The sequence below is a fragment of the Prosopis cineraria genome, unplaced genomic scaffold (genome assembly GCF_029017545.1).
Source record: "Prosopis cineraria cultivar Desert tree isolate PC_DT_omini unplaced genomic scaffold, ASM2901754v1 PC12, whole genome shotgun sequence".
Lineage (NCBI taxonomy): Eukaryota > Viridiplantae > Streptophyta > Magnoliopsida > Fabales > Fabaceae > Prosopis > Prosopis cineraria.
Genome location: NW_026555343.1, coordinates 33,846,178 through 33,907,125, shown reverse-complemented (window position 1 = coordinate 33,907,125; position 60,948 = coordinate 33,846,178). Strand labels below are relative to the sequence as shown.

Genomic DNA, 60,948 nt, shown 5'->3' with positions numbered 1-60,948 from the left:
TTATTTATTTATTTATTTTAAAAAGAAACCTTTTAATTTTTTTTATTACAAAATGGATTGAAAAATTATATATAGATTAAGACTTTTGACTGGTATATATGTGGTAGCGTATTGCTGCACATGATATACTAATTACCTACTCCCTCCAGTTCAAAATATAAGCAATTTAGTATATGTGAAAAAAAATTCACCATTTTACCCCTTGTATTTATTAGCCTAGATATTTGTGTAAGTGTATCTCTCACTCATTATAAAGTACTTTGGTAATTTAAGCTAAGGATGAAAAAGGAAAATAATATAAATTCTCATGGGAATGGGGACTTTATTGGTATATGGATTTTTTCTAAAAATTGCTTATATTTTGAATCGGAGGGAGTATATACCAATGTTTTCATAACCAGACTAGATATTGAACTAAAAAAACAAGCAGTTTAAAATGTTCACATGGTCCAATCAAGTTGGATCAATTGTCAAATCGATGACATAATAGTTAAATTAAAAAAATTATATATGTATATAATAACCTAAATATAAGAAATAAATATAAAATTATTACTTAACTTAAAAATAAAACCAAATATTTTAAATTTACCATGATTTAATAAACCACATGACACAACATAAAATTAAGGAAAAATTACAACCAAGGATTGCTGGAGGAATTTATTTACTTACAAGTACCAAATGATTTTGAAATTATACCGCAGTACCAAGGGACCAAAAAATAATTAATTTTTAATGTGAAAAGACAAAATTGCCCCTCAATCTTTTTTTTTATAAAAAAACTCCTCAACCGGTGGCTAGACCATCTTGTTGGACTTACTATTTGAGCTCGACAGCAATAGTTGGACCACCACTAGAGCTCCGACGCCGATCACCAGATCAACAAAGGAGGTAGACTATTTTTTAAGGTGGCCAAAGTGTGGTTTGAACGCACATCCTCTTGGCCACCAAAAGGATTATTAGCCATTAGGCTAACAAATTTGTTTCAATTATATAATGCAAATATATATATATATATATATATTTAACTTTGTTTACACTTTGCATGCCAACACTCATCAGGAGCTCAATGGTTACTTATCATTTTACAAATAGCTACTCGTTAAATTATTAAAGGGACTTGTCAGCAAAATTTAATATGCATTGATTTTTATAAATGCTTACTTATTTTTATTACTAGCAAGTTTCCATTAACAATTTAATAAGTAATCATTTATGAAATAACAAGTCTCATTACTAGCTTTGAAATTTTTTTTGATAAGTTGATAAGTAAATTTTAGTAAATTAACAAGTTCATATAAGCTTTTGACATGCAAATTACTTTTGTTAATAAAAACAAGTAAACATTTATAAAAAAACACTCCATATTAAATTTCTTTGACAAGTTTTCATTGATAATTTAACAAATAATTATTTGTAAAATGACAAACCTTGTTACTAGCTTTGAAATTTTTTTTGATGACTTCATAAGAAAATTTTAGCAAAATAATAAGTTCCTATGAGCTTTTGATATGTAAAATTTTAGTAATAAAAACACGTAAATATTTATAAAAACCACTCTATATTAAATATTTTTAACAAGTCTCCATTAATAATTTCATGAGAAATTATTTGTAAAATGAAAGCTCTGTCACTAGCTTTAAATATTTCTCTTGATAACTTGATAAGAAAATTTTAGCAAAATAGCAAGTTCCTATAAGCTTTTGATATGTAAAATTTTAGTAATAAAAACAAGTAAACATTTATAAAAACCACTCCATATTAAATTTTTTTAACAAGTCCCATTGATAATTTAATAAGTAATTATTTATAAAATAACAAGTCTTATTATATTTTAAAATTTGCTTTTACTTTTCATGTCAATACTTATAAAGAGCTTAATGGTTACTTGTCCTTTTACAAACCGCAACTTGTTAAATTAATTAAGGGGACTTTTCATGATATTAAATTATTAAATTAAATAATAATATTTAAATTATTAAATATTAAATTTTTTAGTATTTTAACTAGATTTATTAAATTTTATTTGAATAAGACTTCAGAATGCCCAACGCTCCTAGAAAAAGAGTTCATAGATAAATTAGTACCATAAAACATAGTCAGAGTCTTACTATCATTGTATGTAGATCTTACGGACATGTCACAAAGGTAGAAAAAAAAAAATTAATGGCTAACTAATAGAAGGGGATTTTTTGTTTCTTAGAAAATAGTTTAGGAATAAAGTTACCCCAATATCAGTACAGGGTGCTCAATGTTCTTCGAAAAAAAGTTCAAAGATAAAAATACATCTTAACCCAAATAAAAAATACATTATTGAAATTACTATGACTAGTTGAGATTATTGTTAATTTTGGTTGGGAAAATTAAAATTTACACTTGGGAATGTATTGTTTCCCACTGTGAAACTAAAATTAACTTGTAAAACTTTTGAAAGACATTTATGAATATATGATAGTCTTAAAAATTTACCAAAATCACTTTTGGATATGAAGTTAATCATTGGTAAATTTTTATTCTTGTTAATATATAGGTAAACTACTTAGAAAGTCAAGGAAAGACACTACTAAAATTACTATTATAGGTTAAGACTATTATTAATGTCAATTGGGGAAAATAAGGATCCCAATTAATATGGGTTGAGACTATTGAATTTGCTATTATGAGTTGAGATTATTGTTAATACCATTTTCAAGTTTAGATTCTAGTTTTTCCAACTGAGATTAGAGTCGAAAAAACAGGTTAAGCTCGTGAGCTAGCTTGTTTAACCCACAAAATTTGACGGATTAGATTGAATAAATTAGTTTGTTTTTTTAAAATGGGTTGGGCTAGCTTAACCCACAAAACTAGTAGGCTAAACAGATTAGTCCGCGGGCTAGCATATTTTTTAAGAATAATTTTTTTATTTTTTAATCACATTATATCTTTTTATAAATCTACAATAATGATAATATCTCTCAAATATATAATTTATAACTCCCAAATATGTTCTTTACATGTGAAATATAATATAAATCTTTTTTACAATTTGAAAATAAAATTTTTATTATAGTTTGCAAATCAATGATTTATTAGTTTTTATAAAAATATTTTGAATGTATATTATTTATTAATCTCATAAGATCTATTGATTGAAATCATAAATATAAATTCATTAAAAAAAATAATATGGGTTTATATTTAAATGTTCTTTCCTAGTGAGAAAGATAATACACCTAGGCGAGAAGATGATTAATAGTAAAAATTTAGCAAAATAAATTTTCTTGGTTGAATTTTATATTTCTTTTATTTATTTACAAGTTCTTTAATTGTTAATTTATCTTAAAATGTGAAATAAATATATATATATTTATTATATAAATTTTAAATTGTTAAAAAAATTGATAAATTTTTGTGGGCTAGGGGTAAAGTTGGGTTTTTAACCCGTTTTATTTGGTGGGTTAGCTCAACTCAACCTGCAAAAATACTAACCTACGAGCTGGCCCGTAACCCGTTTATCCAGTACTATTTGAGATTAACAATAATTTCAATCTATAATAGTAATTTTAATACTTGAAATCAACTTTATAAACTCATATATTTTTAATTTTAGGTAAGAAATATATTTTATTATTGGGATTTCAATAATTTGAGGTTCATAATTGTAATCAATGGTCTTGTAAGATTTTTAATTGTCATTTTCTCTTATATCTTCTTGAGGACTGAAATTATATCCATTCTGAGTTCTAAAACTCGTATTTGCGGCCTTATATGTCTGCTATGTTTTGCACTTTTCTTGACTTCCTAAGGGATATTCAGAGAACCCATTTGGAAAAATAAAGGGTACACTAATAGTTGCTTGAATGGGATATAATCTGTTATTGTTTATGCTCCTGCAACTGCAAAATTACTACATAATAGGCCTCGCCTTCGATGAACTCAGGTTTTAACTTACCAAACTAGTTTATTTATCATGACTAAACTTCCTGAAGTTTTTCATGATGGCAAAATTAGCCTTTGGTTGAAAATCCCGTGCCCTCGTCTGGTCAAAATGTTATATTGGGTTCCTTTTTCAGATTACTTTATTAGGATCCTTTGATAGTCGTATAATTATTTTTTCTTTTGTTTATCATTTTGTTATCATTGTTCAATAAATTTTATTATTTTTAAAGTAAGAATATAAAATATTTTTTATCTTGAATATACTTATTTTATTTTGTCACACTGTAAAATTTATGTTTTCATTTTATATAAAGCATTGTGCATATCTTGTCTTTGTTCAGAAGTTTCATGCTTAATGCAAGTATATCTTGATTTTGTGTCCTACAAAGTTATAATTAAATAGAAAATCATATCACTGTTTTTCCAAATTTCAATACCTATGAGACATTTGTTTATTTGAATTAGCGTCTCCCCAAAAAAAGTTAGAAAGTGAATGAAGGGACATTGATAAGGATAAGGATATTTATTTAATCCACAACAATCAAGATTTGAAAGTGAAAGCTCTCTCTTTTCCATTTCAATCACTATAATTGCCCAACACTGCTCCCACTTTCCACCTCATTCAACATCTCTTTAAATAAAGCGCTAAAAGATCATGGATCGAAACTTTTCTTTTGCTATTACTAAAGTGAAGATTAGAAAAGAAAGAAAAAGAACAGAGGATGGTGGGTTGTTGAAGTGACGAAAAAAGAAAGAAGTGACACCCATCAACGTCCACTGCAGATTGCACATGCTTATTCTTCTTTCAAGCTGCAGCAAAAGAAGCACTTTTTGGTCCTTTGAATACTTATTGATGTCATTTCCATCCGCTTTTACTTTAAGCTAGCACATTGTTTTCACTCTCACTGCAATTCCAGTTATTGATCCTATGCTTCTCTGCTTGCTTATACATGGCTTCTGGTTTAAGCTCCATTGGGTTGACTCTGCTGTCATTCTTGAAGTACTGACTTGTGCACCTTTTTTAGTATAAACTTCTTGAGATTTGGCTCTTTCAATTTTCCCCTCTCCATCTCCCAAAACACAACAATTTTATATTCAATTATAATTTGACTGTTATTTTTTTAAATAATTTTTCTTGACAACCTCACCGGGATATTTTAACAGCTTCATCTTTGCCAGCTCAATCTGTCATTATTTGGCGGGTTGACCTCCCGTATTACCAGCTCTAAAGCAAGTCAACAAGTCAAGACTCAAATGTGAAAGCATCCCCTCTTTTTCCTAACTCGGAACATCTTTGTTGAACATTGGGTTCTAAATTGCCAACCTCCTTTGATTTTTATGACTAAACTCCGTAGGCTTTAATGACGACGAATGGACAACTTTGAGGTCGTATATCTTCGTGTAAGACTTAAATTCGCTAAGCTGTACACAACCTTTCAATTACGTACACTGGTTCTAAGCTGCAGCAAAGTAAGCACTTTTTGTTCTTCTTCAACATTTTTTTTAATCTCAGTGTCAACTCTTTTCTTCTCCTAATGAAGCTCCTATTATTTATCCTATGCTTGTCTAATCCATTCTATATCACTTCTACCTTGAATTCGGATGGGCTGATTCTATTGTCTCTCCTCAACCACTGGACTTCTGTGCCTCCTTCTTTGAAGTCCAGCTGGAAATCCTCTGATTCTACCCCTTGTTCTTGGATAGGAATAAAATGCGACCGCTACAGCAACGTGGTCTTCTTAAACCTCACTGCATCTCAGATTTTTGGACAGCTTGGGCCAGAAATTGGACAGTTGACTCACTTGCAGAACCTTTCGTTGGCAATAAATGGTTTCTCAGGAACAATACCCCCAGAGTTAGGCAATTGTAGTCTGCTTGAGTATATTGATCTTTCTAAGAATCAATTGTCTGGAAAAATGCCTCCAGAAATTGGAAACTGCAAATCTTTGAAGTCGTTACGTTTGTATTCCAATCAACTAGAGGGACCAATTCCAAATAAGTTGGGAATACTAAGTCAGCTGGAGGACCTTGAATTGTATTCCAACCATTTGACAGGCAAAATTCCAGTTACCATTTGGAAGATTCAGAGTGTCAAGCATGTCCTTGTTCATGATAATAACCTCACCGGGAAATTGTCTTCTGAGTTGACAGAGCTCAAGCATCTGAAAAATATCTCATTGTCTGACAACCAATTCTTTGGACCAATTCCTCAAGGTTTGGGAATCAATAGTAGTTTAGTGATGCTAAGCTTGATGAATAATACGTTCACTGGTAACATCCCGCCAAATCTTTGTTTTGGAAAGCAACTGCGCACGCTGTATTTAGGTCTTAATCAACTTCAAGGGGGCATACCTCAAGATTTGGGAAAGTGTGCAACTCTTGCACGGTTAGTTCTCAATGACAATAATCTTTCAGGGTCTATTCCTAAATTTGAAGGTAATCAGAATCTTATAATCATAGACATTAGCAAGAACAACATCAGTGGAGTAATTCCATCGAGTTTGGGGAACTGCACAAATCTTATTGGTTTAATGTTGTCCACGAATAACATTATAGGTCTTATACCCTCAGAGCTAGGAAACCTTGTGAAACTTCAGGTTTTAAATCTTGCTCACAATAACCTAGTAGGTATTTTGCCACTGCAACTGTCAAACTGTACACAAATGTCTACATTTGATGTAGGATTTAATTTTCTTAATGGTTCATTCCCATCAAGCATAAGGAGCTGGACTAGAATAAACAGATTGATTTTAAGAGAGAATCATTTCAGTGGGTTTGTCCCATATTTCTTCTCAGAGTATGCTCAGCTTCTCGAGCTACAACTTGGTGGAAATATGATCCAAGGAACAATTCCTGCATCAATTGGATCATTGGTTCACTTGTATGAGTTGAATCTGAGCGCTAATAAATTAACAGTTGGGATCCCCCAAGACGTTGGGAAGTTGAAAATGCTAGAAAGTTTAGATATATCCCTGAACAGTTTGACAGGGAGCATACAAATTCTTGGTGAACTTGTTTCATTAACAGAAGTCAATATATCTTACAACTCATTCTTCGGTCCTTTACCAGAAAGGACGATTCAACTACTGGATTTATATCCATCGTCATTCTTTGGCAATCCTGGCCTTTGTGTTAGTTGTTCGACTTCAGATGGCCCGAGTTGCATAAAAACTAGCCATTTGAAGCCATGCGCCACTAATTCAACTGACCAAGAAGGCAACAAGCATTCGAATTTAGTAGTACTTGGACTAATAGTGTTTGTCATTTGCTGGTCATCTATCATTTTCCTGTCAAGCGTAATTTACCTATCATTTGTCATTTACATCCGCCAGTTTGGTCAAATATCTTACATGGAGGTCAATGTTAACTGTGAAGAGCAAGAGGCTTTGTTTTCAAATCACGAGGGGGGTTTTAGAATTATTGACCTAATGGATGCTACAGATTTTCTACATGATCGATATATAATTGGTGAAGGAGGGCATGGGATTGTTTATAAAGCTGAACTTGGTGTTGGAGTTTTTGCTGTTAAGAAGGTTAAACTTGCAGGGAGCAATAGGAGGAAATTGAACTTGGTCAGAGAAATTGAAATGACTAAGAACTTTAGGCATCAAAATCTAGCAAGATGCTTAGGCTCTTGGATATGTGAAGAATATGGTCTAACCATCAGCAGGTGCATGGAAAATGGAAGCCTTAACGATGTTTTGCATGAAAGCAATCCACAAACATGCTTAGCTTGGAATGTTCGCTATAAGATTGCTATTGGAATAACAAAGGGATTGGCATATCTCCATCATGACTGTGATCCTCCCATATTGCATCGAGACATCAAACCAAAGAATATACTTCTTGATTCTGATATGCAGCCTTGCATTAGTGATTTTGGTATTTCCATTACTTTGGACGAGTTTGCTCTGGCACGTTTGCGGTCAACATATCATCTAGGTACTCGTGGGTTTATGGCACCAGGTAATTGCTATTGTTCAGCACTTGGTTGATTAGTTTCCTTTCTCTCAATAAAACTAGAATGGATTTCATCCCTAGAAGATGATGGGCCTGTTTGTTTAATATTTAAAAATACTCCCTCCGTTCAAAAATATAAAATATTTTTTGAGAAGTTATATGTTAAAAAATATAAGGCATTTTTAGTCTTTTGAGGTGTAATTATTACATTTTTTTTAAAAGTATTCCAATTGATAAATGATTTTATATTTATTGTAGGGTATTTAATAGGGGTAAATATGAAAAGATAGGGTTGGTTTGAAAGTAGGTAATTACTTTATTGAGGGGTGAGGTTTGATTAAAAATGCTTTACATTTTTTAATAGAGGGAGTAAGTGATTTTTATGTAGCTTAGAGATTTTGGACCCGTTTATTTAAGATTAAAAAATAAATAATTTTTATGTAGTTTATAAATTTTTTAAAAAGAGATTTATTTTGTAGAGATTTTATAAAAATCAAACATTATTTTATCTTTGGATACAATAATAAAAATAACAATCATTAGTTAGTTATTTTTAAATTTTATGAGATCTTTCTTAATTTTTGTTTTATAAAAATAATTTATTATTATATTATTTTAAAATTTTATGATATCTTAGTGTATCTCGCCTCATTAAAACACTCTCTTCCATCTATCGCATTACATTATTTTTAGGAGCTACTCAAAATAGCTTTTTAAAAGAATGAAATCTACTTCTTTTCAGATTTTGATTATTTTTAAAAGTTTAAACAAACATCATAAAAACTTATAAAATAATTTTAAAAAAAATAAATGATTTTTTCATGAAATAAGCTAAAACAAATTGGCCCTTTTTATAAAAACAGATTTATTTTATAGATATTTTATAAAAAGCAGATAATATTTTATGTTTGGTTATAATAATAAAAAGGTGATTATTAGCTGGTTATTTTTAAATTTTATGATATCTTCCTTGATTTTTTGTTTTATAAAAATAATTTATTATTATATTATTTTAAAAATTTATTATATCTTTACATATCCTGCCTCTTTAAAATGCTATCTCATCTACCGCATTATATTATTTCAGAAGCTACTCAAAATAGCTTCTTAAAATAATCAGAAATATACTTTTTTTTTCAAAGTCTGATTATTTTCAAAAGTTTAAACAAACATCTTAAAAAATCACAAAATAGATTTTTTTTCAAAAAATGAGTGATTTTTTTTTATAAAATAAGCTAAAACAAATGGGTCCATTATTTATGCAGATGATGAATTAACAGTAAAGGCTTGTGGGTTAATTGTCAAGGGAAAGCAATTCACCATCCACATCGGGAAATTACTGGTTCCCTAATCCCATAAACCAACTGAAAATATATGAAAAGTATAATATTTCATCCAATTTTACATGTTTACATTATCTTAGCAGAGATAGCATGTCTGGGAGTTACGAGCTGTGAACTTGATGTATATAGTTATGGGGTGCTTTTGCTTGAGCTGATAACAAGGAAGAAAGTATTGGATTCCTCATTTATGGAAGAGGAAACCACTTTAGTAGTGTGGTTTAAATCTATTTGGAAAAGAACAAGAGAACTTGAAGAGATTGTTGATTCAAGCATTGCAAGGGAGATTTCAGATTTAAATGTAATGGTGCAAGTTATGAAGGTACTTTTGGTGGCTTTAATGTGTACTGAGACAAATCCAGGAAAGAGGCTGAAAATGAGAGATGCTGCTGAATTCTTTGAAACATCCATTGATCCAGGTAGGACTTGTGTCCAATCGACAATGACAAGGGCTATTAACTTCCATGAAGTCATATTTACAATAAAAGAAGGGAGAATGACATTTACAGCCCCCTTAAGAGAATTTGTCATAATTAGGGCCTATCAGTTAAGGTTGAGCTTTTAGCAATAACATATACGTGTTTTTACAAAATAATATCTGATACGTTCTTAATGCGATAGATTTCCTTAAGAGGATCATAAATGCCATTCTCCCACAAAAGAATTTGTTAGATTAAAACCTCTTGGCTTGTTAGCCTTCTCTCTCCCTGTTTTCTTCTACATCGCCTTCCTTATATTCTCTTAACCCCTTTGGATATCCAGTATCTGTGAAGTACTGTTTGATTGACCACACATCTTACGCTAGTGCTTAATTCCATCTAATGACACGTCCTGAAAGAAACAAGGAAATCACAAAAATAATCACGCTTCCTTTCTGCTATCATTAATCATTACTCCTAAGATGGTTATAAAACACAAGGGTTTGATATGTAAGCTATTTCTAGTTATCGGAAGGGCCGTGAGACTTCTGTGTTGTCTAATTTATACAGGAATTTTTGTTCAACACGACAGAGCTTCATTTCATTTGGGGAATTCTCTTGCTACTGCAGCAGCCTCCATATTTTTTGAGGTAGTTTGATTAGCAGGGCGAGACTACCATCAAGTAGCTCTCTTTTTTAAGTATTATTTTTTAATTTTTAGTTCTACTTTGAGTATTCATTATTTATCTCATTTTCATTGCTTGTAGATAATTTGAAAATTTTCCAACTGGTGCTTTTTCTTCAGATAAGTAGGGTTTTAACGTTAGAGAATTATGTAGAATATAATTATATCCAACCAGCTGGATGCATGGCAATAACCTCCATAAAATTAAATGCCAAAATACTATTCATTTCATGCCAGGATTTGCATCTCTCTCCCCTGTTTATACTAACAGTAGTTAGATGGGTTCCTAGCAAATTATTTAACTGACCCTATCCCCTAGTTCCCATGTAACACATCTTTCCTCTTTGATAGCATATGGATACTAATGAATAGGCTGGGCATGAAAGTCTGAGGTGAGGTCATTGTGATGCCTGTGCTGGTTGTTATCCCTTTTTACCCATATAGATTTTTCTTCATCTATTATGAATACTGTCTCTGTACACCCCCCCCCCCCCAAAATCTTTGATAATAGTTGCTTCCGTAAAAGCTTTTTCCTTAAATATCAGATGATGTTTTCTCCTCTCTTACTTGTTAATCTTCTTCATGAAGCATCCCTTAAATTTTGAATTGCAATATTTTAAAAGAATTTAATGCAACTATTTCCAATCTCGAAGGAGGAAGTCGATATACCTGCCAGTGAAGGTTCTTTCCCAATTCTTCACATACTGATGGACGCTAATACAAACCCAAACAATCTGAATATCATCGGCAGAGGAACTCATGGAGTTGTTTATAAAGTTCCACTAGGTCCAGTCCTAGTTTATGCAGTAAAGAAGGTAGCATTTGCTGGGAACAAAAGGAAGATCCAAAGCATAGTTAGAGAAGTTAAAATCCTTGGAAAGATTAGGCACCCAAATATAGTCAGATTGCTAGACTTTTCGTTTACAAAGGACTATTGTCTAATCTTGTACAATTACATGATAAATGGAAACCTTCATGATGTTTTACATGAAACGAACCCACCTCCATCCCTGGAGTGGAATGTCCGTTATAGGATAGCTGCTGGAATTGCTGAAGGATTGGCTCATCTCCACTATGTGCGCCTTCCCGCCATAGTGCACTGTGACATCAAAGCAAAAAATATACTTCTGGACTCTGATATGGAGCCCCATATAGCTGATTTTGGTATTGCCAAGCCTTCGGATCAATCTTCTTCTTCAACACCATCTTCACCTGTTTCAGGCACACTAGGTTATATATCACCACGTACATCTTTTACCCATTTATGAATATGAATATTCTCTTCCTTTTTTATTTCTGAATGCTTACATAAAATAACATGTTCCCGTTAATCCGTGGCAGAGAATGCATATACAACAGCAAATACTAGGGAGTTTGATGTCTACAGTTATGGGGTAGTGTTGCTTCAGTTAATAACCAGAAAGAAGGCAATGGATCTATCATTTATGGAGGGAACTGAGGTAGGAATTTGGGTTAGAACTCTGTGGGAGGAAACAGGAGACATTCATAAAATTGTTGATTCAAGCCTTGCAGAAGAGGTTAGGAGGAATTCAGATGTACTTGAACCAGTTACCAAATTGCTTTTGCTGGCTCTGAGTTGCACAGAGCAGAATCCACACATGAGACCCACAATGAGAGATGTTACCAAGCAATTACAAGATAAAGAAAGCTTCCAAGTTCCAACTCCTTAATCCATAGCTGATCCACCCATGTAAGGCACATGATTTTACTTTGTTTCTTCTCTCAAGCAGTGAAGTAACTTGCGCAGCTAGCTTCCATGTTCTAATTAACTCCTTCAATTTTGTAAAAGAAACTGCAATGGTCAATTCCTTGTCATGTAAGCAAATTTAGAATGTCAAATAAAGTTTCAAATTTGTGTACCTATACTGTTTAATGATTAATCTGACAAATTACATGCTTTCAAATTATAGCTTCGGAAATTTTTACTGATGATATGTGGTAACATCACTTGAATGTTATATCTCTACATACCACATGCCCTTAATGTCATTCTGAGTTCTCAGTCTTGCAAATTGGTTGTGACCTATGACTTTATACGCATATGGTAAGGAATGTCCTGTGCTTTTGTTGAATTCTTAGGATAGGAGATGTTCAAAGAATCCTTTTAGGATATACTCTGTTATCTATGCTCTGCAACATTGCTACAACTTTGTTCAACTTAGGCTTTAAATTACTCCCTCCTCCCATTTTATAAGACATTTAAAAAAAATCAATATTTCAAAATTTAATACACTTTAACAAAAATAAAATCTTATTAATTATGCTTTTTCAATATTATTCTCCCATTGTTTTTTGTTATTAATATTTTTCACTAATGAAATATTAAATGAAAGATATTTTGGAAGTTTGTATTTTTGTTTTTAAAAAATAATGTTGTAAATTGTACTTAATGAATTTTATTATAATGTATGATTTTATTTAAAAGTATTTTGTAAATTGAGGCGGATGTAGAACTAAATTATCATAAATAAACTTCCTAATGATAAAAAATAATGTTTTTTCCCTTTAGAGGAAAAAAAAAAGATATTTGAGGGTTATCTTGAGCTACACTTGTCAAAAAACTTTTTTTTTTGTTCAAAAATTTGAAAGAAAAATATAAGTGCATTCATAGCACTTGCGGCCGCTAAAAACAAAAAGTCCGCATGAACCTTGGATGAAGAATCACCTTTCTCCTTCCTTTGCTGAGAAAATTGGAAAAATGACAACTAAATTTAAAGTGATCAATTAATTTAATTTAAATTTTAATTAATTTCATAATATCAACAAAGTTTCATGTGTTTTTTTTCCTTCGACAAATTTGACTTATAAAAGAATTACCTAAAATATCTTTTTAAATATATAATTAAAATTTTAAAAATAAGTTATAAATTTATTAGCTTGAAGTTGTAAAATTGTGATTCAAACTTGCGAGTCCCTATAACTATTAAAATAATGACTTTGGACCTGTTTAGCAACTTATTTTGAAAGTAATTTTTCGTTTTCTAGAATAAAAAAGAAATTTATTTGATAACGTATTTTTAAAAAGTGTTTTGTTGAACAAAAAATAAAATATTATTCTAGAAAATAAAAAAATGAAAACATTTTTTAAGTGTTTAGAGATTATTGTTCTAAAAAAAAAAAAAAATACCTATTTTTATTCTCAAAATATGTTATATAAAACACTAATTTTTAGAATATTAAAACAAAAACAGCTTCAAACATGCCTTTTATTACTTTTCAACTTTAAATATCAGTATTTGTGTTCTCTTTCAAAATTTCAAAATAAGTTGCAAATTCATTTTTTTAAAGTTACAAATTGAGAATTAAACTTATAAATTTTTAAAGTTATTAAAATAATAATTTTACTACTTTTCAAATTTAAATATTAACATCTATATTCCCTTTTAAAAGCTAAATAATAAATTGTAAATTCATCAATTTAAAATTACAAAATTAGAAGTTAAACTTACAAATTGTATTCCTTATTAAAATTAGACGAATAAATTACAAATTCACCATAATAAAATTATATTTATTAGGATAATGACAAAATATTACTTAAGTACCATGGGACCTACTTAGTATTCTAAAATTGCTTGGTCCTTAAATGACATTTTATTATTATTCTAACAAATTTAGGATATACAATTTTGTATCCCAATTTTATACATGCATGTAAAATGAAAAGAGGAGTTTCATGAGCAAAGACAATAATAGCAAAATGTAACTTAATCCCAAGAAAATTTCATTTATGCCTCCCACAAAAATTCATTTGCCCATATATATTAAAATAATGTATTATTTTTATTTAAAAATGTAAGGCATTTTTTGAGGAATTAAATATTAAAAAATGTAAGGCATTTTTAATCTTTCGAAGTATAATCATTATCTTTTTTTTAAAAGTGCTCATATTAATAGTGACTTTATATTTATTATAGAGTGTTTAATAGGGATAAATATAAAATGATAGGGTTAGTTTAAAAGTAAGTAACTATTTTATTGGGGTGAGATTTGGTTAAAATGCTTTATATTTTTAAACAGAGGGAGTATATAATAAATTTAAATATTTCACATTTAAACTGTTTATAAAAAAAGTTTAATTTTAAATAACTAAATATTTTGAAAGGAGAATTATATACAAGTTTTAAATAAAAAAATTAATTACTCCAAGATCAAATCCCAAGTGGTTAAAGGGGATAAATTTTTACGTGCATTTATGCTTCTACCCAATCAAAATTTGTGTGCATATAATTGTTGTGTGGTGGATACAGCGTGTTACAATGATTTCAAATAAATTTAAGTTGCTACAGTCAACTGTACCATGATTTTATTATTATTATGCCTTTGGCGGAGGAGTAAGAGGACAGAAATTGATATGCTCCTCTGCTCAGTTATATAATCTTGAATGCTGCTTTTATCAGCTCTCCGATGGGTTGCTTTTGCCATCACTCTTGAATCACTGTTCTCATGTGCCTGCTTTTTTCTCAACTTTCTGAGATCTTGTTCTTGTAAATCCCCAGTGAAACTTCAAAGGAACAGGCCTAGCAAACTTTCATTTGTAGCTAGAATGGTAAGCGTCGTTGATATAGCATCTCCAGGAAACAAGAAAAAGAAAATTATAAGCGTCGTTGACAAACCCCAGCAACGCTTTTACTCTGAAGCTTCCTCTGCTTCACATTTCATCAACTTCCTTCAATTGCTTGCGCTTGTTCTAAGCTGCAGCGAGGTAAGCGCTTTTTTTTTCTTCGTCAACCTTTGCTATCTCAGTGCCTTTCTTTTTTCTTATCCTTTGCAAGAGATTTCTTTTCGGTCTATCAAACTCCCCTTTCCGTTTTACGTACAGTATTGTGCATTTCTAGCCCTTGCCACGAAGTTTCAGAAAATACCTGAAATTCATAGTACAAAGTGTAAGTATCTTTTGATTTCATGTCCTTAAAAAGTTAGACTTAATTAGAAAATCACATTCACTTTTTTTTTTTTGGGCTAATTACAATACCTGCGAGATAGTATTTCCCCTCCTCTAGAATTAGCGTTTAAAAAAAAAAGTTAGAAAGTATTAATAGTTCTGATGAATAGACATTGGTAAGGATATGATATCAATTTAATCCACATCAATCAAGATTCCGTCAGAAAGCTTGCCCATTTCCATTTCAATCACTATACTTGTCCTCTCTGCTCTCATTTTCCACCCATGAAGCTTCTCTTTAATAGATTGTTAAAGGATTAAAAAGATTGAAACAGTCAAACAGATCTTTCAAAACATAACCACTATTAAAGTGAAGAGCCAAAGAAAAAGGTGGGCTGTTGAGGTGAATAGAAAGAAAAAGAGAGAACTCCATAGACACGGGCCCGCAGCATATTGCATTTGTTTACTCCTTTCAAGAGGCAGCATGATAAACGCTTTTTGGTCCTCTGATTACTTTAACATCATTTCCCATTAACGTTTTCTTTCAGTTAGAGCTTTATTTTATCTCTCAATGAAACTCCAATTATTGATTCTATGCTTCTCTGCTCAATTGTATGTCCCTTCTGCTATAAGATCCAATGGGTTGACTCTGTTGTCATTCTTAAAACACTGCACTTATGTTCCTGCCTTCATCAAAAGCTTTTGAGATCCGGTCCTTCTAATTTCCTCCCTGTGAAACTTCAAAGAAACAGGTCTGATATACTTCCATTGGTAGCTAGAGAGGTAAGCGTCATTGAATGAGATAGAGGCCACAGCAATTTTTTGATTCTTAAACTTCTTATTCACATTTAATCAATTTTCTCTTTAGAAGCACACATCTACTTATCCACACCCCTCGTATTACTTGCACTTGCCCTGTGTTGCAGCAATTTAAGTGTTTTTCTTCCCTCTTCAACCTTTGCTATCTCTTTGTCATCCCTTTTCTTCTCCTTTGCAAGAGATTTCCCCTTTCCCTATGAAACTCCTATTACTTATCCTATGCTTGTCTGCCCCTTTATATGTTGCTTCTGCCTTGACTTCAGATGGGTTGACTCTGTTGTCATTGGTCAACCACTGGACTTCTGTGCCTCCTTACTTAAAGTCAAGCTGGAAGTCCACTGATTCTACGCCTTGCTTATGGATAGGAATACAGTGCGACCAATACAGCAATGTGGTCTTCCTAAACCTCACTACATACCAGGTTTCTGGTAAACTGGGAGTAAAAAATGGATAGTTGACTTACTTGCTGAACCTTTTGTTGGCGACAAATGGTTTCTTCACAACTATATCCCCAGAGTTAGGCAACTGCAGTCTAGTTGAGTATGTTGATCTTTCTGATAACTATGTTAATGGACACATACCATATATGTTGGAAAAGTTGGGACATTTAAGGTATCTGAGTTTATCTTCTAATCTGCTCACTGGTGAAATTCCTAACTCTTTGTTTCAAATTCCTGAATTGGAGGAGGTTGACCTGCAACAAAACAATCTAACTGGTCACATCCCATCCAACATTGGGAACACGACTAAACTGTTAGTGTTGAACCTATCCAATAATCTATTGTCAAGGATAATTCCTTCTTCCATAGGTAACTGCAGTACATTAAAGGCACTATTTATGAATGATAACAAATTGACAGGAATTCTGCCTCAAAGTTTGAACAATCTCAAGAATCTTACGTATTTTGATGTAAAAAACAATAGTCTTCAAGGCACCATCCCTCTTGGCTGTGGAAGTTGTGGCAAATTAGTTATTTTGGACCTGTCCTTCAATGTATTTAGTAGAGGTATTCCCTCAGGCTTGGGCAACTGTAGCAATTTAGCTGAACTTTCTGCTGTGAAGAGCAACTTAGTTGGAAGCATTCCTTTGTCCTTTGGATTATTATTAAATATTTCAATTCTTTGCCTTCCTGAGAACTATTTGTCTAGAAATAAACCTCCAGAAATTGGCAATTACAGATCTTTGTAGAAGTTACATCTATATTCCAATCAACTGGGGGGAACAATTCCAAATGAATGGGAGGATGGACTAAATTGGAGGACCTTGAATTGTACTCCAACCATTTGACAAGTGAAATTCCACTTATCATTTGGAAGATGTAAAATCTTAAGCATGTCCTTCTTCATAATAATAGCTTTTCAGGGAAATTACCTTCAGAGCTTGCTAAGCTCAAGCGTCTGGAAAATATCTCATTGTTTGACAATCAATTCTCTAGATCAATTCCTCAAAGCTTGGGAATCAATAGTAGTTTAATCAAGTTGGACTTGATGAATAATAAGTTCATTGGTAATATCCCTCCAAATCTTTGTTTTAGAAAGCAACTATGCATACTAAGTTTAGGTCGTAATCAACTTCAAAGGGGCTTACCTTATGATCTGGGTAATGTGCAACTCTTAGGAGGCTAGTTCTCAACGAAAATAATCTTTTTGGGTTTCTTCCTGAATTTGAAGGTAATCAAAATCTTATACATAGACATCAGCAAGAATAATGTTAGTGGATCAATTCCATCAAGTTTGGGAAATTGCACAAATCTCACTGCTTTAATTTTGTCCATGAATAACATTATAGGGCTCATACCCTTGAAGCTAGGAAATCTTGTCAACCTTCAAGTTTTGAATCTTGCTCACAACAAAGTAGAAGGCGCTTTACCAACAAAGCTGTCATACTATACTAAAATGCTAATATTTGATGTGGGATTCAATTTTCTTAACGGTTCATTCCCATCAAGCATGAGGAGCTAGACAGAGTTAACCATATTAATTTTAAGAGATAATCCTTTTAGAGGGGATATCCCATCTTTCTTATCAGAATATGGCTAGCTTCTTAACCTATAACTTAGAAGAAATATGTTTTGGGGGAGAATTCCTACATCAATTGGATCATTGTTGAATCTCTTATACAAGTTGAATCTGAGCGTAAATAAATTAATAGGCGAGATTCCTTTTAAAATAGGAAAGTTACAAAAGCTGTAAAGGCTGGATATATCCCCAAACAATTTGACAGGGAGTATACATATTCTTGGTGAACTTTCTTCACTAACAGCAGTCAATACATCATATAACTCATTTGTTGGTCCTTTACCAGAATGGAAAATGCAACGTCTGAATTTATCTCTATCGTCATGCTTGGGCAATGCTGGCCTTTGTGTCTATTGTTCAACCTCAAATGGCTCTACTTGTAGAAACTCTAGCCTCTTGAAGCCATGTGACTCTAAATCAACTACCCATAAAGGCAGTAAATGTTCAATTTTATTTATAGCACTTGGATTTATATGGTTTGTCATTTGTCTGTCAAGAATACTCCTAATTTATGACCGTCAGTGTCGTGAAATATCTCAAGATGGCCACCTCTTTAACAGAAGTTCTAAGGAGGAGGTCTCTACTCATTATGGGCAATATTTTATCTGTGAGTTTGGTCAAACATCTACACTGAAGGAGAACGCTTTTTGTAATGAGTTAGAGGCTTCATATTCAAGTGATATAGGTGATTTTAGAATTAGTGACCTGATAAATGATACTACAGAGAATCTAGACGATCAATATATAATCGGCGAAGGTAGGCATGTAATTGTTTATAAAGCCAAATTTGATTTTGGTGTTTTTGTTGTTAAGAAAGTTAAGTTTGCATGGAGCAAGAGGAGGAAATTAAACATGGTTAGAGAAGTTGAAATGTGTGGGAATATTGTATCATTATTGTGAATAATTAGCATTCATTGTCATTATGAGGCTTTATTAGCATTTATTAGGTTTTACCTCCCTTGATGTGTATATATGGCCTCAGTTTGTAATTAGAAAGCACATGAATGAGAAATATACTTTTTCCTTCTCAAAATATCACATGGTATCAAAGCATCAGGCTCAAAAATTCAAATTAGGTTAGTTCTAGAATGGCTAGAATGAGACTTTCTGAACAGTACGTGAGACAATGGTAGAGCGAGTTTTGAATCTCATTGCCACCCTAGACGTACTTAAGAGGCTCTAAATGACAAAACCTAGGATCGCAACAACAAATGGCAGCGCATGTGGACCACACGTGCCACCCCTACGAACTACGTCAGTAAGCTTTCGGCGACGTATAGCGACTTCATTCTGGATGTGATCTTCTCAAACTGTGACGACGCACTCTCTCCGGCCAAATCCAATACAATCTGATGTATGGGTACATCTTTTTTGAACCATATCAGGTCATATGGTGTTGTTAATGCCCTAGTTTGCTAAGTTTGGAGTTATATTGGGTTATGGCTTCTATTTTTAGTCTATTATGAAGCCTTTCCCTTATTTGAAGTGCTATATATACTCTTCTATAGTGTTGTGACTAATTTTTCCAGATTTGCACCTATAGCATTAGTGGCAAAAAGGGGTTCCTTTCTTCAAGCTTTAAAAACAACTTGAAGTGCAGTGGTATGTGTAACATTTCAAAAATTTTAAGACTCAAATTTATTTTAAAAAAATAAAATAAAATATTTATAATTAAATTAAAATTTAGAATAATTTCATAGAGGTCTAGAGTTTGAATTTTTCTCAGCAAAAGTTTGGTTTTATTTGATTTTTAACTATGAAAAAAATTACCAAAGTTAACCCAAGCTTTTGTGCTATAATAAAAAATGTTGGGCCTTTTCTTGTAATTTTCCCCAAACTTTTAGATCAGTTTTTATAAAGGGAAAACAGGCGCAGAAACGCAGAGAAAGGAAAGGAAAGGAAACGTATGAGAGGGAGAGAGGAAGAAGAGAAGAGAAAGGGATGGAGTTAGGCTTGGATCTAGGAGTCTTTGCGACTGTTGTGAGCTCGGCTACACGATAGGTAAACTCCCTATTTTAATCCTCTTCTCTTTCTCTTGATTTTCTTCAATTTATGGAAGAGAAAATTTTTGAATTTTGATCCCAAAGGCTTTATTCTTGTAAGCTTTTGTTTCTTTGTATCTTAGAGAGGATGTTTTGAGTTTCTATATAGTGATCTAATGTTTTGAGTAGATAATTGGATGAAAAGAGGTGTTTTGGGCACAAATTAAACCCTAAGAGATTGGGTTTTGCTCTTCAATAGTTTAAGCTTATTGATTTAGTTATAATTTTACTATTTGAGCCCAATAAGATTTAAATTAAGGTTTAGTTTTCATTATAAGGGCTAATGGTGAAAGTTGGTGGCACTAAATAAAGGTTTTTAATTGATTAAAATTATATAAATTGGAAATTAGCCTAATAATGGCTAATAAATGGTTTTGGTGGTTAAATGATACTATGTGAATGGTTGGTTTAATATATGGACCATTAGGATGGATTATGACTCAGTGATCCAAATTGTGTGGTATGAGTTATAGTCTTCATTAATGTTATTTGTCAAAATAAGTGATGTGGATCACTTATATATTGTAGGGATTGTTAGTGGAATTTGTTCAGAAGTTAAGGAACAAGCCAAGTTCTATTTTGTACAAAAGGAACTTTTTTGGTACCAAAGGGTTAAAGTAACAGGGAAATTTATATTTCTTATTACTTTGTTTTAGTTATTTTCGAATAAATATTACTAGCTATCATGCATTACATGTTTTAAAAGATTAAATGTGCTTTATAAGGAATTATGGGATACTACTTTGATTATAGTGCAAATATGTTTTCTAATTGTTTAATAACAATGTTTTTATGGAAACGAGATTTATAAATGTTATACTACTTTAAAATGTTGAATGGTCAATAGTTAGGAAAGGTAGACAAGAGTAAAAGGCATGATCTCGATGGGAGTTCACCAATGAGAAGGAGTGGATTTTTGATATTCTATGGCACACTGTCAGTACTCAGTATTGTCTTACGTATTGTGGGCTTAGTGTACTAAAGTGGTTCATGTATTAAGTGTTCGACAGCTCTTAGTGGGAGAGAAAATCTGACATATGAAGTGTGAGATTGAGTGCCTAGGTCAAGGTAGCCTTCACATAGAGAGTAAGTCGGGCTGGCTCTGGGAGGGAGTTAGCTTCAACTGCTTAGGATTCACATTGAAGGGGCATAGGAGGTTCGGTGAATTAGATCATGTCTTAGATTTTGTTTTGTGCCTGTGAAGGTACAAGTAAGCATAATGTTTACCTGCGAGTTAAAGAGTGCCAGGGGCATTCTGTTGGTCATGAAAGGCCATACCGGCCTATGTCATGCATTCATACATTTTAAATGGCTAAATTATATACTATGTTGAATTTATTATTCGTTTATTTGATTATGGCTTACTTTGTAATAATCAATGTGAATTTCTCTGTTACTGAGACTGTAGTTGTCTCACCCCTTTCTTTTCAATATTTTCAGGTTTAGGCGAAGGATCCAGTGGTGGACGGGGAAAAGAGCAAAGCTAGGGGTTTGCTTGTGATTTGTAAACAACTGTAACCCCTTTCTTTTGAGCAAATATATTGTAATGTATTTAGGATTAGGGTGTCGGTAGGATATGATTATGTATGTGTGTGTGAATAGGTGTGGATTGTGTGCTTGTGTATGAATTTTTGTCTATTTGTAAACTTGTGGCTAGGAAACTTGGTTATGGTGTGTGGTTTTGATGGATTTACTTAGTAGACTAAGTTTCTATTACAAGCAGATATTTATTTTGATATATATATATATATATATGTGATTTTATAAGTAAATGCAAAGTGGTTGCATTGCAAATGGTGTGCTATGAGCAAGCATACACCTTGGATAGAGAGAGTGGGTGTGTGGGCCCCACAAGGAGCTCTGAGCCAAGTAAAAATGTTTAGCATATGTATTTATATAAATACATGGTATTTGGATTGATTTGTGACCACCCTTATATAATTTGTGCATTTTGAGGGGTTTAGGATCCATTTTGAGAAATGGCACTTGGGTGGTCAAATTTTAATGTATAGGAGTTTTCCATCATTTGAATGTTCTATCAGGTATTTTTAGTCTTATTTGACGTATCCAAAGTGTTCCCACAGGTTTGTGACCATTAGGATGAGATTTGGACAATTTTAAAAATGGTTTTTACTAAAAAGCTGCACTTTTACATCCAGGTATCCAAATTTTAATTCAACCATTGGATTTCTCTAAGATTTGGGTCACAAGTAAAAACTTTTATAAGCTTTGTGTGGGATTTGGAATCATGTCGATCGGATATCGGATGGAGAAACGGCGCACTCTGAAATTTGGCCTGGAGGTGCTGTCATGACAGCTACAGTAGTGATATTTCAACCTGCACAAAATTCAATCCGTCCATTGGATCTTTTCAAAATTTGGTATGCTAATAGTATTCTTTAAAAGTGACATGTGGGCTTTGGAATCACTCCGATCGGAGGTCGGATGATGAAATGGTACACTCTGAAAGTTGGTCTGGAAGTGCTGTCATGACAGCTTTTTAGCTGTTATGACAGCAAAAGTGACCAAATTTGTAACATGTCAAATTTTTAATCCGATCGTTGGATCTTTTTAAAATTTGGTTCACTTATAGTACCCTTTGAATGTAACATGTAAGCTTTAAAATTTCTTCGATCGGAGATAGAAAGACAGAACAGTGCCTCCCTGAAGTTGACTCGGGAGTGCTGTCATGACAAAATGCTGTCATGACAACATATTTTTACCCTTCTTTCGCCTAACTTGCTTCCGTGTGCTATAGGTAGAACCTATAAATTTTTTAAAAGGCTTTAAATGTTTACTTTGCAAATGTGTATTTGTTTAGTGATTTAAATGGTTTGTTTCCTAAGTTGGTTTTAGGATTAATTCCTTAACCACACTTAGCTTATTTGAATTGTGTGATTTTTGGATAACACTTGGGGCAAGTGTTACAGTATGGATTATGAATTCTAGGGCATTTGATCATATGACTAACTATCATCAATTGTTTACCACTTATACCCCATGTGTTAGAAATGTTAAAGTCAAAATTGCAGATAGCTCCTTAACACTTGTGGTAAGGAAAGAGAGTATCCGTATATTAGATTATATTATTTTAGAATCTCTTCTCCATGTGCCAAAACTTGATTGTAATTTGCTTTCAATCAGTTAATTGACCAGGCAGTCAAATTGTTTTGCTAAATTTCTCATGTCCCATTGTGTGTTTTAAGACTTACCATCTGGTGCGACAATCGGCAGTGCCAAGGAATACGAGGGACTCTATTATTTAGAGGTCGTCACTCGAGTAGATAACTCACCTATTATTGGTAATTCTGTGTCTACCTCTAACATTAATAATTTCATGTTATGGCATAAAATAATGGGTCATCCTAATTTTCATTACCTTCAACGAGTGTTTCCAACCTTATGCCCTAACTTGAATTATAGTGAAATCTAATATGAGGTCTGTGAACTTGCCAAACACCATTAAACTTCTTCTTTTTAGAGCCAAATACACACCCACTAAACCTTTCATAATTATACATAATGGCCTGTGGGGGCCATCTCGTACTCCAAATCGTACTCAAACAAAATAGTTCATTTCCTTCATTAATGACCATACTCATATTTGTTAGGTTTATCTTTTAAAGAACAAGTCTGAGACTGTTTCCACATTCATGAGTTTCTTTACCATGATCAAAAACCAATTTAATACCAACATTCAAGTCTTACACACTGATAATGATATTGAGTACTTCAACCAGTCTTTAAATCATTTCCTCTAGATGCATGGTATTATCCATACAAGTATTTGTGCCTATACCCCTTAACAAAATAGGGTCGTAAAAAGAAAAAATAGACATATCCTTGAAGTTGCTAGAGCACTCATGTTCACTTGCAATGTGTTGAAGTTTTATTGGGGGGGATGCCATTTTAATCGTGACTTATCTCATCAATTGAATGCCCAGTCAAATCTTATCCTTTGAAACTCCTCTCCAAAAATTGCAAAGTGTTTTTCCCTACATCCCACGTTGAAACCAAACTTTTGCTTTATGTATTTGGTTGCATAGCCTTTATTCATATCCACCAAAACAGTAAACTCGAACCTCGAGCTATCAAGTGCATCTTTCTTGGCTATTCTCCTACTCAAAAAGAATACAAATGTTTTGATCCTGTTTCTAAACACACCCTTATAAGCCTTGATGTTACCTTTCATGAAGAAACTCCCTTTTATTCTAATTCTTCAATTCAGGGGGAGAGTATAGATTAATCTCAGACTTAGGATCTAGCATCTTACACAGAATATATACTTCTTGAGCCCTCACTAAAACCATTACCCTCACCATATTTTCCATCAAACACCCTACCTTTACCAACCTCTTCTCTTATGCCAAAGTTTAGGGAAAACAAGAAAACAAAGGGAGATGTAGAAAGTCTACAAAAGAAAGAGTTATTGGTTTATACTCGAAAGAAGAAATCAAAAAATAGTAAGTAACTTGTATTTGAGGCACCAAGAGAGTCAGAATCAGAGGAAGTTCTTGAATCTAAAGTACTAAGAAATGATCTATCTAGTAAGCCAAATGATTTAGAACAAGTAAATTTACTGAACTTGATCTTCCTCTTGCTCTCCGAAAACAACCTTGTACTTGTACTTTACATCTGATTTAAAAGCATGTATCATATAAGGCTCTCCCTCCTGGTTACTAGGCCTTTATCACTAATTTGGATAAAGTTGTTATTCCTAACAATATCCAAGAGAAACTGGAAATACTAGAATAGAGAAATGCAATTATGGAGGAAATAAGAGCTTTAAAGAAAAATGGAACATGGGAGATTGTTGAGAGACCTAAAGGTAAGAACCTAGTTAGTTGCAAGTAGGTCTTTATCCCAAAATATAAGGCTAATAGCACACTTGACAAGTTAAAGGCACGGTTAGTAGCAAGGGGTTTCACCCAGACATATGGTATAGACTACAATGAGAAGTTTGCGTCAATGACAAAACTAAACACTATTAGAATTCTATTGTCAGTAGCAGCCAATCTTGAACGGCAACTTCATCAACTAGATATCAAGAATGCCTTTTAAATAGAGAATTAAAGGAAGAAGTCTATATGACTCTACTTTTAGGGTTTGATAGAGGCAGAAGTGACAAAGTATGCTGGCTAAAATAATCCTTATATGGCTTAAAACAATCACTTAGAGCTTAGTTTGACAAGTTCTCAAGGGTCCTAAAGTTAGAAGGTTATAAACAAGGATTATCATATCATATAATGTTTGTTAAGGCTAAGGGAGCTAAGAAGTGCATCCTTATTGTGTATGTAAACGATATAATTCTTACAGGAGATCATGTTGGGGAAATAGCAAGGATGAAGACTATCCTTGGTAAGTAATTTGAAGTCAAGGATCTCGGGAACTTAAAGTATTTTTTTAGGATGGAAGTTGCGAGGTCAAAATGAGGCATATATGTATCTTAGAGGAAGTACGTACTTGATCTTCTCAAGGAAATTGGCATGTTAAGTTGTAAACCTGAGGAAACTCCTATTATGGTCTTAAGAAAGAAGAAGCTTGAGAAAAATAGCAAGGAGGAGTTAAAAGGAGAAGACAACTTTGATAATGAGGTTGAAGAAAAAGAAGATAATGAAAAAGAATAAACGGTTGATAAAGACAAATATCAGAGATTAGCTGGAAAGTTAATTTATCTATCCCATATAAGGCCAGATATTGCATTTGCTGTCAATGTAGCAAGTCAATACATGTGTGATCTAAGAAAGAAACCCTTGGAAGCTGTATATAAGATTCTCAAATACCTTAAAGGTATACCTAGTAAGGGATTGCTATTCAAGAAGCATGATCAGAGGATGAATGAGATCTATACAGATGCATACTAGGGGGACCTATAGAGACAGGAGATCCATCTCTGGCTATTACTCATTTGTGTGGGGAAACCTTGTGACTTGGAAAAGTAAAAAATAAAGAGTTATATCCATAAGCAGTGTTGAATTAGAATTGAGAGCATTAGCTCAAGTAATCATAGAAGAACTATAGATAAGAAGGGTCATAGAAGAAATACAAGTCAGAATTGATCCACCAATGAAGTTGTATTGTGACAACAAGGCTATCATAAGCACGGCATTAAATCCTATACAACATGAGAGATCTAAGCATTTTAAAGTGGATAGGCATTTTATCAGAGAGAAAGTAGAGAAAGGAATTGTATGTTTGACATACCTACCTACTAAGTTACAAGCTGCTGATGTGTTCACTAAAGGACTACCTAAGCTTGCCTTTGAGAGTCCTATAAGCAAGTTAGACATGATTAGCACCTATGATCTAACTTTAGGGGGAGTGTGGGAATATTGTGTCATTATTGTGAATAATTAGCATTCATTGTCATTATTAGGCTTTATTAGCATTTATTAGGTTTTACCTCCCTTGATTTGTATATATAACCTCAATTTGTACATTAGAAAACACATGAATGAGAAATATACTTTTTCTCTCTTGAAATACCATAAAATGACTAGGAAGATTAAGCATCAAAATGTGACAAGATGCCTAGGCTTCTGGATAGGTGACGAGTTTGGTCTAACCATCAACAGGTACATGGAAAATGGAAGCCTTCATAGTGTTTTGCATAAAAACAATCTACAAACGTGCTTAGGTCGGAATATCTGCTATAAGATTTCTATTGGAACTACAAAAGGACTGGCATATCTCCATCACAACTTTGATCCTCCTATATTGCATCGAGATATCAAACCAAAGAATATTCTCCTTGACTCTGATATGCAACCTTACATTACTGATTTTGGTATTTCCATTGCTTTGAATCAGTCCTCTACTGTGATGTGTTTGCGGTCAACATATCATCTAGGTACATGAGGGTTTATGGCTCCAGGTAATTGCTTTTGTTTTACACTTGGTTGACTCATTTTCTATTGTCACATGCTAATAAAACTATAATAAATTTTAGCCTATAAGAAGACATGATATACCCGAAAGATATACCAACAATAAAGGTAAGAGTGTAGGTAAAAGAGGGGTACCATTTTCATCCACATTGAGCAATTGCTAGTTCCTTTTTCTCATAAACTAATGAAAATAGGCCAAACGTACAATTCCTCTTTTAATTTATGTTATTAAAGTTGTCTTGACAGAGATTGCATATGCAATAGTGCCAAGGTGTGAGCTTGACATATATAGCTATGGAGTAGTTTTGCTTGAGCTAATAACTAGAAAGAAAGTATTAGATTACTCATTTTTGGAGGAGGAAACCACTATAGTAGGGTGGATTAAATCTACGTGGAGGAGAACAAGAAAACTTGAAGAGATTGTTGATTCTAGGCTTGCATGGGAGCTTTCAGATGTAAATGTGAAGGCACAAATTATAAAAGTGCTCTTGGTTGCTTTAATATGTACTTAGAAAGATCCAGGAAAGAGACTGAAAATGATATATATTGTTTATTAAGTAAACCCAGAATACATGAGTATGGTCATCTATGAATGTAACAAATCATTTGGCTTGAGTCTGGTTTGGAACTTGGGAAAGACCTGCTGGAAATTGTGCCCTAGAGCCAATCATTGTACTATACACATTGTTATTTAATGAATTTCTCTTTTGTTATCATAACAATTGCATGTTCAATATGATAACTATATCCTTGAACAAACTATAGTGATTGTCCTAAATGTTCCTGATCGGTCATCTTTATGAAACAAGACTAATATGACTTTGATTAATTATAGAGATACAAATTAAAGTCATAAGCACTTAAAAGAGTACAAGATGCTGACTGACCTGCTATGAGAAAACAGCATGGTATAAGTTATAAGCTTATCTCATATGTAACTATATCACTAATCCTTTTGACTTGAGATCATCATGGATTCCTACATGATGACCACTAAACTTTGACCTAGTCAAAAGTCACCTTTAACCGGGTGATCATAAAGGCTATGATTGAGATTAGTGATATTCATGCAAAGAAATATGAGGGGTCAAGATGAAATTTGTCCCTCACATTAAGTGAGAGATATTACTGGGCCTCTCGATGAGTAAGACTGAGAAAATGTATGGCCATACAATGGAAATGATTTTTTCATTGCTACTGTCAGTCTACTCAGAGATCAAAAAAGTAATGGTCAATAAGGAGAATGACAATTTCATGTCTCATACTTGACCGAAATATCATGTGACAAAAGAGATGTAATATGGTTGCATGATAGGTTACATTGGATCATCGATTTCCATGTGAATTAGGTAGTTTTAATGTCTTGGTAAAGGCCACTTATGACTCGTGGGCTAATAGCATAATTAACCTATTACCAATTTCATATGAGTCTATAGGGTCATACATAAGAATAGCCCAACTTAAGTTATAATGTCCAAGTTCGTTGGATCTAGAATATATTTAGATTCAATGAATATAATATAGGGTAAATGAATTATATATATATATATATATAATATTAGAGAGCTATTTGTATGGATATCGGTAGAGGGAGCAGATATATATTGTCAGCTCTTGAGATCCAACCTCTTGAAGAGAACGAGCGCTAATTTTGAAGAATTAAAAGATAACTCTTCTATCTGTCTTGACTTAAATGAGTTTGTTCAGTTCATATCAGGATAGGGATTTTAAAATTTTAAACTTCTGCTATGCCTCCCTATCCAACAAGACCCCACACATCACTATGAATGATAGAAAAAGGTTTAGACGGTTTGTATTTAGAGTGTGAAAGTAAAGAATGATGGTGTTTAGCCAATTCACAAGTATCACAATGAAAAGTAGAAATTTTATTGAATGAAAAATGAGGAAACAAACAAATCAAGTACTGGACATTGGGATGACCCATTCTTTTATGCCATAACAAAAGATCATTATTCTCAAAGGTGGACACAAGATTACACCGAATGCGAGGCCAAAAACTACTCACGGTTGATTCATTAAGGTAGTATAGCCTATCATACTCCTCAATACTGCCAATCATCTTTCCCAATGTGAGATCCTGAAAGATACAATGAGTATAGAAAAAATGAGTACTACAACGAGCTTGTTTAGTCAACTTGCTTATAGATAACAAATTACAAGCTAAGTATGGAACATGAAGAATTGAATCCAATTGTAAAAATTCAAAAATAGTAATGCTTCCCTTTCCAGTAATAGAGGAAGATATTCTATTAGTAATATCAATTTTCTCACATCCACTACATGGAAAATATGATGTGAATAATGTGTCATCTGTCATTATGTGATCTGAGGCCCCAGAGTCAACAATCCACCAAGATTTATGGAAGGAGGTATTTAATGCATAATGATTATTACCTTGCTTAGCCACAAAAATAGTGTGTGGGTTTTGAGATAGTTGTTCAAGTCGTTGTAGAGTATTTAACAACTCCAGGAGCTTAATTAACTAGTCTTTATCCATTTAAGGGATAAGAATAGATTTGTCTAGGGCATTTTAGAAGTAGCTTGATATCTATGTGCCTTACCCTTGCATGGTTTCCAATCAGCAGGCTTCCCATGAAGATCCCAACACTTGTCCTTTGTGTGACCAGTCTTTTTACAATGATCACTTGAGATTTTCCCTTTTGTCTCTTCATACCTTGATCAAAGTTCCTACTTACCAAGGCAGAAGGTTTAGAAGAGGAAGATATAGGAACAGGGTCAGTAAGCATCACCTTTTGGTGAGAAGTCTCTTTGCGAACTTCTCCAAATGCATCTCATGCTGAGGGTTATGGCGAGCAAGTTAGGATTCTGCTTCGGGTATCATCTATTGAGTGATAAAGAATAGCCAAGAATTGAAACACCCGCTCATCCTTAACTTTTTTTTGTACCTTGCTGCATCACGAGCACAAGACCATTCCTCTTTTGTGTTAAGGTCAATCTCCTACCATATTGCAACTAGTTCTAACCAATATTCGGTCAAATCATGTTCAGCTTGCTTAATCTACCAGCTTCAAGGTTTTAGCTCATATGTTCAAGCATTGTCTTCACCATCCGAGTATGATTCTCGAGCAACTTCCTAGATGTCTCTCGCAGTAGGCAAAAACATGAAAGAGTGTCGAATCTGTGGAGTCATAGCTGTGACTAACCATGAAGCAACTAGCGAGTTCTCGATCTCCCACTTTGACAAGGCTGTTGCATCTGACTCATCTGGTACCTTAGAAGTACCGATGATGAAGCCTAGTTTGCTACGACTACCAATAACGAGCTGTATAGCTTGAGCCTACTTACGGTAATTATGTCTGTTGAATTTATCGGACACTAGGAGAATAGAGGATCCTTCGGAAAAACTCAACCCAAGGGAAGTTTCGCCATAAGTATATGATAGAGAGTTCTCGGTGCTCGAGCCCACAGACGAATGTAACATCCCAATTTAAATTTTAATAATTAATTTTTGGTAAATAGAAATTTTAAAAAATATTTAGAGGTAAGAAAATTAGTAGGAGATGATTATTAAATCTAACTTAGGATATAATTCTAAATTAAAAAAATAAAAAAATTAAAAAATTAAAAAAATAATAATAATAAAAAAATATTATTATTATTATAATAATAATAAAAAGTATGAGAAAGAAGGAAAGAAAGAAGAGAACAAGACGGCTTTCGGTGCTCTTCCCCGGTGCAATGATTATATTTATATAATAATAATAAAAAAAGAAGAGAGAGGAAATAATTAAAAAAAATGTGGGACCCACAGTATTTTTTAGAAACCCATCCTTTCTTCTTCGTTTCTTCACTTCTCCTTCCTTTTTCATTTCTCTTCGTGCGTGAATAGAGGGGGCGACGGTGCGCAATTTCGCCGGTGCTGGGTTTTAAGGTAAGAGTTTTTAATAGGATATTTAGGGTGTAATTTTAAGCTTTTCAAGACTAAATAAATGTTCTAAAAATTTTTCTTAGTCATCCTTCTTCTTTGGTTTCTGAGTTTGTAGTGGTAGAAAATTTAAGATCTGGAAGAGGGATGAATTTATGTTGAATAAATATGGTTTTTGAGGTTGTCAGTAGTATAATAAATATTCTAGAGTATAAATTTGTTGATGATCTTTGAATTTGTGGCTTATTGATCAAATTCTAAACTAGATCTGAAAATATATGTTAATTTATTGAGGTTTAGATGATTATTTGGGATGAGAAATGAATTATTATGGTTATAGGATTATGATTCTAAGCTAGAGACTCAATTTTTAATTTTTGGGTATTTTAGGTACGAATTTATGAAATAAAAAGAAAATTTTGATAATAGAAATTAGTTTAGAAGCTAATTTTTTAGATTATTAATGTTTATTGATAATTAAAAGAGGAGTTAAAAATTTTATTTAATAGTATTAACTATAGATTTGTATTAAGATTGAGATTAGGAATTATATTATATTTTTAATTCTATTATTAGAATTATTTTATTAGTTTCAAAAATTGAAACTAATATTTATAAATAATATGTTATTTGTAGATTGTATTACTGGTGAAGATTGTGGTGAGAGAGAAATTTTAAGGAATAATTTATTAAAAAAGCCACAAGGTAACCATGCTTTTAATTTGTGATTAGTGTTACTTCATGTTAATTGGGTGATTATTAAGAAAATTATGAATTTTGTAATATTGTATAATTGTGCAATATTATTATGAATTTGTTTAATTATTGTGGGAGGTGTTGGGAGACTTGCTATTATTGTTGTATTTATGTGCCACGTGGTACGCCCCTATTGGAGTTCAATAGGTGGCTTGTAAGGGCTCGGGCTAATCTACCTTTGGCCAGGTAATTTAGCACCGAGTGAGGATTACGGCTCGAGGTTAATGGAGGGATATAAGGATGGTTGTTTGTGTTTATTGTAATATTCTTATATTTGTTGAAATTATATTATTTTTTTTAATTCTCACTTAGTAAGCACACATTTAACTGTTTGTATACACTATCATAAATTGGCTTTGGTTACTGGGACTTTTGAGTCTCATTATGTGGTTAATAATTTTCAGGAGAAGAGCCACGAGTGACACGTGGAGGAGTCCCAGAGGCTTAGTGATATAAATCCACTGTCTCTTTTAGGTATTTAATTTATGATTTATAATGTGTTATATTGCCAATATTAGGATTTTTTTTGTTTATTGTCAATTATATGAATATATAAATGTAATCATGCCTTTCAAACTATTTCTATTTTTGGTACAATTTGGATGATTGTAATTTTAATATTTGGTTTACTTTGGATTGGTTAAAATGGCATGATTATAAGGCCAAATAACTGGCTTGTGTTGAAAATTGACTAAATTGCTTATTTTACTTGTTGGGAGTATAAGGATGGACAAATATAATTTAATTTACTTGTTGGGAGTATAAGGATGGACAAATGTGATTTAGCCTAATGACATGTGAGAGGTAACAATTTATTCGAAATGTTATAGTGTGTAAGTTGAAATCAATTATAAAATATTTTATATTAAAATTATTGATATAAAAATATGTTGGGTGACTGTAACCCAACTATGGTTGAGTTAAATTATTTTAAAAAAAATTTGGTGTGTTACAACGAAGGTCTTGAGTTGCTCGATTGTGACTCCTCTGCTGGTCGCACGTTGTTGTCTGTGTTTTTTGGGTCAAAACCGTCAATCAGCTTTGATACCATGAAGGTATTTTGACCAGAAGAATGATATATTATTTCATTGTGTAGATGTATATACATCATTACAAGGCTGACTGTATGAGGAAATAATTAGAAAAAATCAAATCACTTATTTGCCCTCATAATCTTGTCTAATCATATCCCTATAAATCAGAATCATATTCCTATTAATTAGAAAAGAATATTTTCTAATTAATTATATTTTACAGATAGCCACTGGAATTGCTCATGGGTTGGCCTATCTCCATTATGATTGTTATCCTACCGTAGTACACTGTGCCATCAAACCAAAAAATATACTTCTAGATTTTGATATAAAGCCTCATATTGCTAATTTTGGTATTGCCAAACTTTAGGATGAATATTCTAAAGCAGGTACTTCTTTTACTCTTATTGTGATCTTCTCTTTCTTTTCTATTTTCAAATGCTCACATAAAACAAGTGCATGTTTGGTACATGAAATGACGGAAAAGTGTTCTCTAGAAAGGAAAAGTGAAATGCATCTAGAAAGAAAATAAGATAAATGTATTTCTCTTTTCTTTTCAAGAAAATACTTTTCTACTTACCAAGTGATGCATAACATCTTTCAATTGGCCTGGAATAGAAAATACACATACAACAACAATTATCAGGGAGTCTGATGTGTATAGTTATGGGGTAGTGTTGCTTCAATTGATAACCAGAAAGCAATAGATCCATCATTGATGTGTGGATTTGAGATAGGGGTTTGGGTCAAAAGTCTGTGGAGGGAGATAGGAGACATTTGTAAAATCGTTAATTCAAGCCTTGCAAAGGAGATTTTGAATTTAGATTCCAAGTACTCCAACAAGTCACAAAAGTGCTTTCCATGGCTCTAAGATGCACTGAGGAGAATCCACACATGAGAACAACTATGAGAGATGTTATCAAAACATTAGTGAGATAGCAATCCCAAGGAAAAGATGTAAAAAGTTTCCAAGTTTCAACTCCTTAGTGCTCAGTTGATCCACGTATGCACTAGGATTAGTAAGACCATGTTGCTTGTGTAAATTAAAATGATGAAACTTTTAATCCTTTAACTTTATTTCAATTATCAATATAATTCCTTAAGTTTAATTTTTATTAATTTAATCCTTTATGTTTTCTTAAATAAATCGTTTAAGTTTTGAAATATAAATTGAATCTTAAATTAATTGGATGTGTAAAATATGTTGATAATTTGCTTTTATGGTATGGATTGTTTTGAACCATTTGGGAAAAGAAAGGTACGAGACGCTAACCCACCATGACCTATCGGTGCCTGTAGCTTGAAGGAGATATAATCTGTTGTTCATGCTCCCGCAGTATTACTGCATAACATTAAGAGGGACCATCTTTGTTCAACTAAGGTTGTAAATTATTAACTCAGTTTTGTTTATTATGACTATACTCCCTTTTGTTTTGATGATGACAACTTTAAGGTCTTATATATGCCTTTTGGGTTAAAAAAAAATCTTAAGAAAAATGACAAAAAAAAATCCTTTTAAAATATGCAAATGACAATAAGATCTTGTAGAATGTCATATTTTTTTTTAAGTTCTTATGGATCTTTTTAACATTAATAATTTTTGGTGCAATTACTAAAGTAACCCCAGTTTGAAATAAAAAAGAAAATATCAACAACCACTTTAGTTAAAAGCATGATTATTTTTCTTTTGCCAATAACTAAAACGGAACAAGCAATTACTAATTTCTTTGTATAATTTTTTAATAATTGAAGTCCAAGTATTACAAATATCTATAACTATTTTAGTTTAAGCAATGATTACTTTTTTTTTTAGCAATGACTAAACAAAATATGCAATTATAACTTTTCCTTGAAAATTTTTTATTCATTGGAGTCTAAGTGTTGTAAATATTAGTGATTACTTTAGTTTAATAATTACTATTTTTTTCTGACAATGATTAAAATGAAACAAGTAATTATAACTTTCCTTAATAAAAAATTTGCGCAAGAAAAGTTATAATTACTTGTTATATTTTAATTATTGTCAAAAGAAAAGTAGTCATTAATATTTACTTTTTTGGGATTAAAGCTATTTCTTTTTTATTTTAGAATGAGGATATTTTAGTTATTTCATCAAAATCATGAATATCATAAAGGTCTCTAGGAATTTAAGAATAATTATGGCATTTCAAAGGACCTAATTGTCATGTACATATTTTTGAAAAATTGTTATGTCATTTTCCCAACATCTTGTGTCGTTGTTTGTTTAAAATGTTCTATTAATCTCTTTTGGTAGCAGGAGAATTATTTTTTGTTTATTATGTTGTTCCTATCGTTGTACAATAAATTTATTGTTTTATTATTTTAATAGCACAAAAATAAAATATTTTTTAGTTAAAATAAAACACTCTTTTTACTACTCTTTTGGGAACTTATGAGATCCATAATTTTAAATTTTTATTAGGAATAAATATCATTTGCCATTAATTTCATTAGTAAGATTCTACAATCTAAATGTGTCATGCGTCGTGTGCTTGTGAAAGAGAAAGAGAGTAGTTGTAGATATTGCTATACATAATTTGTGAAAGCCTTTTTGTTTATATTTAAAAAGTCATTGGCATCTGTTGGCCAAAAAAAAAAAAAAAGTCGTGGGCATCTATTCATCTAATGACTTTGCATTTGATTTATATTAAAAAAGAAAAGCCATCGAAATGGATTTAGAGTGTAACTTATAATAACTAAAATAGATGCAAAAAAAAGTATAAATTTTAAAATTGCTTAAATTCTCGTGATGAAAAAATTTCTCAAATCCTATATAAAATAAATTATGTATAAAAAAATCTATTTCATAAATTAAGTATTTTATCTAAGAGTGAAATATAATTTTGGCCCAAAAACAATGAAAATTTTACAAGTTACATTGCATTATGTTTTTTCAAAAATTTTGCCAAAGGCCCCAAAATTTGGTCGACATAGTACAACGTTGGTTCTTGTACCCAAGTTTCAGAATATAGGGCAAACAGAAAAAATTTAGAAAATATGTCAGTACCATGCAAGTGTAAGAATCTTTCAATTTCATGTCCTAGAAATGTTATTATAACTAATTAAAAAGTCCCAAATCACAAAGATTGAGGCAACTTTTTATTTTAAAAAAAATTAATTATTTAGTTCATACCTTTCATTTATTTGTAACTTAATCTATTAACTTTTAATTCAGTCTGACAAAATACAACTCAATTGTTATAGTTGTAGCCATATAAAACATTAAAAAAAATTACATATAGATCCTATGAAGTAAATTTATTTACAAAAAAGTCTGACAAAATTTGAAAAAAATAATTAGATCCCAAAAGACCTAAGTGTAATTTAAAATTAAAATAAATAATAATAATAATTAAATATATATACATTATATCAGTCAAATAATTTACAACTACTTTATTAATATTTTACAACTATAATTTTAACTGTTTACAATTATAATTTTATATATTTAATAATTAAACTGATCAATTTAACTATTAAATATATGAAGTTGTAGTTGTAAAGAGTTGAAATTATAGTTGTAAATTATTGATAAAGTAATTATAAATAATTAATATTAAACTTTGTTAATAATAAATGATTGTTTAATTATTGAATATGTAAAGTTATAGCTGTAAAAAATTATAATTATAATTATAAATTTTTAATGAATTAGTTATGAATTAATTATTTGATTGATGTAATATATATTTAACAAGAATATTATTATCTTTTCAGCCTAATTTTAAATTACATAGTCGTGATTTTTGAATTTTATGGGACTTATTAGTAAATAAGTTGACTTCACAAAATTTATATGTAATTTTTTCAAATATTAATCTATATGTTTGAAGAAATACTTTATTTTTTATAACTTTATATTCTAAAATACAAGGATCAATATTTTAAATAATAAAAATTATATAAACTGAATTGTATTAAATTAAAATTTAGAGAGTTTCAATGAAATTAAAATTATAAGAGTTAAGTTATATTAAATTAAAATTCAATAACTAATTTTTAATCAAATCAAAATTATAGGTATGCAATGTTAAGTTTTTCATTATTTAAATTTTAAATTGGGACTCGGAATGCAAAAGGGCCAAAGGGAGGCAAAAGCAAAGAAAGAGGGAGAAAGATACGAAAGGAACAGCAGCACAATGATTGAAACATTGAAAATGATATTTATTTAATCCACAACGATCTAGAAGCGGAGCTGGTTGGAGTCGGCTTTGTTCGCCTACGATTTCGCTCCTCCCTCGCTCCTCTGCACCCGGGAGTAAATTTGGTCCAAATTAATTTAAATAATTTAAATTTATTTTTTTTATTTTATTTTTAAAATATTAAAATAAAATATTTATAAAAATTATAAAAAATATATTGTAATAAATTTGATCACCAACTTGACAATCTAAATTTATATTATAAAAATAAATATTTATAAAATAATTTAATAAATATGTTTATTGTTAGTTTGGACAATATATTGATTTAAATTAATCAGTCTAATTTAATATTATAATTTTTTAAAATTTTTATAAATTGACCTTTTTTGTTTACAAAAATTTAGATTGTTTAGATTGGTGATCAGATTTATTACAATATATTTTTTTATAATTTTTTTATAAGTATTTTATTTTAATAAATATAAAATAAAAATAAAAAAGGATTAAATCTGGACAGTGTAGATTAGCTCAAGGATTAAGAGAGGAGCAAGGGAGGAGGAGCAAAGTCTACTTTGAATTGGCTTGGGTGAACCATCCACACATTTTATTTTATTTTTTATTTAATATTTATTAAAATAAAAATTATAAAAATTTTAATAAATCTACTTACCAATATAAAAATATAATTTAAACAGTTAAATATTTAATTTTGATACAAAAAACAACTATCTAATTTAATAATAAAAATTTTATAACTTTTTACAAATTTATTGTCCAGTTTCAATTTAACATTAAAATTTTTAAAATTTTTATTTCAGTAATATTAATATTTAAAATAAAGATAATATCTAAACTTACACTTTAAAAAAATGAGAAAAAAAGTTTTCAAATAAAAATTTTAGAATTAAACTGTTCGAAATATTTCTGAATAATTAATTTATATAAAGTTTAAAAAATTTTAATATTAAATTAAATCATAAAATTAAATTTATGTTGTTTAAATTGGCAATAAAATAGATCTATTATTTTTTTATAATTTTTATTTTAATAATTATAAAGTAAACAATAAAATAAATTTTTTTAATTTAAACCGCCTGGATTATCCGGATGTTATGCGATGACCACTCAAACCGGTCTTGTCTAGGAGCTTTCTACCGGTCAACTGTGTCTCCACCCCACCTTCCACCTCATACAGCTTTATCCTAGGGCAAGGTAAGCTCTTCTTGGTCCTCTGAATGCATATTTTTAATCAACCTTTAACCCTTCTTGGTTCTCTCTATGAAACCTTTTCTAATCAACCTTTAGCTTTGGCTTTGGGCTCTAATGGCTCCACTCTGTTGTCACTCTTGTAGCACTCAACTTGCGTGCCTTTTTTATTCTAAACTTTTTGAGATCTGGTTCTATCAATTTTCCCCACTGTGGTTCCAAGAAACAGGTTTTATATATTCTAATTGTAAGCTATAATGGCAAGCATCGTTGAACATAGCAACGTTTTCACACTGAAACATTCTCTCCATCACATTGCATCAATTTCTCCTTTAGAAATGTGCAAATACCTGTGGGCTGTACGAAACCCAAACCTCTTAAATTGCTTGCACTTGTTCTAAGCTGCAGTAAGGTGAGAACTTATTGTTCCCTATGATAATACTCCAGTTATTGATCATATGCTTGTCTGCTCCTTTACACTCGGCCTCTGCCTTAAGTTCAGATGGGTTGACTTTGTTGTCTCTTGCCAAACATTGGATTTCTGTGCTTCCTTCCTTAAAGTCAAACTGGAATTCATCTGATTCTACCCCTTGTTCTTGGATAGGAATACAATGTGATCATTACGGCAATGTGATCTTCCTAAATCTCACTAAATCTGGGATTTTTGGTCAACTTGGACCAGAAATTGGACAGTTGACTCACTTGCAGAACCTTGTGTTGGAGACAAATGGTTTCTCAGGAACAATACCGCTAGAGTTGGGCAACTGTAGTATGCTGGAGTATATAGATCTTTCTGATAACTACTTTGATGGAAATATGCCAGAAACCTTGCAAAAGTTGCAAAACTTGAGGTATTTGAGTTTTTCTTCTAATATGCTTACAGGTCAAATTCCTGATTACTTGTTTCAAGTTCCCAGACTGGAGGTGGTTGACCTGCACAAAAACAGTTTAAGTGGGTCAATCCCATCCAATATTGGAAACATGACGAAACTGTTGAAGTTGTATCTATCTAGGAATCAGTTGTCAGGGACAGTTCCTTCTTCCATTGTTAACTGCAGTAAGCTAGAGGCATTATTTGTGAACGATAACATGTTGACAGGAATTTTGCCTCAGAGCCTTAACAATCTCAATAATCTTATTTATTTAGATGTAAAAAATAATAGCCTTGGAGGTATAATCCCTCTTGGCTTTGGAAGTTGGGGCAAGCTATTTATTTTGGATCTGTCATTCAATGTATTTAGTGGAGGCATTCCCTCAGGCTTGGGGAATTGCAGCAGTTTAGCAGAATTTGCTGCGGTGAAGAGCAACCTAGTTGGAAGCATTCCATCATCCCTGGGGTTATTACAAAAGCTTTTGATTCTTCGCCTTCCTGATAACCGCTTGTCTGGAAATATACCTCCAGAAATTGGCAACTGCAAATCTTTGAAGAAGTTACATTTATATTCCAATCAATTGGTGGGGACAATTCCACAAGAATTGGGAGGATTGAGTAAATTAGAGGACCTTGAACTTTACTCCAACCACTTGACAGGTGAAATTCCACTTACCATTTGGAAAATTCAAAGTCTTGAGCATATCCTTCTTCACAATAATAGTCTGTTTGGGAAATTACCTTCGGAGATGACAGAGCTCAAGCATCTGAAAAATATTTCATTGTTTGACAACCAATTTTCTGGTTCAATTCCTCAAAACTTGGGAATCAATAGCAGTCTAGTGAAGTTGGACTTGATGAATAATAAGTTCACTGGTAACATACCACCAAATCTTTGTTTTGGAAAGCAATTACACCTACTGAATTTAGGTCTTAATCAACTTCAAGGGAGCATACCTCATGATCTGGGAAGATGTGCAACTCTTGGGAGGTTGGTTCTCAACAAAAATAATCTTTCTGGGCCTTTTCCTGAATTTGAAGGCAATCAGAATCTCGGATACTTGGACATCAGCAGGAACAACATCAATGGAACCATTCCATCAAGTTTGGGGAACTGCACAAATCTCACTGCTTTAATTATGTCCACAAACAATATTACTGGGTTTATACCCTCAAAGCTAGGAAACCTTGTGAACCTTCAGGTTTTGAACCTTGCTCACAACAGCCTAGAAGGTCCTTTGCCACATCAGCTGTCATACTGTACCAAAATGGAAACATTTGATGTGGGGTTCAATTTTCTGAACGGTTCATTCCCATCAAGCATGAGGAGTTGGACAGGGCTGACTAAATTAATTTTAAGAGAGAATCGCTTTAGCAGGGACATCCCAACTTTCCTATCAGAATATGACCAGCTTCTCGAGCTACAACTTGGTGGAAATATGTTTGGAGGAAAAATTCCTACATCAATGGGATCATTGCAGAATCTTTTATATGAGTTGAATCTGAGTGCTAATAAATTAACTGGTGAAATTCCTTTAGAAATTGGTAAGTTGCAAAAGTTGCAGAGTTTGGATATATCCTTGAATAATTTGACAGGAAGCTTACATGTTCTTGATAAACTTTCTTCATTAAGAGAAGTCAATATATCATACAACTCATTTGTTGGTCCTGTACCAGAATGGAAAATGCAACGCCTGAATTTGTCTTCATCATCATTCTTGGGCAATCCTGGCCTTTGTGTCCGTTGTTCGAGATTAAATCTCTCCAGTTGCATAAATTATAACCTCTTGAAGCCATGTGACTCTGAATCAACTAACCACAAGGGCAGTAAACGTTCAATTTTATTTATGGCACTTGGGTTTGTAGGGTTTGTCATTTGTTTGTCAGGAATACTAGTAATTTATGACCGTCATTCTAGCCAAAGATCTAAGAAGGAGGTACCTGCTTATCCTGATGAGCAAATTTACATCCGCCAGTTGCGTCCAATTTCTAACCTGAAAGACAACGTTGCTGATTACAAAGAACAGGAGGCTTCATATTCAAATGATGAAGGAGATTTCAGAATTATTGATTTAATGAATGCTACGGAGAATCTAAGTGATCAATATATAATTGGCGAAGGAGGGCATGGAATTGTTTATAAAGCCGAGCTTGATATTGGAGTTTTTGCTATTAAGAAAGTTAAATTTGGACAAAGCAATAGGAGGAAAGTAAACATGGTCAGAGAAATTGAAATGACTAGGAAGATTAGGCATCAAAATGTGGCAAGATGCCTAGGCTCCTGGATAGGTGAGGAATATGGTCTAACCATTAGCAAGTACATGGAAAATGGAAGCCTTCATGATGTCTTACATGAAAACGATCCACTACCATACTTAGAATGGAATGTCCGCTATAAAATTGCTATTGGAATTGCAAAAGGACTGGCTTATCTTCACCACAACTGTGATCCTCCAGTATTGCATCGAGATATCAAACCGAAAAATATACTCCTTGATTCTGATATGCAACCTTGTATTACCGATTTTGGTATTTCCATTGCTTTAAATCAATCCTCTACTACAGTTCATATGCGGTCGACATATCATCTAGGTACTCTTGGGTTTATGGCACCGGGTAATTGCTCTTGTTCTACACTCGTTGATTAATTTTCTTTTTCTATTTCTAACATGTTTAATAAAACTGTAATAGATTAAGCCTATAAAGGCAAGCATGTCGATAGTTGAGGGGAATATTTACTATCCATTCAATCCCATGAAACAAATGAAACTAGATCAAAAGTATACAATTTAACATGTTTACATATCTTATGGCAGAGATTGCATGCATGGTAGTGCCGAGCTGTGAGCTTGATATATATAGTTATGGTGTAGTTTTGCTAGAGCTGATAACTAGAAAGAAAGTATTGGATTCCTCATTTGAGGTGGAGGAAACCACATTAGTAGGATGGTTTAAATCTATATGGAGGACAACAAGAGAACTTGAAGAGATTGTAGATTCAAGCATTGCAAGGGAGCTTTCAGATTTAAAAGTAATGGTGCAGGTTATCAAAGTGATTTTGGTGGCTTTGATATGTATTGAGACAGATCCAGGAAAGAGACTAAAAATGAGAGATGTAGTGGAATTCTTTGAAACATCCATAGATCCTGGTAAGAGCTGTGTCCTCTTGACAATGATAAGTGTTACTAACATCCATGAAGTCATACTTACAATAGAAAGTATTAAATTCTAATACAGGATAGTTAGAGTGTATTTTTTCATATTGTTCCAGATTGTAGTAACGAAGATGTATAGCTTAAATGACATGACATCTTATACAAATATTTAATTTCATTACATGACACAGCTTGGCAGTTTTTTAAGCAAATAACAAAAGTAATCATGCTTCATTACACATTAATTTTTTTTTTTTTGAGCTGAACTAATTATGAATCTTGACTCCCTTTTCTTTGAAATGATGTCAAAAGGGCTGTGAGGACTGTTTGTCTGCTGAAGAATAATAGACTATATTCTGTGAATATTCGTCACTAGTATAAATTAACATCAGTTTGATTCCGTTGAGATTAGGGGCAGATTGTAGATGTGTTTCCTCTCTTTCATTCTCTCCTGTATACTGACTACTATAGAAAGATGTATTACATTCCTATCAGAAATGCAAGATAGCATTACCTCTTCCATATTTCGAATATCTCTCTTCCTAATAGTGTCTAATTTATGCAGGAATTTTTGTTCGACGTTATGGAGAATTTCATTTGGGGAGTTCTCTTGCTACTGCTGTAGCCTCTTTGTTTTTTCAGGTAATTTGATTTAGCAGGAGAGATTGCCATCAAAGTAGTTAATTTTTAAAATATTTCTTTTTTGGTTCTACTTTTTAGTATTTGTTAAAAAAGTGCTCAGAAAAACATAAGTAAACATTATCTGTCTAAATTTCTCAGCTTGCAGATGAAAGCAAAAAGTCTAACATGTACTTTCTCTTCGGATAAGTAGGGTTTCAATGTGGGAGGATTATGTCGAAAAGAATTTTTCAAAACAAGCATTACTGTTTATAGCATATAGGTGTACCAAAGAAGGCAAGTCCTATGACAGAGCAAAAACTCAAGATGATAATCCCTTGCAAGATAAAAATGGTTAAAAGCCTGGCATGAAATGTGAGGTCAAGTAAACCTGTGGTGGTTGTTGTCCATTTTCCTCTTCTAGATTTTTCCCTATTGTTGTGACCACAATCTATGTCTGTGTGTGTAGAGAGAGAGAGAGAGAGAGAGAGAGTTGCACGCAGATCGATAGTAATTTTGGCAATAGCTTTTCCCGTTAATGTAAAAAACAATTACTGAGTGTTTTCTTTCTTGTTCATCTTCTTCACTAAGCATCCCTTAAATTTTGAGTTGCTATCATTCTTACTTTTTATTTTATTAGTTTTTTTTATGTAACTATTTCAATCTCTAAGGAGGAAGCCAAGATCCCTGCCAGTAGACATTATTCCTCAATACTTCACGAAGCGATGGAGGCTACTGCAAACCCAAACAATCTGAATGTTATTGGCAGAGGAACTCATGGAGTTGTTTATAAAGTTTCACTAGGTCCAGACCTAGTTTATGCTGTAAAGAAGCTTGCATTTGCAGGGAACAAAGGAAAGATCCAAAGCATAGTTAGAGAGATAAAAATCCTGATGAACATTAGGCACCGAAATCTTGTTGGATTACTAGACTTTTTGTTCAGAGAGAACTGTGGTATGCTTTTATACAGTTACATGACAAATGGAAACCTTCATGATGTTTTGCATGAAAAGAATCCACCATCATTGCTAGGTTGGACTGTTCGTTATAGGATAGCTGCTGGAATTGCTCATGGATTGGCTTATCTCCATTATGACTGTCATCCTGCCATTCTGCACCGTGCCATCAAACCAAAAAATATACTTTTAGATTATGACATGGAGCCTCATATTGCTGATTTTGGCATTGCCAAGCTTTTGGATGTATCTTCTTCTTCGAGATCATCTTCATCTGTTCCAGGTACTTCTCTTACTCTTATTGTGAATCTTATCTTTATTTTTCCAAATTCTGATATGAAACATCATGTTTCCATTGGCCTGTGACAGAGAATACATATACAACAGCAAATACTAGGGAGTCTGATGTCTACAGTTTTGGGGTAGTTTTGTTTGAGTTGATAACTAGAAAGAAGGCTGTGGATCCATCATTTAAGGAGGGAATTGAGATAGTGAGTTGGGTCAGAAGTCTATGGCAGGAAGCAAGAGGAATTTATAAAATTATTGATTCAAGCCTTGTAGAGGAGGTTTCGGATCCAAACGTTCTTAAACGAGTCATCAATGTGCTTTTGGTAGCTCTGAGATGCACTGAGGAGGACCCAGACATGAGACCCACGATGAGAGATGTTATCTACCAATTCAAAATGTAATTATATTTGATTCCCACATTGCACAAGTCATCTTTCTTCAAAAAATTAAATAGCTTTAGCATTATCCATATCTTTTGGTTAGTAATTGGAGATGCCTATCGATGGTTTCTGAGCAGGTCGTAAGGCCTCTCAGAGTTTGGATGTGGTTCACTTTTGTTGAATCATTGGCATCAAATTACTATTCAGGATACTGCAAAATTTAATGTCTCGTAAGAGTTCATTAAAGGATTTGGAAAGTTTACAAAATTAGGTAAATGTGAAACAAGGCACAAAGCATAATTAATCAAAGGGATAAACTCAGTTACCTCTTGCATGCAATGCATACATTTTAAGGTTGGCGTACACTGAACATACTTGTCATCACCTAAACATATTCTTTTAAGGGATCATCAAATCTGTAACCAAAAGGAAAAAAGAATCTTCAAATCCTTTGTTAAAAAGCGGATATAATAAATGAACATAAAAAGGTAATTGATTGCAATTGAAAATTTAAACATCTTTACCATAGCCATGGACATACCCAGACAGAGAATCTTAACAATAAATAGTTCGTTTGCATGCTTGATTTTAACACATCTTTTACATCATTATCACAAATCAATCATGTGCCCCTTTTCCCTGTCCAGACATCTGATTCCAAGATATAAGTCAATTTATTAAAAGTTTATTTAGCAAAAACCAATTTAGTAAATATGTTATTATGAAAAAAAAAATTTATTCAATTATTTTTTTTAAGTCATTTTAATAAACTAGAATTTATTTGAATTAAATATATATATATATATATAATAAAGTGTTTTCGAGTGTATAATTATTGAAAAAGACAAGGATTAAAAATACTTACATTAAAATTCTTCATATTAAAAATATTTAGAAAATACATGTGATAAAGATTTTAAATAAAATTGATATGTTAAATAATAAGAATAATTAATTCACGATGCGACATGTTTCAAATTATTCATGTTTATCGAAAAAATCAGGAAAAACTTCTATTCCTGTATGCAGGAAGATGCACTTATAAATAAGCTCCCCAAAAAAAAAAAAGGAAAAAAAAAAAAAACTTCATCACAATTGATGATCTCCTCTAATGATCAAGCATAGTGTTTTGTGATACATGCATTAGCGTGAACAAGCTAAGCTATAGTTTCGGATAATAAGAATTATAAAAATCTTTGCCACCCCATCACCAAACTTGCCACCCCATCACCAAACTTGCCACTACCAACAACAAATACAGAGGTGTGAAGTACGATATGTCACCAGATAAAGGAGAAGAGAGGCATATGGAATGCCCACGAAGAAGAAAGAGAAGAGAGAGAGTCAGGAGTTGGGTTAGGGGTTTTTAACTTTTCTTTTTTTAAATGTCTCTTATATGCCCCAACTTCATAATTTTATTTTATTTTTTTAATCATTGATTTTCACATAAAAAAAAGACATTTCAATATCTTATAATTCTGAAATGGTAAAATTTTATATTTTTTTTACAATTTTTTAAAAATAAAAGGATGTGATTGTGATATTTTTTTCTTTAAATAATCATTTAAAAAAATAAAATTTCACCATTTCAAAATTTTAAGATGCCAAAATGTTTTTTATTTTATGTATAATCCAATGTTCCAAAGAAAAAAAATATATTAAAAAGTCAAAGCATTACAAAAGGTATTAAAAAAGATACATTAAAAGTTCCTAATCTCGAGGAGTTATAGTTGTGTTTGAACAAAAGAGAGGTGAGAAAAGACTACCGTAGGATAAGGGAAAAATCAATTTAGTGAAAATTATTGGCAACAAACATTGTGTTTGGATATATGTTTTTCTTTTTTTAAGTCAATTTGGATGTATTCGAAAAGCTCCCCATTGTTGGTTTTACCAAACCCACATTCCGTAACTATTAGAAAGTGCTTATGAAAAATTAGTTTGGAGCTAAACGTTGCGCCTTTTTTTTTTTCAGTAATACTGGAGACCTTCATTCAAAAAAAAAAGTGTACAGAAGAACAATCTAGGAAAAACAGAGCCTAATAAACAACAAAACGAAAAGCCCAAAAAAAAACAACAACAACAACAACAACAACAACCCCCAATCAAGTAATGGGAGGTTGATAATAAAAATGGAAATCATTACTAAGACTAAAAGCTGACTTAACTACAAAATTAGCCATCCTATTGTTTTCACTGTACAAAAAATTAATTTGGACCTCCTAATTTTTGATCAAAAGTTTCTTAGTGGAGTCGATAATTTATTGAAAAGGATGATAATTATGATTGTTTCTTGTGATTATAAATATATAGCACTCACACAATCACAAAAAAAAAAAACTCCACAACTATAAATCCCTTCTGCCAATATATTTTAAGTCCTTTAAAAATGCCTAAGACTTTGATAATAGTGGGTGATAATTGTCCCACTTTACAATTAAAACTCAAAATCCAGTCTCCATCAGAATCTCACAACACCCCACCAATAGCACTATTGCCATCCGGAATTGCAAAACCATCAACTTCTAATCTCACAACATAAGGATTGCTCCTTTGTTGGAATTTAGCCTATCTAATGCTACCCTATTGCGGTAATTGAAATTTCAAATTTAAATATATAACAACCTTGAAAAAAGTATTGTTTGAGTCCTCCCTCACCCAATCATCATCCTCATCATCACTCATCCCCATGAAACACATATCTACATCTAATCCTTCCATATGACCGAACAAATGAAGGCAAATAAATTATCCCAGGGAAAATTATGCGTAAAGGGTTTACCTATATCCATCTTCATATTCCAACTTAGCCAATCCCATCTGTTAAAACTATTGAATCTATCCCATAGGTCTGGTCTGACAAAATGTTGCCACCATCCCTAGCATGCCTACATTCTTGGAAGAGATGCATCATATCCTCCACCTCAGTGCATCCAAATCGACAGGGTTGCTCTACCATCAATCCTCTTCTTTTCTCTCAAAGCTGTCATATGGACTCTATCATGCACTAATAGCCATATAAGTGTCTTCATTTTCTCTGGTATTCTCCATCTCCATATGTTTTCTCCATAATGGTTCACGGATCTTGTCATTACCTGCATTAAGAAAAGAGTAACCAGGTTTCACAGAATATAACCCATCGAAAGAAAAAGGCCAAAGGTGTTTTATCCTCCCACTCTCCTCATTAGGGGCCAAGGTTCTAGTAATAAGATCCACCACATGATTCAAAAACAAGGTCTCAGCTTATAAACATCCCACCTCCAAAGGGTAGCACATAATCTTTGATTTTTTCATTCACATCAACATACTTTCTCCCATGTACTACTAGGTCTATAAGGGGTTTGTTGATGGGCAACCATTTTTCAAACCAAAATAAGGTCTGATTCCCTGAACCAGTTTTCTTCCCCATTCCTTCCATAAAGGATTGCCATACTTTGGTGATGCTTCTCCAAGTGATTGAAGCACCCACTCTTCCTTTCACCTCGGGTAAATCAGCATTGCCATGCTTATATTAGATTTTAGGACTTGAACCCAAGAGCTCTTGGGTTAGTGACAAACCCCAAACAATTTTCATATGAAGGTTTTATTTTGATACTTCAAATTCTTTAAACCAAGCCAGCCAGCATTTCTATAAGTAGATGGTGAGGAAAACACCGCGTGCCCTCAACAACTTGTGAATGTTTCTTTTCCCATAAAGTAGGTTGGGGTACAATTTTAATACCCAAATAACTTTGGACTTTTAGAATAAAAAGTAGGGTTGCAGATAGGTAGATAATGACATCTAAAAAAATTAATGACAAATCCTATGGAAAGATTTTTTTTTTGTTGTTTGTAGGTATTCTCCTATTGGAGGTAATTCTGTTCAAAGTAAGGCCAAGAACTAAATGTGAGCACTTTTCTTAACAAAAATTGAACCTTAATTCATCACGTTGTAAGAAACTATTCTATTCTACTAGATCCAACTCTTATGATGGAAAGAATTTTAATGTAAATAATTAATGTCTGCAACCCAAAATCACTTAAATTGTCTGCAACAGAAAATCCTTTAATGTAAATAATTTTAATGCTCAATTATCAAAATGTTGTTACTTAAGACCATTATCGAATGTCAAGCCACCCATAACCTCTTGATTCTCCTCTAAAGCTTTATAATGAACCAAAAAGATTAGCGGGTCACGATTCTCATGATTTAGTTAGTTAAACTAGTTGTTGAATTGATGACATAATAATTAAATAAAAATAATATTCATACATATAACATACAATACAACTTTAAAATAGTGATAGTATATTATCGGTTCATCGTTATTTAGTCATAACATATTAAATTTTAATTTTTTTCACTTTTTCATTTGCATAGCTTTTTATTTACCAATAAAGAAAATGAGTTTTTAATTTTTTTCTATCCTTTCATTAATATAATGTCATAAACAAATAATGCACTCAAAATTATATAATAATAGGAAGAAAGTTGACATTAATATTTAAATTGAATAAAAAAATCACTACTAAAGTAAGAGTAAAAGGAAAAAAGACATGTCAAAAAGGTATAGTCATATCGGTTACCCCGAGTTTTCAAACAAAACTAATCTAGGTCATAATGAGTTAATCCAGGCCTTCTATTAGAACAGTTAAATGTTTTTGAACCAAATCACTTTCTTTACTAGGTGTGACAATTCAACCAATCTGACCATCCATTTTCAAAACATTGTCACTAATATTTTTTGACATATTAATAATGAAATATTATTTGAGAATAATAACTAGGTTTATAATAAGAATAAGAATTTCATTTTACGTAATAACAAGGGTAAAAAAGTAACATATTCCCTAAACTATAAGTCAAATAGTATTGTTAATCTTAAATTTGTGTATTACGAAATTTCTTCTTTTACTTTTAAATTTACATCGAGTGACTCCAGACATTAAATATAAGAAAATGGCAATTATTTTTTAGGCAGTGAGACCCAATTACACACTAACATGGCATTCCCCTTCGTCTCTTCTTCCTATCACTATTGTACTTTTTAGTTTTTGAATATATTTTCTCATTCAAAGAGAAAAAAAATTGACGACAACTACTTAGGGATATGATAACTATGGGAGTAGAAGTCGACTTCAGTACCTCAATAATTACCTATCTGGAAATCACGAATTTAAAAAGGAAAAAAAAAAAAAAACCTTAATACACCTCTCAACTTTATCTCAACTTTATCTAATTTAGTGTACGAGAAATTATAATTTGGATGATCTACAGTGGCTTGATGCTCTAGGTTAGATTAATAAGTTGAAATTCCCCTCTATTTTAGCATTGGTCATTTGTTATTTACAAATATGCATATCAAATAAAAACCCTTTGAGCAAATGATTCATGCTCAAAAAAGTTAAATTAATTTATCTCAAGTTCTAAAAAATACAACTATATTAAATAAATATATCAAAAATATCCTTAAGTTGCCCTTGAAACTGTTGTTAGAAATAACGATCCTACACAATTTGAGTTTGAATAGTCTACCCCTAAATTTTTCAGGATACCAAGTGATAAAAAATAAAAAAAAACAATTAAAATACCAAACATGCCCTAAACCTCTACAATCGCATCGGTGCCTTTCCCGGCTTCAATTTTAGTTCTCTTTCATATTCCAATGTCTTTAAAATTCTTTCCAACATAACAAACTAGGCCTGTGTAACTTTGTGGATGATTCCTCGTGAATAATCCGTTCAAGACCGAACATAGTGATGCCCGACTAGCTGTACACTATGCTATGTCAAAATTTGATCATATAGATTATAAGGCCAGAGAAAATTTCCAATTCAATTTCCATCATCGTTGAGCTTTCTTTCATTCTCTCCTCGCTCTTCTGCTTTTTTTTTTTTTTGGACAACCGCTCTTCTGCTTATGGTATCAACAAGCTACTCAATCATTTGTTCCCATAGGCATTCAAGTGGGAAAAAAACAATCAAAACCTGACATTCCACAACAACATATCAAACTGTCTAATGCTATCCCAACAAAAAGAATAGCCATCAAGTGTAAGTTGGAATCTCCAGGATTTTCCTCCAAAAATTGAGTTCAGCCAAAACAAGAAATCAGCCATGACCAAATACCACTTGCTTCTTCAGTCAACGGACTTTAACCAATTCAAAGTCATAAACCAGCCATGAGTTTGGCGGTACTTTGTCATCGTGTCCTTCACTACCAAACCTGATATGCACAAAACAGATATGATAGGGACAAGGGATCCAAAAGAAATATGAGGTAACATGCCAAAGGATGCCAAATGAACAACATACCCCATGGATGGTGGTATTATGAGTCTTCTCTTTCCTCCAATTCGCATACCTGAGAACCATATGCAAGCATCTCAAATTCTCAATAGTATTAAAGAGCAAGCAGAACATGGAAGAGGGCCTCACAAAAATTCTGAATAACTTACCTTCAAGGCCAACATCCCAACCCTCTAAAACTTGTCCTTTACCTGTAAAATGATAGAACAAGCAACGACATATAAAGTCAGTCAAGTATGAAGTCAGTCATGCTCAGGTAACAAAAGGTTATGTAGGCTGTGGTACCAAGGCGAAACTTGAAAGGTGCATGGCCAACATTTGACTCAAAGACTTCATCATTATCCTTCACCTTGCCAGTGAAAAGGACAGTGAGCTGAAATGAAAGAGTACTTGTCAACCGAAATCTGCTATTCTTCTTATTAATTTCATAAAGGCAGACTCTAAATTATTTTAGAGATTTAAACAACTACCTTATTCCCTGATGCAGCAATTTTTCCATCTTCTATCCCCTTTTCCAGCTCTTGAATAACTAAACCATTTGGCAATGTTTTAACTGCAGAAGACTTCGCATCAGCCACAATGTATTCATCCTTTTTTAGGGTCCTAATATTTTCATTAGCAGATGATTGAGGCATATCAGAAGTATTAACTTCTACATCCCCCTGACTTTTGTCTTTTTTCCTCCTTTTTTTCATCTTTCTATCACCAGATTGATTCGCATCAGGGAAGTCATGAGTTCCATTATCCCCATTCCTGTGCAAAACATTTTAACTAAGTTACGTATATAAAATAGGCAATATTATGTATCTAAGGACAATCCGGATTGCATTAAACACAGACAAGAAAAGACAGTTCATCGAGTTCTAAGAGTCTAAGATGACAAACTAAGCAACAAATCAGAACTTCTCTCGAGACAACTTGAATGACATGGTGGAGAGAGATGTTCCCAGCAACTTTCAACTAATAATGCAAGTGTTACCAATGCCATGTCAAGGAACTAAGGCATTTTTCCTGCCTACAAGCATTTCTAACAAAAACATAATAACCCTTCTTTTTGTTGGGAACTTGAACTCTGCACCTAAAACATGAGCAATAATCAATGGTCCTTCAACCTTGTATAAAGACATATTTTCAGAAACACTTTTGAAAACAGGGACCATAAATAAGGAAAGAACAATATAAACAATTTGTTCAAATTGAAATTATATGAATTTAGAAAGCTTTACTGTTTTAGGCACCTTGCACAATAAACATTACAACTACCTCTACATCTTATTTTTCATTTTTATATATTGTTTTACTTGCACTCACTCTTTGTTGTTTTGTTGCAAATCTTGATTCTTTCCTTCAGAAAATTTGGGGATAGCAATATCAGTCCCTGCTGAGTCTCTTGGGGCTTTGGACTCTTTACAGTAAGCATTGTCATCTTCAAAATGTGAATCTTTGGGAGCCTGTTCTTTCTTCTTCCTCTTTGTTCCTCTACTTTTCACAGGACCTACTACAGTGGCAGGCAATACAACATTCCTGCCAGAGACATAAAAAGAACAATGAGCCCAATAACACAACCCACCAAACAAACAAACAAACAAGAGAGTAATTCAGCGAGCTATTAACTGAAACCCCCAATGCATTCTAATTCCCATTTCTTCACATGCAATTCTACAAATCTGTCGGCCCAGAATCTACAAATTCTATGTATCAATTTTCATCGTATTTACAGTTACAGATATGTCTAGGAGGTCTCTCAAACTCTAACAAAAATTGTAAAAATGTCACAAGGTTAGATTTTTTTCTTCATTTATTTTCTTTTTCTGTTTTTTTTCCTACCTGCACCTCACTTAAGATAAATGCTGCATTCTGAGAAAGTCTCAATGGAGAAACATGGGCTATATAGTTTAGAATGTTGGGTGACTCCGGTGAAAAAATTATTAAAGGCACTGTGGAAATACATTTGTGAAAGGGTGGGATTTCTTATCAAGATTTGCATTTGGCACTGAAGTTGATTTTATATAATGTGAAATTTGCGAAATGGCATACATTTTATGGAAGTTGCGAGGTTTCAATAGAAGGGGGTGTGAACATTGTGTTGCTTGCCACTAGCAGAAAGATGGTAGAAAGTGCACTATTTTAAGGCACATTTTCAGAGGTAAATTACAAATTCACTTTCAGAATATGTTAAAAAGGAAGAACCGTGTCTGATAGACAGCAGCAGGTCCCCCTTAAATAGTTGTCTGCCAGAAGTGACAACATATGGGAAAATGCTGAAGCTATTAAAACAAAATTTTGCAACTTCCACCTTAAAGACAGGGTTAGCCTTACTGAGGAGGGAAATGATGGGCCCAGCATTTGATTGGACCACGTGTATGAGAGGAAGAAGAAAAGGGCCAATGTTCAGGGTAAATGGTAGGGTTTACATAAGGAGAAATCTCAGGTCTAAGAATATTAGTTGAGTGGTGGCAAGGGAAGGGCAAAGTAGAAACTTATGAGGCAGTCACCAATTTTGTATTTCTTTTTTTTTTCTTTTTTAAATAAAGGCTATGGAAAGTCCATGCCAGGAAAAAAAAAAAAAAGGTAGTTCATATCAGAATTTAACAAAGATCTACACCCTATCAGTGGTTCATTATGAATAAAGCTATCAAAAGAATCGTGCAGAGCCTAACAAACTAGGCAGTTTTGTATTTCTGTGCATAATTGAAAGAAAGCCAGAAGGGAGTCATTGTGGAGGGTTCCTAACAAAGAAGCAGGGTGGGAATAATACAGGAGTGGCATAGAAAGCACCTGCCTCACAAAAGGGAGGAGGGTGGAGGGTGTCATTTTATTCCTGCATTTTTGTTTTCTATGAGCTTAGCTCAGTGGTTGATAGTTTTCTTCTGCCCTTACTTCAAAGAAAAGCAATATTACTCCATGAATGAAACTGAGTTGAAGGTTTCCATTAGAGGCATGAGTTATATATATCTACAAGACTGAAGGTTGTATTGTATAGCTTTAGACAAAGATACAATCAACATGAAGCTTAAATAGGAAAGACAAAACATATGCTAATAATATTCTAACATGCCCCCCAAGCTGGAGCATACTAACCATATGGAATGGAACTGTTTTGCTACCTACTTCCATCCTACCCTAAATTTCCTTCCAAAATTCAAAAATATATTTTAAGCAGATTAATATTATATATATATATATATTATGTGTGTGTATATATTATATGTATTTAAATAAATATGACTAAATCAAAACAGGTAAAATTGGTGGATACCAATAGGATCTAGGCATTTTGCAAATCCCTATTGGAGGTTCACGAGTCAAGATATCTTACCAAACACACACTAGATCAAGACCCTTGTAACTCCTACAAGTCTACAACTTTCTCACATGATGTTCCTCAATGTAGGATGTTATTTTCATGGTTTACTGTTCTCACATAACACTTTCTAGAACTCCTCTTCTTATTTCAGCATAGTCCTACAAACCCATTTCATCCTTGAAAATGTTCTGATTTCACATTCTAAACTTAAACGGCCAATGAAAAACATCTAAAATTACATATTTCTATTCACAAGATTCCAGTAATAAGCCAACTTTGTTCATCCTTGATGAAATTCCAAGAGTAAATGTCCTTAGTATTCTTGAAAGTCCAGCCCAATTGCTACAATCAAGAACCCTAAAACCAAAAGTTTGAAATATTATAACCCAAATATAAAGCAAGGTACTATAAGGAGTTCTCCAAGTTAATCTTTGAGATCCAAGAACAATGACATATTAAAGACGAACAGTATAGCCATTCTGATATTTAACAATATAATTGATGGGGAAATTTTAGAATCAAGGACTCAAGAAACTTGATTACTCACTTATCACAGGCTTGGCCCTCGCTCATATTTCTTATTAGAAGATCCTGGATGATATTGTCCATTTTTGGCTCTCCTTCCAACACATTATTTACTTCGATAAATTGGCCATTGCAAGCATCCTTTGCTTCAGCAAATTTACCCTCCTCTTCTGTTTCTCTCTCTTCTTTTTCCAATTTCTGAATACTCCTCACATTTAGATTGGTGTGACATTCTACTACGTTGTCCAAAGACTCAGCTCCACTGCTTCAGTTAAAACAAAGTGGAAACAAAGGGAAGAACAAATAAAGATGTATCCTTAGACCTCAAACCTAAGAAGAATATTTATGGGTATTTGAACAGTGATTGATATTTTAGAATTTAACCTATGTGTCTTGGTATCTAGAAGAATGTTGCCAGCTTTTGATTTTGAATTTGGTTTAATATCATTATTGTCTTCATCTTTGCCTTTCTTCTGGCTGCCATCACTTTCTCTCCTGTCATCACTAACATCCATTTCCTCAGACAAGACCTTTGCAGTAGCTTTAGTCTTGTAAAGAGATGAAATTGGCACACCATCATCATCTGAGTCTACTCTTTGTTGCTTCCTCTGTAGTCTGCGGCGACTACCTTTATGTTTGTTAACAGGTGAAACTTCCTCTGCAGCAATCACAATAAAAACGACAATACAAGAGAATTTCACAACCAATAGATGAAGATGCATTTACAAACAAACTTCCAAAATCAGAAGCCTTGAATATGAGGGAGAAAAAAGATATTTAAAAGGGGTATCATTCATAAACATCAGAAAATGTTGGAGAAAGGAAAAACTGGAAAAATAAGAAAAATTAAAACAAATTGGTTTGATGCTTGGGGGTAAAAAAGACATTACAATAAGCTAGATGCTTATAAAACAGTTTTAGATACTATAATTAATGTTTCCTATTAATGAATAAAACTACATATCTAGATGATTTACCAATGAGAGAGAAGATTTTACAGACAGTTACTTTATAGTTATCATTTAAAAAAAAAATCATTCATAAATGCTTGCACATTACAAGCAAAACTCAACAAAAGTCTTAAATATTCATGGAACTAAGTAGGTAACTAAGATAAAACTAGAAAAATCACCTACAAAACGAACAAGTCCTTAAGGAATAGTGACTATTGGTTTTGTTTGAATGCAATATATTGATTTATTGATAGGCACATTCTCAATAATAATGACAATTCATTAATGGATTGAACTTAAAATAATAAACATGCCTTCACGTGAAATAGGTGATCCTGGGTAGACGTCTGGATTGGCATCATCATCAATAAAACTATCCTCATACTCATCTTCTTCGCTGCAATTAGATCTATCTGTCTCAGTGTTTGCAATATCTTCTCCATAGGATTCTCTTTTCATTGCAAATAAAAGTTAAGAAATGAAACAAATCACAACTAAAAGATCGGTGGTACCAGAAAAAATAAAAGAAATGACATTGCTGCTTTATCTACTTACTGCCGTCAAGTATGAAATTAGGAAGCAAAGAACAAAGGAAAATCAGTTGATCCCAGAAAACTTCAGCACCTCATTATCAAATACTCTACTCAAGTTTTCTATTTAATTTTCTTCAATAAATAAATTCTACCAAAATTAAGGGAAGGATACGACTCCTCAATCACATTGGTTCTTCGGCTATTACCAAGATAGTAACCACACAAGTGAATACTCCGAGGACCAATCACTGAAAAGATGACATCATCAACCTCCTCAAATTCCAAATGAAGTTGCAATGACTCATTCGTTCCAGAAGACAGAGAACATAGATAAACAGGGCTACTGTTGCCCACATTACACTGGAGTCTGCTTTTGGCTGGGGCAGAACCAACCCCCAAAGTGGCCTAAAAAAATTTGAAAGCTGATTAACAGTCCATACATGGATAACCCATACCAAAAACTGTCTTCAAGTAGCAAATTACAATGATGAGAAGAAGAAGAAGAAGAAGAAGAGCCACATTGATATAAAAGTAAAAATCTAAAGCTACAGTTTACCAACAAAGTCTCCATAATTTATTCATAGATAATCAGAAGTTCGGCTGAAGAAAATTACCATTGAAACATGTAGTCGTCCTTTGAAGTCATCAAATTTATGAGTAAAAGATTTTCCGGGTTTTACTTCCACTCCTGAGGCATAAGCAAATGTTGGGAGTTAAGGAGAGTTCAAGTTCCTAATCATTTGTTAAGCAACAAAAAAATCGAAGCAGCTCACCCCAGAAAGCCATGGTTTTCGAATCCAAGCGAATATCCTAAAACCTCATAAACCCTAAAACAGTTGCTTGTAGGAAACGCTGCTGAACCTTATAGAAACCCTAAAACCTCATAAACCCAAAAGCGCTGACGAGAAGTGCCTTGTCACTTCACTTCCATTTCGCGCCTTTATTTCGTTGGAAAGGTTTTTTGGCCGGAATTTCGTTGGAAAGTGGAGAATTACTTTTTTAACAAAAAATTATTAAGGCGGCCTTGGGCTTTAGCCAATGGCCCCACTTTGATTACCCAAAAAAAAAAATTTATAACGTAATTAATAATTATTCTTGATGATAAAAATTGTTAACATATTTCATGTTATCGTCTACTCTTTTTGGTCTCTGTCATAAAACGCATTTAACTACATATAAAAATGAAACAAAATTTTAATTTTATTCATATTTAAATAATTTTTTTAAAATTTACATTACATGTTTTTTATAGTAAATGAGATTAATATTTAAAAAAACATAATTAATACGTCATCATGTGTTTTATAATAAAGATAAAAAATTCCTTCTAAAAGACATAATACAATAAGGACTAAAGGAGTATATTATATATTATATAACGTTCCTCCAATAAAAATATTATAATATTAAGCATGAGTGTAACTTATTTCACATATCATGTTAATTTTTTTAGAATCCACACTTATTGACTTTTTTTTTAATTTTTAAGTTGAGCTTTTTTCCTAACTAAACTTATTTAAGAGGAAATTCCTCAATGCATAATCTTTATAAATGACATGGTTCTACTTGCGGAGTCAAGAAAAGCAATTAACCCCAATCTAAAGTAGAGGGGTAAGCTTTGAAATCAAACGATTTTTGCTAGAACAAAAGCAAGACACAGTACATGCATTACAAATTTAATTAATAGCACTAGCACTAGCTCTCCCGTGCCCCATGCTTGCATGGGAAGTATTTAATATGAATATCATTATACACAAATAAGTGATTGCCAACTCCATGGTCATAGTGATCAAAAAAAAATTATTCAAGAAAATACTCATCTAATTTTATTTATAAGTTATATCTAACATATTTCATCAAAATCAAGAAAAAATTTTAACACATTAACTTTGCCCAAAAATTTAATAGGTTATCAACTTTATTCTTATTAAGCATACAAACTTTGACAATATATTGTTTTCTTTTCAATATTCAATGAAGGATAAGGGAGAAAATTTATAATAAAAATTTAATGACGTAATTTATAGATATGACAAAAAAAATTTCTCTTTCTATTGTAAATATTTACTCCCACATGTGATGCTTGGAAAACATACAGTTATATTGTACTCTAATTAAGAGAGTTTTACAAATAAATGTTACTGAAAATCAGAATAATGATCACAGTAAGCATCTCCTCATGTCATTGCATTTACAGTACTAATAAATATGAAGGAACTAAAAAAATGAACTTCTTTAAATGTGAAGATAAAGAAAATTTTAAAAAATTATCAATAAATAAATGATATTAAAAAAACTAATAGTGATGCAATTTTCTTTTCTTTTTTTGTTGGTCCAACATGCAATTTCCTCATTAATGAAAAAAATACTCTTTCTATTGCTTACTCCCTCCATTGAAAAATTTAAGGCATTTTTTGAGGAGTTAAATGTTTAAAAATGTAAAACATTTCTAGTCTTTCGAGGTATAATCATTACCTTTTTTTCAAAAGTACCTCTACTGATAATGACTTTATATTTATTATAGAGTGTTTACTGGAGGTAAATATAAAAATATAGGGTTAGTTGAAAAATAGGTAACTACTTTATTGGAGGTGAGACTCAGTTAAAAATGCCTTATATTTTTTAACGGATGAAGTATATGAATAAAAAATAGGAAGAATAACAGTTAGGTCCCAAAAAAAAATTATTGACAATTAGGTCCTCGATAAAATTTTCTATAAAACGAATTATAAAGATCAATTCAAATAAAAATTTTTGCTACAATCTAAAATTTATATTTGATATTTAAATATTTATTTTCAATTGAAACTCCTATATTTTTAATAATTTGGATTGATATTTTTAAATTATTTTTTTAAAAAATTATTGAAGACTTAGCTTGTATTGATTCAGTAGTTTGGAACCTAACTGTTATTCTCCCTAAAAAATATATCTTATAACAAAACAAAATAAGTATTGAAGTCCATTGTGTAATATTTGATTAGCTAATATTAGAATTTAGAAGTATTAATATATATATATATATATATATATTAATTTGAGATAACAAATTTGCATAAAGTGACAAAATGCGTAAAATTCAATGGTAACAAATTTATGTTGACTAAGTTGTTTGCACTGTTCAATATGCTAAACCAAATTCATCTTCCCTTTGTAATGCAAGATCTACAGATAAATGTGAAAAATTAACACTGCTAAAGAAACTATATTCCAAGTTTTGAATTATTTCTTTGTTCACAACATTAATGGTAGTCAACTTTAGCATATTGTTATGGTCTTGATTTAAAATCTTGACACTACTTTTTTTTTTTTAGCGGAAAGGGAATATATATTAAATCAACTGTACAAAATACAAACGGCTACAAACAGAACAAAGAGCAAAAATGAGGAAATTACATCAAAAGATTAAAAGTGTAAAAGCTGTTATGGTATGGTCAATAGTAGAAGCTCTAGCTTGGCTAAGAATGCTGTCAGAAGTAAAGGATTCCCCTGTGAAAACACGTTCGTTTCTTGCATCCCATAATTTCTAGCACAAAATACATACACAAATCTTCCAAGAAATGTCCATAGAGTCATCATGCAGAACCTTTGTGAGCCAAGTACGCATAGTTCTCACATAAATTGCAGTTCTTGAAAATATGATCAATGTTCTCCATTGGTACAGTACAAAGCATGCAAGTTTGACCAGATGTCATTTTCTTACGATGCCTCTCAGCACTAGTGAGCAACTTACTTTTCAACAAAAGTCACATAAAGGTATAGTGTAAGTTGCTATTCTAGAATACATCACACAAGCTCTGCATATATAGTTGAAGGAATCTTGTGAATCTTATTTGTTAATATACCTTCTCAACCTGTAATTATTGCTGTATTTTTGTGTTTGAAATGCTCTTGTGTGATGTATTCCAGAATAGTTACATTATACTAAAGTAGTCTCAAGATTACACCGGAGTGAGACTAATATCCAAAAAGCTCTGTAAGTTCAAAATTAGTGAGCAACTTACCTCTCAGCATTAGATAAAATCTCTACATGTTCAAAATTCATCTAGCATTTATATTCCTTCAAACATTTCTATCTTATTGACTATTGTGACAACAATAGAAATTTTTTGATTGATTAGTATTCCAAATGATCAAGTATACTGTAGGAATTTTTTGCTTCAGTAGTCTTTGTATTATGTATAGAATATTTAATCATATTATTTCATTTTTTAGACTGTTTAATAATTGCTAAAGATCATCTATCATTTGTTACTCTTCTTACTTTGAGATCAATTACTCACTATCATGTTTTGAATGTACTTCGGTGATGTTTTTGTACAAATCTCAAGGACTTATTAATTTCCACTACCAGTATTACGGATCCTGGAATTAGTTATTTGAGAAGTATCTTTCATAGAGTTAAGCATCATTTCAAAATATAATATATATCAACAGCTACATTGTGCTTCAATAGATAAGAAAGAATTGACTAAACAATTAGTTAAAATATAAGATACACTTAACGGGGAAGGCATGTAATCAAATCATTAATTGTTGCATTTGATCAAAGGCAAAATGCTGCTTTACTTGACTCTGTTGGCAGAGCATTCCATTAAGATGTGCATCGTAACACCAAAGTCAACATCCATTCACTTGGACACAACTTCTTACTTCTTCTCTGACCAGAACCTAAATATGACAACATATGAGATGGAAGTATATACCTTTGAATTCAATAGTTAGTTCAATGAACTAACACATCTAAAGATTTAGTTCCTTTAATTCCAATTGCATTGGGTTTAGTTGAGCAAAAGGTGAAGAAATGTCCTTAATGCAAATGTGATAATACATCAGTTTGAGGCAAAAAAGTTTAACTGATACAAAAAAAAAAAAAAACGGGGTTGCCCTGACAGAACAAAAAACATTAAAGAAGTACTATCATTAGCATCCCAAGTTCAATCAACAGTTTATCTTTTTGGCTAATGCCTCTGTGAGTTCAAGAATACCTTTATCAGCACCATGGCA

General features: G+C 32.2%; 4 protein-coding genes across 18 annotated transcripts; 3 read left to right on the top strand and 1 right to left on the bottom strand.

Annotated features, from left to right (window-relative positions):
- The first annotated feature begins 5,287 nt into the window (after positions 1–5,287).
- On the top strand, positions 5,288–12,250 carry LOC129289575 (receptor-like protein kinase). Of its 3 annotated transcripts, none has more exons than XM_054926364.1 (5): positions 5,288–7,887; positions 9,308–9,640; positions 10,211–10,290; positions 10,979–11,489; positions 11,667–12,250. In XM_054926364.1, the coding sequence occupies exons 1-5, from the start codon at positions 5,457–5,459 to the stop codon at positions 12,014–12,016; spliced, it is 3,705 nt and encodes a 1,234-aa protein (XP_054782339.1). In that variant the 5' UTR covers positions 5,288–5,456; the 3' UTR covers positions 12,017–12,250. The 3 variants fall into 3 exon arrangements, with proteins under 3 accessions (XP_054782339.1, XP_054782338.1, XP_054782337.1); XM_054926363.1 differs by having other exon boundaries at positions 5,289–7,887; positions 10,979–11,555; XM_054926362.1 differs by having other exon boundaries at positions 5,289–7,887; positions 10,979–11,570.
- A 2,448-nt stretch (positions 12,251–14,698) lies between these two features.
- LOC129289511 (uncharacterized) lies at positions 14,699–32,171 on the top strand. 6 transcript variants are annotated; one of them, XR_008588142.1, is made up of 4 exons: positions 14,699–15,051; positions 15,169–15,232; positions 19,939–20,070; positions 21,552–21,826. XR_008588142.1 is itself a non-coding variant. In XM_054926287.1 (4 exons), exons 1-3 carry the CDS (start codon positions 14,731–14,733, stop codon positions 20,068–20,070), a joined length of 537 nt encoding a protein of 178 aa, XP_054782262.1. In that variant the 5' UTR covers positions 14,699–14,730; the 3' UTR covers positions 21,552–21,826. The 6 variants fall into 6 exon arrangements, 3 of the variants coding, with proteins under 3 accessions (XP_054782262.1, XP_054782263.1, XP_054782264.1); XM_054926287.1 differs by having other exon boundaries at positions 19,919–20,070; XR_008588141.1 differs by lacking the exon at positions 15,169–15,232 and having other exon boundaries at positions 19,914–20,070.
- Positions 32,172–37,969: 5,798 nt separating this feature from the next.
- On the top strand, positions 37,970–44,429 carry LOC129288364 (receptor-like protein kinase). 6 transcript variants are annotated; one of them, XM_054924895.1, is made up of 6 exons: positions 37,970–38,076; positions 38,675–41,557; positions 41,758–42,090; positions 42,662–42,738; positions 43,386–43,953; positions 44,040–44,429. In XM_054924895.1, exons 2-6 carry the CDS (start codon positions 38,842–38,844, stop codon positions 44,357–44,359), a joined length of 4,014 nt encoding a protein of 1,337 aa, XP_054780870.1. In that variant the 5' UTR covers positions 37,970–38,076; positions 38,675–38,841; the 3' UTR covers positions 44,360–44,429. The 6 variants fall into 6 exon arrangements, with proteins under 6 accessions (XP_054780870.1, XP_054780867.1, XP_054780868.1 ...); XM_054924892.1 differs by lacking the exon at positions 37,970–38,076 and having other exon boundaries at positions 38,096–41,557; positions 43,386–43,668; positions 43,747–43,953; XM_054924894.1 differs by lacking the exon at positions 37,970–38,076 and adding an exon at positions 38,098–38,482.
- Positions 44,430–50,099: 5,670 nt separating this feature from the next.
- On the bottom strand, positions 50,100–56,889 carry LOC129287674 (peptidyl-prolyl cis-trans isomerase FKBP43-like). Of its 3 annotated transcripts, none has more exons than XM_054923898.1 (12): positions 56,715–56,889; positions 56,556–56,629; positions 56,114–56,346; positions 55,723–55,859; positions 54,840–55,113; positions 54,478–54,720; positions 51,935–52,147; positions 51,094–51,376; positions 50,909–50,996; positions 50,773–50,814; positions 50,630–50,678; positions 50,100–50,540 (listed from the first exon to the last, which is right to left on the bottom strand). In XM_054923898.1, exons 1-12 carry the CDS (start codon positions 56,725–56,727, stop codon positions 50,459–50,461), a joined length of 1,731 nt encoding a protein of 576 aa, XP_054779873.1. In that variant the 5' UTR covers positions 56,728–56,889; the 3' UTR covers positions 50,100–50,458. The 3 variants fall into 3 exon arrangements, with proteins under 3 accessions (XP_054779873.1, XP_054779874.1, XP_054779875.1); XM_054923899.1 differs by having other exon boundaries at positions 54,478–54,717; positions 56,715–56,887; XM_054923900.1 differs by lacking the exon at positions 54,478–54,720.
- Between the last annotated feature and the right edge of the window lie 4,059 nt (positions 56,890–60,948).

Excerpts from the sequence above, each read along its gene's own strand:
- LOC129289511 (XM_054926287.1), top strand. The coding sequence starts at position 14,731 with ATGCTGCTTTTATCAGCTCTCCGATGGGTTGCTTTTGCCATCACTCTT. Across the intron at positions 15,052-15,168 it reads TTGTTCTAAGCTGCAGCGAG|TATTGTGCATTTCTAGCCCT; the intron begins GTAAGCGCTTTT and ends TTTTACGTACAG. Across the intron at positions 15,233-19,918 it reads TGAAATTCATAGTACAAAGT|TTTTTATAAAGGGAAAACAG; the intron begins GTAAGTATCTTT and ends CTTTTAGATCAG.
- LOC129288364 (XM_054924890.1), top strand. The coding sequence starts at position 38,503 with ATGATAATACTCCAGTTATTGATCATATGCTTGTCTGCTCCTTTACAC. Across the intron at positions 42,091-42,661 it reads TGAAACATCCATAGATCCTG|GAATTTTTGTTCGACGTTAT; the intron begins GTAAGAGCTGTG and ends TAATTTATGCAG. Across the intron at positions 42,739-43,385 it reads TAGCCTCTTTGTTTTTTCAG|GAGGAAGCCAAGATCCCTGC; the intron begins GTAATTTGATTT and ends TCAATCTCTAAG.
- LOC129287674 (XM_054923898.1), bottom strand. Across the intron at positions 52,148-54,477 it reads GAGGGCCAAGCCTGTGATAA|GAATGTTGTATTGCCTGCCA; the intron begins GTGAGTAATCAA and ends TGTCTCTGGCAG. Across the intron at positions 50,679-50,772 it reads TTGGGATGTTGGCCTTGAAG|GTATGCGAATTGGAGGAAAG; the intron begins GTAAGTTATTCA and ends TATGGTTCTCAG.
- LOC129289575 (XM_054926362.1), top strand. The coding sequence starts at position 5,457 with ATGAAGCTCCTATTATTTATCCTATGCTTGTCTAATCCATTCTATATC. Across the intron at positions 10,291-10,978 it reads CAGCCTCCATATTTTTTGAG|GAGGAAGTCGATATACCTGC; the intron begins GTAGTTTGATTA and ends CCAATCTCGAAG. Across the intron at positions 11,571-11,666 it reads ACTAGGTTATATATCACCAC|AGAATGCATATACAACAGCA; the intron begins GTACATCTTTTA and ends AATCCGTGGCAG.